The 72,089-nt window shown below is 45.4% G+C and overlaps 1 protein-coding gene and 1 non-coding gene across 2 annotated transcripts; one reads left to right on the forward strand and one right to left on the reverse strand.

The window, feature by feature from the left end:
• The first annotated feature begins 2,875 nt into the window (after nucleotides 1-2,875).
• Nucleotides 2,876-32,643, forward strand: LOC140727220 (uncharacterized). Its single transcript, XM_073044487.1, has 4 exons — nucleotides 2,876-2,925; nucleotides 9,262-9,400; nucleotides 9,485-10,141; nucleotides 20,182-32,643. The coding sequence occupies exons 1-4, from the start codon at nucleotides 2,876-2,878 to the stop codon at nucleotides 20,722-20,724; spliced, it is 1,389 nt and encodes a 462-aa protein (XP_072900588.1). The 3' UTR covers nucleotides 20,725-32,643.
• On the reverse strand, nucleotides 32,045-32,235 carry LOC140728658 (U2 spliceosomal RNA). Its single transcript, XR_012099144.1, has one exon. It is a non-coding gene; the product is annotated as a U2 spliceosomal RNA (small nuclear RNA).
• Nucleotides 32,644-72,089: the final 39,446 nt, after the last annotated feature.

A 72,089-nucleotide genomic window follows, 5' to 3' on the forward strand; every position in this document is an offset into this window, starting at 1 on the left:
ACAACACAAACACCTACGTCAGGATGCTGTTCATCGACTATAGCTCAGCATTTAATACCATCATTCCCACAATCCTGATTGAGAAATTGCAGAACCTGGGCCTCTGTACCTCCCTCTGCAATTGGATCCTCGACTTCCTAACCAGAAGACCACAATCTGTACAGATTGGTGATCACCAGGTACAGAGATACTGAGCTCTGCTCTCTCTATACTCGTGACTGTGTGGCTAGACATAGCTCAAATATCATCTATAAATTTGCTGATGATACAACCATTGTTGGTAGAATCTCAGGTGGTGACAAGAGGGCGTACAGGAGTGAGATATGCCAACTAGTGGAATGGTGCCGCAGCAACAACCTGGCACTCAACGTCAGTAAGACGAAAGAGCTGACTGTCGATTTCAGGAAGGAACACATACCAGTCCTCATGGAGGGATCAGAAGTGGAGAGAGTGAGCAGTTTCAGATTCCTGGGTGTCAAGATCTCTGAGGATCTAACCTGGTCCCATCACATCGATGTGGTTATAAAGAAGGCATGACAGCGGCTATACTTCATTAGGAGTTTGAAGAGATTTGGTATGACAACAAATACACTCAAAAACTTCTATAGATGTACCGTGGAGAGCATTCTGACAGGCTGCATGATGCACCATCAATAACTCTGAGACGTGGGTTAAGGTAGGCTTTTATTGGCTGGAAGAAAGCACAAGCAGCAAGTGACCACCACACGACATCCTGGAGACTGAGGAAGGGTCTCTGCCTCCAATCGCCTTTATACCGGGGTCTGTGGGAGGAGCCACAGGAGCAGTCAGCGGGGGGGGCATGTCCAGACAGGTATATGCAGTTCACCACACTGCATCACTGTTTGGAATGGAAGGGCTACTGCACGTGGCTGAAAGAAGCTGCTGAGGGTTATAAATTTAGTCATTTCCATCTTGGCTACTAGCCTACAAAGTACCCAGGACATCTTTAGGGAGTGGTGTCTCAGAAAGGCAACGTCCATTACTAAGGACCTCCAGCACCCAGGGCATGTCCTTTTCTCACTGTTACCATCAGGTAGGAGGTACAGAAGCCTGAAGGCACACACTCAGCGATTCAGGAACAGCTCAGCTTCTTCCCCTCTGCCATCCGATTCCTAAGTGGACATTGAACCCTTGGATACTACCTCACTTTTTTAGTATATATTATTTCTGTTTTTGCATGATTATTTATCTATTCAATATACATATACTGTAATATATTTATTTATTATCATTATTTTATTTTGTCTTTTTTTCCATATTATGAACTGTTGCTAATTGAATTGCTGCTAAGTTAACAAATTTCATGTCACATGCCGGTGATGATAAACCTGATTCTGATTCTGAAAAAGAATAAGTCCTGTTGCTTATTTATGTGTATTCATTGTTTTACTATTCATAATGGTATAACATACAGATTAGGATAAATGAAGCATTTTAGAAAATTTGTTCAAAATCATTAATATTAATATTTTGAAAGACAATTGAAAAATAACATTAGTTCTAAATAGTATTGTTGTTGTACCTCATATATAATGTAAGAAATGTGAGCTTGGAATTATAAGCTTCGGTATATTTTCATAAAAGTTCAAGGGAAGGAAAATAAATGCACTTCACTCTCAATGAGACATTCGTTGCTGCACTAACAGTGACAAATATTTTATATTTGGCTTGTATTTGGTTGTTTTGAGAGCTAGACACAAAGCATACTTTCATCTGTAAGTCTACTCTTATAATTAAATAGACTTGACCAAGTTCATCACTGAAAACTGACTTGCGTGTGTGTGTCACTGAAAATGCTGTTAATATTCTTATTGCAAGATTTTCTCTTTTTTATTGTGGGAGGGATGTAAAGAATTGAGGAAGGGCACTGCATGCCATGTGGCAACAACATTTTTGTGCGTGCCACTTTAGGCACATGTGCCATAGGTTTGCCACCCCTGAGTCTAGAAGATGCGAGAAGATCGCATTGGAGATTACAAAATTCTTTAAGGCTGGATGGAGGGGAGGATGTTTCCCCTGATGAGCAAACTAGAACCAGGGTTCACCATCTCAGAATAAGAGATAACCATTTCAAACCAAGACAAAAAGAAACATCTTGACTCAAAGGATGGTGAACCTTTGGGAAGTCTCTAGCCCAGAGAGCTGTGGAAGCTCAGTCATCAATTTCATTCAAAACATGCCGGCGGATTACTAGATAATAAAGTTATTGAGGGAGGAATGTGTCACTGACCTGTTGTATGATGGAGCTGGTTTGAATACTCCAGCTCTTGCACCTGCTTCCTAGGGTCAGAGTTATACAGCACAAACTCGTCCATGCCAACTTAGGTGTCTACCCCTGTCTGCCTGTATTTGGTCCTTTCCCCCTCTAAACCTTATGCTTTTGTGTACTTTGTTGATCTCTGTCTCTCTACTGACTGCCCTAACGAAAATTGTTAGCAGAGAAAACAATTCTGTTCTTACAAATGACAAGGAAGTCACTGAACTAAAAGTGAAGCTTCCATTTACTGTAAGCAGAAGGACACGGTGCTCCACGAGTGTTAACTACCTTCATGTCATGGTCCCTTCTGGCAAACCCCCACCTTGCTATTTACCTCAATCCCCTCATTTAGTTTCCAGTCATTCTCAGGTTCCACTAACTACACACACTGGCTTTCCATCAGAAAATGCAGGATAGAGACCCTGTGATCACAACAAGGACCTGCCAGTTCGTTGGTCGACTCCGGTGTGAGTAACCTCGTTTCATGCTTCTTAGGACTGTTAGTTCTAAGTCTAGCATTCTCCTGGATTCTCTCCCAACCCAGGACTCTGGGTAACGACTCTCCTGGATACCAACTCCACGCTTGCTACATCGATAATGCCTCCCGACTCTGCCTCCGCGCCTGTGTTCTCCACCGCCACGCTCGTGTAACACTTTTGTTGCTATTCAGCCAAATGTAGTTGGCTTCTTCTTTCCAAAGCTCCAGCCAGCAAAGCTGAAGTGATTTTGTTTGCTTTATGACATTTACAAACTTTATACAGTGGACGGTATTTCATCTATTCATCTTTTCAGCCATGAAAACAGGAAGGAGTTTTTGTCCTCACTTTTTTCATTCTTCTTTGACCTGTGTGATTAAAGCTGCACTCGTTGACTCTGGGCCACTAAGACGTCAGTCTGTAACATCTGAAAACATAAAGTGATACAAATGTGTGGGTTGAATTGTCAGACAGTATACAGGAGGATAAGTTGTCCATCTTTGCATTTACACCACAGCTAGTTTACAGGTTTGCTTGAGCCAGCTGTTGATTGGCTTTGGTGGTGGATGGCACAGAGAGTCAGGGGAGAAAGAGAACAAACAGTTATCAGGGAGACTGAGATTCACAGAGGGAGAGTATGATATTGTGGGAAATTGGTCCTATCATTGGGGAGGATGTGGAGAGGAAGAGAGAGATGTAATGGAGGGACAGAGGGGTGGCATAATATTTGGAGGAAAGGATTGTGGGTGAATGGTTTACTAGGTGGGGCCAAAGGAATGGAGAGGGGGAGACCTGTGGTGTAAGAGAGAATTCATTGAGAGAGTAACAGAGAAATTAAGGATTATGTTGAGATTGACCAGAGGGCAAAAGATAGAGAGAGGGAATGAAATTGTATAATTAAACAATAATCACTAATTGTTAATAATCATTAATCAATCAGTCATCAAAACTAAGACCTATCAATAAATCCATGCCCTAAGATATCCCAATCATTCATTCTCTCAACTTCATTTAATCTAAACCACATCTACCGTTTCCCAATTTCTGAGAACCGTCATGTCTCCAACCCACACCGTTGAAACGAAAGGCAGTGTATCGTGCTTAAATAAATGCTACCTACGGGATAAATCTCAGACAGAAGGGCACTATGTCAATCAGGCCAAGGCAAGATCTTTGTTTCCAAAGGGAAGAGTTTAAAAAGGGCAAAACAAGCAAAGCATAAATGAAAAATTTGGAGGTATTTAGAGCAAAAGCACACTTGAGAGGGAGAAGTGTGATGCAATCTTAAGTTTTATTCTGTGACTTTTAGATACTATTGGATTTTCCGCTGACTGCAGAGTTGCTTGGTTACGGTGGTGGAGAGAGGTGGAGTTATTTGATGGGCAATCGGTGTTGTGGCTTCTCTGCAGCTTGTTTACTTCTTACAAGGACAGTCACAGACACACACAGAGTCAAGATGGAAGACACCAGGGAGTCGGTCGCTGTTTTAAACTTTCAGTAGCCCAAAGGGGTGAGTTGAGATCGATCCAGATTATTGATAAATGACTTCCACAAGTTTCTGCAACTAGAAGAAGTTTGCAGAGAAGAGAAGAGAGGAGAGGAAGGTTTGAAACAGAAGAAACCTAGTGACAAAGAGATCATTGTTTGGACTCTCTCGCTAAGTAGCCCGTGAGGGTGAGTTTGTTTCCATTTGGCTACAAAAGTGTGACTGTCACTTAGTTAATCCACAGAAGTGGGTTCTCTGGTGAGAGGGGAAACCTTTGTGAGTACCACATGTGTGTTTACTCTTTGTCTGGGTGTGGTAGTTCACTGAAGAAAGGCATCCCTGTGGCAAATCACTGTCGGAGTTATTTTGTATGTCGTGGAACTGGATAAGTGGCTATCACAGTTGTGTGTGATTGGGGTAACCCTGTGGAATCTACCAGTGTGTTTACCCTTGCCTGGGTGGTGGTTCCCTGGAAGATTGTCCCCTTTGTGATAAGCTACTGTTGGTGATAATCCATACGTGGATTCTGTTTGAGTGTCCTGCGGACACCACTTTGAGATGTCCCGTAGCTGAATTCGGGTGTGGTACCACTTGTGTTGAAAGGATATTCGTTGAAGATCACTGTTGGTGATATTTTGTGTGTGGAGTGGAACAACTTTGGAGATAAAACCTACTGCTATCGTTATTTTGTATCGCTGTCATGGAATCTGTGGAATATTGACGTAATTGCCTTCACACAACATTCGCCTTTGGATTACAAACATCTCGCATTAATTAACCTGTGCATCTGAACTGAATTTTCTTACATACCATTGTAAGACTGTATCACCTACCACCTCAGCTTGAAGAAGTTTGGGGATTTATATATTTACACCTATATATGCATAACACCGTTAATTTTTGATTTACCTGATTTAAGTCACTATGTGATGTAGTTACTAACAAAATAGTGTTTTGTTAACAGCAGAACCAGACTCCAGGTGCGTCCTTTTGCTGCTGATACTTTGACAGGGTTGTGGGTATGGTAAAGACTGGATGTATCGGCATTGCAGTGGAGTAAAGAGAACTACAGAGGCGTGAGAGAGGAGCTGGCCAAGGTTGTTTGGAAGGGATGATGGTAGTGAAGCAATGGTTGGAGTCTCTGGGAGTAATTTGGAAGGTGCAGGATCAGTTCACCCCAAAGAAGAAGAAGCATTTCAAAGGAAGGATGAGACAACTATGGCTGACAAGGAAAGTCAGATATCGCATTAAAGCAGAAAAGGCACACAATAAAGCAAAAAGTAGTGTGAAGCCAGAGGATTGGGAAGCTTTTCAGAACAACACCTGGATCAGGTAGACTGTCGCCCAAGGTAGCTGAGGAGGTTGTGCAGTCATTAGTAGCCAGTGGGTAGTAAATCTGTGGAATTCATTGCTACTGACAGCCAAGTCCTTGAGTATATTTAAAGGATTATTGGTTAGTAAGGGTTAATGGAAAAGGTAGAAGAGTGGGATTGAGAGAGAAAATAAATCAGCCATATTCGAATTTTGAAGCAGAGCTGTTGGACCAAATGGCCTAATTCAGCTCGTACAGTATGTCTTGTAGAATTATGGTCTAAAACTGACGACCAGGGAGCCTACACAAAGGGCTGCGGAAGGGATGAGTTAGTGGGAGTGAGTACTAATTACATTGTGTTTTCTTGAATGCTTTCAGCATCTCCAACCCCCACCAGAGTGACTGGAATGTCACCGGTGAGAGTCCAGCCTCACTAACCCTAACTACTTCACAGTAACCCTTTCATTACTCAAGTTCTCAGGACAGGGGATATTGGGAATTCTCGTTAGACCAGGCGGCGTCAGTGGAGAGAGAAACAGGGGTCAATGCATTAGACTGCAGTGTTGATTCTTATTATTTCAGACCTGCAGAGAATCTGTGCTCTTTTATGCTTTGGAGTTACGGGAATGTTTATTAAGCTTCTGCAGCCAGCACGAATTGTCAGCAAGAATTGCAGGTGACAATGAAAAGAAGCCTCCATTTCTGAGTGTCATCAGGTCATTCAACACAGAAACAGGCCCTTCGGCCTATCTAGTCCATGCCAACCAAGATGCCAATGCAAACTAGGCCTATTGGCCTTATAAACCTTCACCCGTCCATGTAATATCCCTGCCCTCAAAATCAGAATCAGGTGTCCTATCACAGACATACATTCAGTGGCCACTTTATTAGGTACACCGGTACACCTGTTCATTAATACAAATATCTAATCAGCCAATCATGTGGCGGCAACTCAATGCGTTAAAGCATGCAGACATGGTCAAGAGGTTCAGTTGTTGTTTGGACCAAACATCAGAATGGGGAAGAAATGACCCTGACCGTGGAATGATTGTTGGTATCAGACGGGTGCTGATCTCCTGTATCACAGCTGATTGGTGCAGAACCCACAGTGATGCAACATAGAAAGCTGAACCAGACCAGTCAGTGAAACAGAGGTTCCATAGGGGTCAGTAAGCATGAATATACACGACATGTGGCTGAGGAAATTATAACTGCAGGGTTTTAAATATGACTCATCACGGATAAAGGGGAACTAATCTACTCCAACCCTGGCAAGATAAAGGTGTGGGGTGCGTTACGACTGGATCAAAAAAATCACCGTTTCTCTGCTCATCAAGTACGGGTGTTATCCAATCAAGTTAATATTCACAATTTTCCAGATCTGTCAGCATCCGGTTAAGTCATTAAGGATTGAAGCACAGGGATTTTTCAAGTTGCTGATATTATTTGAAGTTCAAAGGCTAATTCTAGTAATAAGTATCTTCTTTTAAATGTTTTTATTTCTTTTGTTAAGAGGTCATGGGTTTGAGAGGTGCTGTTGGAGAAGCCTGGACAAGTAACCGCAGTACTGTTTGTGGATTACACAGACTTTAGCCACAGGGGAAGAATGTTTAGACACTTGATGGCTGCCAGTGAAGTGGCCTGTTTTCTTCTGGATGGTGTCGGGATTCCTGAGACCCAACTGAAAGGAAGAAGACGACACACATTGGAAGTATCTTGACTGAAGTTCTAAAATCTGTTGGTTAGAACTGCAGTCATAAATACCCCACATCCTGAAAGAGATCCTGAATCCTGACCAACTTCAAAAATAAAGAGAAGGCAAATCTGGTTAGGATAACTGCAACATTACGGTAACTCCTATGGTCTACAGTCAACACTCAAATTCTCCTCCATTACCTTTTCTCATTGGCCAAAGAGCTGCTTCAGACTTCTCACACACAACAGCCTCTAATTTAAAGAAAATGGTGTGAAAAAACAGAGAAAAGGAACAGATCTGTGGTGAGCGGCTGATCTGTGGGTGAAAATGCCCTGTTAATGAGAGAGATCAGAGGATAATGGTCAGACTGGTTCAAGCTGACAGTAACTCAAATAACCACACGTTACAACAGTGGTGTGCCAAAGAGTGTCACGACACGTTTGACCCACGAAGTGACACACACAAAGCGCTGGAGAAACTCAGCAGGCCAGGCAGCATCTATGGAAAAGGGGAAAGAGTCGATGTTTCAGGCTGAGACCCTTCATCAGGTCTGGAAAAGTGAGATGAGAGGTCAGAGTAAGAAGGTGAGGGGAGGGGAGGAAGAAATACAAGGTGGTAGGTGAAACTAAGAGGGGGGAGGGGTGAAGTAAGGAGATGGGAAGTCGATTGGTGAGATACAGGGCTGGAGAAGGAGCAGTCTGATAGGAGGACGGAAAGCCATGGAAGAAAGGGAAGTGGGAGAAGCACCAGAGGGAGGTAAGGAGAGAAGGTGAGAGAGCAAAATGGGAATGGGGAATGATGAAGGGGAGGGGGTAATTACCGGAAGTTTGAGAAGTTGATTTTCATCCCATCAGGTTGGAGGCTACAGACAGACATACTTTATTGATCCCGAGGAAAATTACCCAGATGAAATACAAGGTGTCGCTCCACCAACCTGAGTGTGGCCTCATTGTAACAGCAGAGGAGGCCGTGGACGGACATGTCGGAATGGGAATGGGAATGGGAATTAAAATGGGTGGCCACTGGGAGATCTCACTTTTTTCTGGTGGATGGAGCGTAGGTGCTCAGCGAAGTGGTTTCCCAATCTATGTCATGTCTCACCAGGAGCACCGTATACCAGTCCCCAGCAGACTCGCAGGTGAAGTGTCACCTCACCTGGAAGGACTGTTTGGGGTCCTGAACGGTAGTAAGGGAGGAGGTGTAGGGGCAGGTGTAGCACTTGTTCACCTACGCTCCATCCGTCAGGAATGTGGAATCTCCCAGTGGCCATTCATTTTAATTCAACTCCCCGGTCCCATTCTGACACGTCAGTTCATGGTCTTGCCAACTGTCTCGATGAGGCCACACTCAGGATGGAGAAGCAACACTTTATATTCCATCTGTGCAGCCTCCAACCTGATGGCATGAACATCGAATTCTCAAACTTCCGGTAATTACCCCCTCCCCTTCCCCATTCCGCTCTCTCCTTCTCCGTTTATCGCCTCCCTCTGGTGCTCCTCCCCCTCCCCTTTCTTCCGTGACCTCCTGTCCTCTCCTGTCAGACTCCCCCTTCTCCAGCCCTGCATCTTTCACCAATCGACTTCCCAGCTCCCTCCTTCACCACTCCCCCTCTCCCGGTTTCACCCATCACCGACCACCTCGTAACTTGTTCCCCTCCTCCCTCCACCTTATCTCATCTTTCTTCACCAGTCCCGATGAAGGGTCTCGGCCCGAAACGTCAGCGGTACTCTTTTCCACAGATGCTGCCTGGCCTGCTGAGTTCCTCCGGCACTGTGTGTGTGTGTGTGTGAGTTACTGGATTTCCAGCATCCTGTCGGTGATTCGACCCCTGAAGTGGATGAGAGGACCGCACCGGGTTCCACTCCTGTGCCTCTGTATGTTGTGAAATCTGTGTTGAGGCATCTGTACAAAGCAAGACAACAAATACCTGTTGCAAAAACAAACGGCGAGAAAGAGGAGTAACGAGGTAGTGTTCACGGGTCTGCAGATGTTTATTTTGCTCGCTTGAATCAGCAACCACGCTAACGTGGTGTGTTCGCTCAGCAAAGATTATGAACTGAAAAGCAAGCCGCCGGTTTCCGTGTCTCTCCGGGAAGATCAGCCGAGCTCTCCGCCTAGGGCCGGGGGACATTCACCGCCGTCTTTCACTCCGGTCCGTGCCGAGGGGGTGTGGGCGGGGCCGGGACCGTGAGGATAACATTGCCGAGCTCCTGATTGGCTGCTGGGTTTCTTCGAGCGCTTCCGACAAGGGGAAACATTGGAAGTTGCGAACTCCGGCGCTGGCCGGGACTCCGCTGTTCCCCGTTCCGCTCCTTCAGTCCGGGCGCTGGCCGGGACTCCGCTGTTCCCCGTTCCGCTCCTTCAGTCCGGGCGCTGGCCGGGACTCCGCTGTTCCCCGTTCCGCTCCTTCAGTCCGGGCGCTGGCCGGGACTCCGCTGTTCCCCGTTCCGCTCCTTCAGTCCGGGCGCTGGCCGGGACTCCGCTGTTCCCCGTTCCGCTCCTTCAGTCCGGGCGCTGGCCGGGACTCCGCTGTTCCCCGTTCCGCTCCTTCAGTCCGGGCGCTGGCCGGGACTCCGCTGTTCCCCGTTCCGCTCCTTCAGTCCGGGCGCTGGCCGGGACTCCGCTGTTCCCCGTTCCGCTCCTTCAGTCCGGGCGCTGGCCGGGACTCCGCTGTTCCCCGTTCCGCTCCTTCAGTCCGGGCGCTGGCCGGGACTCCGCTGTTCCCCGTTCCGCTCCTTCAGTCCGGGCGCTGGCGGCGATGCTCTTCTTCACGCACTGCTTCGGTTTCGTGCTGGACGCCGTGCACTTCAGATATCAGTACTGCAAGGCGAGAGCCGCCTTCTCGGCCGCTGTCCAACTTGTGTGTGTCGTGCGACCGACACCCAGCCTGACGGTAAGTCTGCCTGTCCGCGGGCGGCCAGTCCCGGGCATTTACGATTAATCAGCGTTGCTGAATATTGTCGCGGGCGCCTGTAACTTCCCTTCGGGTGAGTGGGGGCTGCCTGTAGAACCCAATTGACATGGGGAGGGAGGAATCTGCCCTTTACCCTTCTGACCTGAGAGGGTCTACCTTTAACCCGGCCCGGACAGCCTGCCTGTAAAACAACCCACTCCCCGCCCTCACCCGGAGGGTCTTCTCTAACCCTCCTGCCTCAACTGTCTCCACAAACTCGGGCTGCGCTTCTTGTAACCCGTTTTTTTGCCCGTAGTACCCGCTGCCCCGGTGTCTGCTTGTAACCCTGGGAGGGTCTTCATTAATCTCCTTCTCACTCCGGGGTGACCCTGATCCTCAGTCAAGGGGTTCCTCCTTCAGCCGCCCACCCTCTTCAGTCAAGGGGTTCTGCCTTTAACACGTCTCCGAGGAGCTGAGAGCTTCAGGTGGCGCCCTCGCCCTCGCCCCCTCCCCTGAGCCGGCTGGTGACAGGTGGGGTGAACCCGAGGGAACGAGGTCGCTCGCCGCGGCTCCGCGCTTTGCGTTAAGCCGTCGGTCGGCCCGTCCCGCTGCGGCACTTTGGCAAACTCCGATCCACAGCCGCCTCTCGGGGTCCGAGGAAGACGCTCGCCCTGAGTTCGCAGCTGGAAACTGCGCTGCGCTCTCGTCCAGGTCCCCCACCCCCACCCCACCCCACTCGCGTTTTCGCCGGTCCTTTCTGATTTTAGCTCGGCCGCTGCCCCTGGCAACCAGTCGGTGAACATCAGCTGCCCTTTTCTAAAGATGTCGAATTGTGTGGGAGGTGCGGGGAGTAACGAGGTGATGGGGACCGGGTCGTCACTGATACAGGAATTACTTTAGTCGGACTGACTCTCTGCGGTGTTGTGCTCCTGGCCTAAGATTTGTCTGTGCACTGAATGAAGGAGGGACTGTTGTATGAGGAGAGGTGGGACTGTATTCTCAGGATAAGATAAATCTCACCGAAGTGTTAGGGAAGTTAGTGTCCTGCCAGCAAACAGGGCCTTTGGTACCAACGTTCAAGCTCGCACTGCTGTCGTTCTACACTAAGCTCACTCTTCCTTCGGCATTCTCCATACTTCGCCGTACACACTCCGGGCGCAATTTACAGCAACCAGTCAGCCGACTCCGCTGCTCTACGCGTTCTTGAGGGAGGAGACCGGCGCTCCCAGGGAGAGCACGCAAACTCCACATGGACAGCACCTGAGCTCAGGTCGTGCCCCCACCCCCGCCTCAAATCCTGACAGCGTTCAACGGGCTGAACGCAGGAAAGACATTTCCAATTGCGGGCGGTGTCCACCAGAATACACAGTAAAACATCAGGCCGAGAGATTTAAGGGGTAGTGAGCCTGTGGAATTTTCTACCACAGCTGGGTCATGGAATATTTTTAAGGAGTAGGCAGCTTGTTCCGTAAAGATGAGGGGTGGAGGGTTAACACGGTACATTGCATTGAGGGAGTGTGGTGGAGTGATTGCAAAGAGCCCGTTTCCGTTCCCTGTTACAGGATGGGTTGTTGTACACACACCCTCCTGACCTCGGGGTCTCAGGGAGATTGGACCCCTGCATTTAGGACGGCTTTGATCAAAGTCAGTACTGGTTCCAAGCAGACCAACCCGAGCCTGGCAAACGCATCTAGAGATCCATTGGCGTTCAGTGAACAAAGTGTGGCAACGTGACACCGATTTATAACGACCATGATCTGTTGCAGTAATATCACTGAATGCCCCCACCATTACATATGATCACCCCTCCCCACCTGGCCTGATCCCCCTCTACAAAATCGTGTGAACAGATTGTTAGCACAGCCAGTGTCCTAGTTTAATGTTCCATCAAAAAGATAATTTCCTTATCTTCCTTTACCATTGCAATAGGAAAGGAGGCCTTTTGGCCCATTAAGTCCATGCTGACTCCCGGGTGGGTGGGGTTGGGCACCAATCCATCTGTTCCCCTCCCCCCATTTCCATGTCCTCCTATGACATCCTCTGTCTCACATGTGGACATTGATTTGATTTCTATTTAGCAACAATAAGGGGTAATTTACAGAGGCCAGTAACCTACCAGGATAATTTTTGGGATGTGGGAATACTGCACAGTCAGGAAAAGGAGGCACAAAATCCGAACGGGAGGACTGGGGATCAGGTCTGGACCCGGCTCAGGGGGGATCGGGGCAGCAAAATAACAAAAGTCACAGCAGAGAGTGAGCTAGAAAGAGATGGAAGTGCAGATTTTTCATCCGAGCGGCCAGCTGCAAACAGCTCTTCCTTCTCGTTGAAGCATTAGGGTTATACAAAAGCCAGTTTCAAGTGGAAGCTGTGCAAATGCGGGATGGGTTTTCAGATGGCTGCCGGGATGTGCAACCGGTGTTGCAAATTGATAGTCACATAAGCTCTAGTGTTTCATTTCCATTTGGGTCGAGGAGCTGAAGATTGACAGCTGCTCACCCCGGGGGAGAAGACAAGATCCTGAACCCTTGGCTCAAAGTATCTGAGTCTGAGCATCGCGATGATGTAATCAAATGAAGCAAATCTGATCTTGCCCATTAATGTCCACCTTCAACCATCAGGTAAACTGGCTGAGAACCCCAGACTTGTTAGCTAGGCTGGTTTAATTAGCAAATCCGAGTGGGAAAAAGGGTTTTATTTTTCTTCTTCAACCATCTCTCGAAACTATATTGAGAAAGTGCAGTTTTGAGAGTATATTCAGATGCAAATTGAGCCTTGGGAAAGTCGTGCAACCTCTCTGGGGCTTCATCCTACATAATGTAGAAGGTAGATCAATAAATGAAGTGTGACACTGGCAGCTTTGCATATTTTAAAAACCTTTTGTATTGGTGATGGCATTTATTTTCATCAGTGTTCCCTCCCCCTTAAATCTGACTCAGAGCTAGCAAAGAAATCCCTTTAGGGAATAGAGTTTTTTTTTTAAATCTCTTTTATTCAACATTTAAACAGAACTGTCTCTTATAATGAAATTATATTATTGGGAAAATAAATGTACTTTTCAAGAACAGCACTTAGCAAAGCATTTACAGTATAGCAGTTACTTGTAGCCTTGGGTTTATTAGTGTTTAATCAGCCTGTTACAGTTCTGCTCTGGGTGGAAAAATAATTATATTTATTAATTTGCGTATGATCTGCTGATGTTACTAATGGCACACAGACTGAGCGGTTTTTAAGGATATTTATTTCACTAAGTGTCACAGATTGTGCTGTTAGACTTCACTTACAAAGTATTCTTCCTGCAGGTAAATGCGGCTACATTTATACAATTCTATCAGATCCATCTGTTTGACATCCCTACCTCAGGAGTTCTTCCCTCTACACATCTGCGCATTGCATCTCCACTCCTCCATATCTACCTTATCATATTCCTATCCAACATCGGATCCCCTATACTCCAAACCCGTCTCATCTAATTCATCGTTCCTCTTTATATTCCCCATCCTTCAATGCCATCTCCTCATAGCCCTCTATAATGTAGGCGTCACGGTAGCGTAGCGGTTCGAGCGACAACTATTACGGCGCGGAGCAGGGTGTCGGAGTTCAGAGTTCAAATCCAATGTCATCCGTAAGGAGTCTGTATGTTCTCCCCATGGAATACTTGGGTTTTCTCCCACAGTCCAAGGACGTACCGGTTGGTAGGTTAATTGGTCTTTGTAAGTTGTCCTGCAGTTAGGCTAGAGTTAAACGGGGGGATGCTGGGTGGAGCGGATAGGGCTACTCCACACTGTCTCTCAATAAATCCCTCCATACACACTTCATCAGATCCTCTTTCCTTTTTATCAACATACTAGTTTGCCACCTCTCCTCAGACCACCTGATAATCGTTATGTCAACATCATAATTTCTCTCCACATTCACTTTGTCATTCCCTTCTCATTCCATATTTGTCCTCCCTCCACCCCACGTCCACACATTCAACCCAATCCCCTGTGTCTTCTCTGGGGTGTCATTACGGTGGCAGCATGTACGTAGATGATGTTTGTTGCCGGTCGGAAGGAATGAGTTGTTGACGCCCCAGGTCACTCCAGAAGAAGAGGTTTTTGTTCCATTACTGATAGTGGAGCTCTGGAGATGGGACCTGGCACAGTTGCAGGGTGAGGGATGAGCATCGTTGAGTAATTCTGTCCTCAGCATGTTGCTTAGCATCATGCAGATGTTTCTGTAAGAACTACCACTTCATCCACCTGACACACAGTATTTGTGTGAAGCTTTTTTTTTTGCACCTTTACAATGCTGCGATACTTTTGTTAACCGTCCTGTTGAAGCACCTTACGTAGCTTGTTGATGTAGAGTAACTGGCCAGTGGTGTATTGGCATCTGCATCAGACTTCAAGGGAATTGGTCTCACGTTCTAATCTGACCAGCTCCTTGCGTGCTAGCAACTCAGCCTCATTAAAAAATTTAAAAAAACAAATTCTAAAGAAATGGCAGGGTGCGGAGAGGAATGGACTAACTAACTAATGTTGAGTGGGAGGCTCCACTTTGCACTGGGCAACACAAACTCTTCCAGTAGAAGTGGTAGAGGCAGGTTCGGTATTATCATTTAAAGTAAAATTGGATAGGTATATGGACAGGAAAGGAATGGAGGGTTATGGGCTGAGTGCTGGTCAGTGGGACTAGGTGAGAGTAAGCGTTCGGCACAGACTAGAAGGGCCGAGATGGCCTGTTTCCGTACTGTAATTGTTATATGGTTATAGGATACTCATGGAACTATTGCAGTAGTCCGGAAGCAAAGATAAGTTTATCATTTCCCTGTATCTCACTCTCGTGTAGTGGTCTTGGGGATTGTTTAGCTGGGATTGCCAAGCATGGTGCTGCCCGAGTGGTGTTTGTACATTCTCTCTATGACAGGGTTTCCTTCTATGCTCCAGGAAATTGTGGTTGCTCCTTGTCAGTGTGCTGGTAGTCAATAAGGGTATTCCTATGCCACGCACACATACTGTACAAGCAGGTTAATCATAAGTTCAGTCCAGTATCCTGCATGCTGGCGTCTTGGTGTGCTCTGCACTCTCCCTCAATGATGAACACAACAGTCTGTAGCTGGGCAGTAAAATCCTGTGGGGAGTTTACGAGAATGTGGAGAGAATAAAACTAGACCTCGATCCTATTTATGAGCCATTGTGGACAAAGTTTGTCACACAACCAATCTGCGATGAGACTTCCTCCCTACATCACAACTGAATTTCCATAATGACAACCAATCAGCTGATAGGTAAGTATATGAAGGCCAAGCCTTCGGAGAACACACCACAGTTAACAGTTAATGTCTCCTCGTACGGTGATGAAAAGTTTGCAAGTAAATTGCCAAGATCAGAGAACAACTCAACCCAACAATAAGACTAGATTAAGTGTAGGATCAGTGTAAATAGGCACCTGAGAGTTGGCACAGGGTGAAGGGGCTATTTCTGTGCAGTAGTGTAGGCCTCCGTTAGTCTCGACAGACCATGGATTTGCGCCTTGGAAAGTTTCCAGGGCACAAGCCTGGTAAGGTTTTTTTTATGGAAGACCAGCAGTTGCCCAAGCTGCAAGTCTCCCCTCTCCACGCCACCAATGTTGTCCAAGGGAAGGGCATTAGGACCCATACTGCTTGGCACCAGTGTCGTCGCAGAGCAATGTGTGGTTAAGTGCCTTGCTCAAGGACACACACACAGCCTCAGCCAAGGCTCGAACTAGCGACCTTCAGATCACTAGACGAACGCCTTAACCACTTGGCCACGCAGTATAACTATGTTAAATAAAATACCGATGCCCATCAGATACTGCATACGGAAGTTATTAATGGGCTGGACTGTAAACACCCGGTCAGTGATGGAGTGAATTACATCCATTCCACCATGACCCAAGTGCACACTCCCAGAATACTGGGTCACCATAAGAGTTCAGAGTGTCTCTCTGTTTGACATTATCACTAGAATTTCAATTTAAGCTTTTGAGTTGCTGGCTTAAATTTTTAAACTACTATTAATTGAACAGATGAGTGGAGAGGGATGTCCTTGTGAGTGTGGAAAAGAACGTGGTCCATCTAACGTGCAAATTGTCCTACTTTGGCTCCAGTTTATTCATGAGCCTCTCTTCAAATTAGCTCAGTGGCCTTTGCTTTGAAAATTGCATTTCCTTTACTGTTTTGTTGCTTTTTGAAAATATATTTTAATTTGCCTAATAAGAAAAATACGAAAACAAAAGCCTAGGGTACAAAGGGTGGTAACAAGCTCTAAGTTGCAATAAAGTTCCGCCTACACACCTTTTACCAAAACAGCTTGAGGGAATAAATATCAGCTTATCGAATTAAATGTATCAGAGTAATCCAGAATGTGTGTACGGTAAAGGCAGAGGTTGTCTGGTTCATTGGGTTTGTGTCTGTAGGAACTGTTCAGTTAACCCGGGTTTGCAAATTGTGCACTAGGACATATAGAGATTCCTCCATCTCAGACTCTATAATCTCTCACCTTTCAGATCATGTGATTTTGTTTAATATTTTCCCTACCAAGATGTACATTTTCATGCGTTCCCACATCATACTCCATTTGCTAAACCTTTGAGCACTCAACTCATATAAAACCCTCTGCAGCCTCCTGTGTCCTACTTACAGCTTACTTTCCTGTCTATCATTGTGTCTTCAACAGAGATATCATTCCCAAAGGGATTGTCCATCCACTGGCTCCCAGACTATGCTCACGACTCGTAACGATGTGCTAGTTCAGGTCTCCATTGATTCCTTTTAACAAGTCCTCACAATCTTCCTGTTTGTTATATAGCTTCTCTTTTCCATGTATGTATCAAACATCATCTGTACTCTCTTCCTCAATATCAGGTCCCACCCCCTTCCTATTGCTATGACCCTCTGAGTTCTCTGCGCTTTTTGAATTTTGACCTCTGGTGACCCCTGACCTTTACTCCAGAAGTTCACATTTGAGTTGCTGAGACCCTAAACTCTAGAATTTCCTCCTGAATTTTCCATATCCCTTTCTTCCTTAAAAAGTAAATATTAGAGAAAGCAATATTTGATCACCTACACTGGTATGAGAAAATTTAAAATTTTAATGCCAAATTCTGTCATAAACAAGCCCCTGGGATTTTAGAGGCACAAGTACATTTAACTCTGTTTCTCGTCACTCCCCTCGGGCTACACACCACCCATTTTCCAAGCTGCCAAATCGTTTCCATTTCCCTCTCGTTTATCACAGTGTCAGAGGCCCCTTGGACAGTGAAACCTCGCTGTCTATCCTGCATCCATACCAGGTTACTTTCTGCTCGTTCCCAGATTCACCACTCCTCTACACACCGGAAGCAATTAATCTGCTAAGACAGGTATGTTGGCGGGAGGAGTCCGGTGCGCTCAGTGTGAATTCAAACAGTATCCAAGATCTGGGTCTAGTGTGAGACAGGAGTTCTCCCAGCTGCCAGTCCAGGCCACCACTGTGTGTGGCACAGAACGATGGGAGCGCCTCGCTGTAGAGACAGGACTTTGTATCTATGAGGACCACGTGGCAGTTTTCCTACCAATCCACTCTTGGACAAGTGCATTCACCACAGGTAGGTTGGTGAGGCCTGGTTTGAGTAGATTTATCGCTCATTTGTTCACTAGCTGCCCCAGACCCAGTCTGTCAGCTGTCCGGGCCCAGGGCTCAGTCTCTGGTAATGGCAGCAAGTCACCCTTGACGATGGGCACCCGCACGACTCTCTGTGCCCTCCACAGAATACGGCTCAGCGTGGAGGAGCCCTGATTCATTAGCTGAGGGAGGGTGAGTGAGTATAGTCATTTCCTAAGTTTGACCTGACACAATGACTTATGTGAAGGGCTTGTAAGGTCCTGGACACTTGCTGCTCCTGAGGCAGAACGTCCCTGGGGATTGTAAAGGTGGAGTCTGGATAGTGCATGTAAGGTTCCATAGGGTAACTATGTCGAGTCTTGGCTCGTCCAGACTGCGGGACAGCTCTCTTAATCAGAGACCTGAAACATAAACTGTTCGAAGTGTGCACACTTTATACAACTTCGAGGTGACTCTCCTTACCGGCAGTCGCAAAGCAAAGAAACCTAACGGAACCTATTTAAAAGAAAAATGTCAAAACACCCAGTGTGCAGAGACAAAAGAACAAATCGAGCAAACAATCGAAGTAAACTGAAGTTCCCTAAAGTGAATCCACAGCCAATTAGTTGCAGGCCGCAGCCTCAGTTCAGCGCAGAGACGGGTAATCGTCACAGGGCCAGCGAGCTGAAGAGGCCCGTCCTTCACCTCGTCCCCAACACCCTGACCTCGTCAGTCTGGCCCAAGATGCCGCCTGACCTGTTGAGATTTTCCAGCTTCATCCCTTTGTGATTTCCTAAATGGGTCTTTACAGCTTGTTTGATTTGTTCGTGGTCTGGCAAGATAACAGCAGTGGCCATTCAGTCCCTTGGGTTATTGGTCTGGGCTTGCCCGCCGACCAGGTCAATTTTCCTCTTCCTGTTCTATCAAGGCCCTAAATCAGTTGCTGTACTGGAATGGCACTGTGCTTTGGACAGTGTGTCTTATAGAGCTGCTGCCTCAGAGTGCCAAAGACCTCGGTCCAACCCGGACCTCCAGCGTGGTCTGCGTGTAGTTTGCACGTTCTCTCTGTGTCTGTGTGGGTTTCCTAACCCGTCCCAAAGGAGTTGGGTTAATCCTATTGAGTAGGTGAGTGAATGAATCTGGGAGGCCGTGGGGAGAAGACAGTGTTATTAGAGTCGGCTTAGTGTAGGTGAGAGGTTGCTCTTCAACATGGTGGTGTGAAAGGCCTCTGAGATACATGTCTCTGTTTTAATCTTCCTTAAAGGAAATCGGTACTTTGATATTCCGCGCATCTCATTTTTAGCTCTGACCGTTGTTTTTATTCAGCAGGCTCTTCAGTCTCTTGTTACCAAAAGCAGCTGTGCCTTCAGCTACAGGTTTGGTTTTGATCTGTCCAACAAAAGAACTCGTTTCACCTCCTTTAATCAGCTAACTTGCCACATTCTCCTCCTCCCGTTTTCTTCCTGCTCTGCCACGTGCCCTCTCGCCATTCCCGCTTGCTTCCCAAAATTAAATGCAAATCTGAAGAGTGAAGTGGCTGAATTTGAAACGAAGTCTGCATCTTAAAGTGTCTTTATAGCAATGTATGCAACTGTGAGTGAGTGATAAATCCCTGCTACTGGTTATCCATCTGCTGCATTTCAGACATGACAGGTTACATTGTGATTCTGTAGTGGAAGACATAATGAGAACACGAATAAAATCACTTCCCAACTGTGGAAATTGATATTCATTGTAAATTGCAGCCTTTGATAGCAATGAACCTGAAATTTTCAAACATATGCTCGGGTTTTCAAAGGCATATTCTAGACAGATGTGAATCTTTTTATTATATATAATTTAATGGCATCCCTGCATGCTGCATAATTGCACAACCTGAGCTAACCCTCAATGTTAATCCCATGGATTTGTACCTTTGCTCTTCCCCTTTGTCGTTGTTTGAAGGATGTTAGAGGAGGTTCAGGGAACTAATACTTGGAATGAACGATTGCCTTATGAGGCAAGGTTGGTGTTTAGAAGTGGGGGGGGGGGGCTTGGGAAGCAGGATTGGTACGGACGGGTACCTTGAAGACGTGAGAGACTGCAGATGCTGGAGTCTGGAGCGACAAGCAATCGCAGGAGGAACTCAGCGGGTCGAGCAGCTTGTGTGGGAGGAAAGGGTTCGTCGTTGCTTTGGGTGTGGGGTCTCGTTCCCGAAATGTCGACAGCTCCTTTCCTCCTACGGATGCTGCTCGACCTGCTGAGTTCCTCCACCACGTGGACAGGACCTGATGCCTTACAAGGATACGCTGGACCAACGAGCCCGCTTCCACGCTTTGTGAACCCAGTTCCAGCATCTGCTCTGGGGTGACGCAGTCTTGCTGTTTATTGCCGTCTATGACAATGACCGTCTGAACGTTAACTGGGGCTCTCCTGTATTTTCTTTCCCCTTTATTTTGCCGTCCTGCCCAGCACCTGCCAACTCGAAACCCGCTTTCCCTGCATCGTGAGGTGGTGCCCAGCACTGAGGACTTCTCCGAGAAACGCCTGCTGGCCTGCCCGTGCACCAGAGCGCGCTGTGAATGGGAGGGCCCCCTGAGTGCGATCCTGCTGCACCTGACCAGCAGCCACCACAGCGTGGCCAGGCTGCAGGGAGAGAGTGTGGTCTTCCTGGCCTCCGGCGTCCACCTTCCAGGCTCAGCCAGCTGGGTGACTGTGCAGTCCTGCCTCGGACACCACTTCGTGCTGGTGCTGGAGAAGGAGGAGGGGCGCCAGCGGTTCCTGGCCTTTGTGCTGCTGCTCGGCACATCCAGGCAAGCGGAGGGCTTCTCCTATCGGCTCCTGCTGAACGGCCACCGCCGGAGACTCACGTGGGAGGCCACTCCGCGAGGGGTGGCTGAGGGACCCGCCTCAGTCAGCACCAGCACTGACAGTCTGGTCTTCGACACAGTGATGGCCCAAACATTCACAACTAATGGAAGTCTTGCCATCAACGTGACCATATCCTCCTGCTGACAGCAGGAGCCTCCTCCGCTCCCATTTCAGATGTTTTTGAAAGCAAATGTTTTGTACCAAGCCCGTGAGCTTACTGAAGTTTTTTATGGACCGATTTTTATCCCACCATCCCTGGAACAAATGTGCTTCAGGCTTCTGGGTCCAGCACAGGCACTGTGAACGTTTCTTTAGCTTCTCCTGCAAGATGGTGGTCTGAAGCACCGATGTCCACAGAACGAGCTCAAGCTGAGAACTGTGTCCTGGTAGAAAGATGTGGTTCGCTTACAAAAGTTATTGCAAGTACCAGCACTTCATAACTGGTCATCTGGACGTGGGTAAAACTGACTCGGGGAGCCATCTGCTGTTGATCCCAATCCGCGAAGCTTGCTGGGTATGGGGTTGTACAGCACAGAAATAGGTCCTTCAGCCAACCATGACTGTTGAACCCTTCTAACTCCATCTCGATGCATTAGTGCCGTAACCCACAATCCCTTGCTGACTGAAGTGTTCCTCTGCATGTTTCCTCAATGTGTGATAGTAGCTGCCTCCACCTCCAACATGTTCCACAGTCCTACCACTCCGTGTGGAGGGAGGAAATCCTCCAGTATCTCCTCTAGCCCTCCCAATTCTTACCTTAAACCTACGCCCCCTTGTCTTAGACAACCACACCATGGGGAAAGTATCTGACTATCTACCACCCTCGTAATTTTGTACACCCCTCTTAGGCTATCTCTCTCGACTGAATAAGACCAACCTGTCCAATCTCTCCTTATTACCAAAGTACTGCAATCCAGGCAACGTCTTGGTGAATCTTCTCTGCATCCTCTCCAGCACATCCTCCCTGTGGTTAAGGACAAAGCTTCTCAATGGGACAATAGGATGAGGAGGGCAGACCTTCTCCTCTGAAGGATCCTGATGAACTAGGTGGGTTTTTGTGACAGTACAGAACTTTACAGTCTTTTGTTTTATTTAATTAGCTGCATTTAAGTTCCTCAACAGTTTGGGTGGAGTTCGAACTCCCATCTCCCTGGCTCAGTGGTCCAAGCCACTTCAACACCAGAGCCCGAACAGATTCTTAGATACCACCTAACCCGAGGGAGAGTAGCAGGCACATCACTCCAGCAAATTTGTTAAAGAGAAATGGAATTCTAGGCTGTAGTTGAATCTGGGATAGGACAGAGGAATGAGCCTTGACTGACCAACGGTGCATTATTTCACTTCTATCTGTCTCACAGCCCTCCCGACCCACAATTCCACCGAGAGGCAGGAGGTATGAAAACTGACAACTAAAAATGTAGATGCTGGAAACCCAAGCGACACACACAATGCTGGAGGAAGTCAGCAGGCCAGGCAGCATCCATGGAAAAAAGTAAACAGTTGACATTCCAAGCTGAGATCCTCCTTCAGGGCTGAGAAGGAAGATATCAGAATAAGAAGCTGCTGGGAGGGGAGGGAGGTTGGCTGGACAGTGATAGGTGAAGCCAGCTGGGTGGGAAAGGTCAAGGGCTGGAGAATGAGGAATCTGATAGGACAGGAGAGTGGACTGAAGGAGAAAGAGGAAGAGGAGGGGACACAGGGAAAGTAATAGGCAGATGAGAAGAGGTAAAAGGTCAGAGTGGGGAACAGAGGAAGGTGAGGGAAAGGAAGTTGTTTACTGGAAAGAGAAATCGATGTTCACGCCATCAGGTTGAAGGCCACCCAGATGGAAGATGAGGTGTTACCTCTCCACCCTGAGGGATGGCTTCACCTTGGCACATCGAAATGGGAACTAAACATTCGGCCACAGGGAAGTCCTGCGTGTGGCGGATGGAGCAGAGGGGCTCAACGAAGTGCCCCCCCCCCCCCCCGTTTACGATGGTTCTCACCGATGTAGGAGGCTGCCTTGGTAGCACTGGACACAATAGACAACCCCAGAAGATTCACAGGTGAAGTGTGAACTGTTTGCGGCCCTTAATGGAGGTGAGGCAGGAGGTGTATGGGCAGGTGTAGCACTCTTGGGGATAAGTACCTGGAAGGAGATTAGTGGGGAGGGACGAATTATCAAGGGAATGGTGGAGGGAGCGATCCCTGCGGAAAGCAGAGGGGGGAGAATGGTAGTAAAGATGTGTTTCGTTACAGGATCCGTTTGGAGGTGGCAGAAGTTGCGGAGGGACTAAAAATGCAGATGCTGTGAATCTGAAATTAAAACAGAAAGTGCTCAGCAGATCAGGCAGTGTATTTGGAGCAAGAAACAGTTAATATTGAGGTTCAAGGCCTGTCGGAAGAGTTATAAAGAAAGCTGCTGTTCACTATCACCTGCATTATAAACCAAGTGAGAATGCTGAGTCCCTGAGTAATCGTTGTGACTAAAGGCTGGTTGTATGTTCAGGGCAACAGTTTCACTGCTCCTCCTTAGAGATGCATTCATGAGAAATCTTCCTCACGACTAATTGTAGCACTTGTCAGCTTTCTTTCATGTGGGGCACTTGGTAAATGGAGATAAAGAGGGAAGTTGGTCAATGAGCCCAGGAGGGACAGCTTGATGCTTGCTGGAACTGGTACTCAGTTTTGGGGAGATTCGCAAAGACAGAAACTTTCAACACAAAGAAAAGGAGGGTTTTTTTTTGCACTGAAACTTTGAATAAGAGGAACTTAAACTGATTGTATCGGCTTAAAAAAAGAATGGATTATAAAAGGATGTTGTTCATGGTGAGTACCTGTGGTTTGGAAGAAGGTTAGTGTTGGACCTGTGCAACTGCATATCAATTAAAATAAAAGCACACACTTGGAGAGGGAGGTTTTAACTAGTGTATTCACTGGTGTTATCAGTCCATGTGTAGTGCGAATGGGAATCATTACCCTAAAAGATATAGATCCATACATTACACTTCCTCCCCTTTAACATAAAACTGTGTATGGAACAAAACCTCCAATTTCCTTTCAAACCATATAACCATATAACAATCACAGCACGGAAACAGGCCATTCCGGCCCTCCTAGTCCGTGCCGAACTCTTAATCTCACCTAGTCCCACCTACCCGCACTCAGCCCATAACCCTCCACTCCTTTCCTGTCCATAAACCTATCCAATTTTACCTTAAATGACACAACTGAACTGGCCTCTACTACTTCTACAGGAAGCTCATTCCACCATATTCAAATAGAAATGCTTTCATGATAACAGTCCGTAACTAACTTCGCTATACTAAAGATTCAGTCTTGTGGCTGGTACTCGGTTTCTTTCAGGATAGTGCCTTTGGATCTGTGGAGTGACACCAGGTTTGGCCGGTATCTTGTCAAAGACAACTCTCTCTGCTGCAGGTGTCATTAGTGACATGTTCATCACTGAGCAGTAAGTCAGGTGGATGCGATCGACTCGGGTGTGATCTTCGGCTGAGCATCCAGTATCTGGTCCACATGACGTCTCCATGTCTGATCTCCAACATCCACTGTGTACGTCAGTGGACCAGTTCTTGTAGCTATCCTACCGGGTGTCCACTTGTCTTCTCAGTAATCACTGGCTTAGGACTACTTGTCCAACCTTGAAACTGATCCATCTTTCATAGTGTGTGACAAAATGGCTCCAGTGCCGCATCACATGACAGTCTGTTGGGTCATAACGGGTGAGCAGTTCATCAGATGTTATCAGTCTCTTTGTTTCCACGAATGCTCTTTCACATCTTTCTGACCACTTCCACTTTGCTCCTGTCTGTAACAGTGTATTCAATGGGTGTAGCTCTGTAACAATGTTTGGGAGAAACATTGTAGAAAATGGTGGTAGTAGTTTACAAGGCCCAAGTATGACCTGAGTTGTGACACATTTTCTGGTTTGGGTGCCTGTAGCACTGCTTCAATCTTCCCTTGTGACTTATGTAAGCCATGCTTGTCAATGACGTGTCCACAATCATTTCCCTCTCTTTGCACGCAGACCATCCTCACTCAGCCTGGTAAGCTCTTTGCCAAGGTTCTGGAGGTGCTCCTCATCATTCTTGCCAGTCACGATGATGTCATGATGTCTTCCTGGGGTATCTAGGAGCACTTGGTCCATTGCTCTTTGCCAAGTTGCTGGAGCCGATGCAACACCAAAGACGAGACAGTTATACTGGAACGGTTCCCTGTGAGTGTTATTGTCAGGAACTTCATGCTTGACTGCTCCATCTCCGTTTGCTGACAGGCTTGTCACGACCTTTGAAAACCTCTCCCTGCCTGCCAAAGGTGCAAAAATGTCTTCTATTCATGGCAGGGATACTGCACAGGGTTGATACTCACTTTGACGTCCCCGCTGATGTCAACAGTTCTGGCCTTACCTTTCTTGATCACCAGGACAATGGCCACAGTTCAATCGCTCCACTCAACCTTGAGGAGAGAATGCCAGATGCCTCCAAACTTTGAAGATCAGCATCCACTTTAGGATGCAGAGTGTAAGGCACTGGAAGCACTTTGTGGAGTCTTGGTGTTGTTGCTTCATCCAGATCAGTTCTGGTCTTCATGCCTTTGAGTTTACCAGTCTCCTTCTCAAACACCTCATTAGCGTTAAGCAACTGTGCCAGTCTCTGGTTAGTGCTAATATTGGGGCGGCTGTTGCCTGTTGATGACACATTGAGAGCTTTGACTGAGTGCCAGTCTAGTTGGACTTTTCTCAACCATTCACGTCCAAAAGGTGCTGGCCTCTGCTTTTCAATACAAGCAGTTCTAACTGCTGTGTTTGGCTTCCATACATCACGTTCACCTTCACTTTGCCTGTGGGAGACACCTTTTTCACTGCTGTAGTTCTTCAGCACCGATGACATCTTTTCTAATGGTAGCTTGGAATACAGTATTTTGCAGTCAGTCTCTGAAATTATAGACAAAGCTCTATTTTCAGTTTTACACCAGACACTTCTATTGTGACCCATATCACTTTGTGAACTGCTTCAGTAACACTGTGCGGTTCTAGGCATGACAGCTCACCTTTGTCAGACTCTGTGTTGTCTGGTTCTGTTTCACATTCAGTCCCTTCATGCATTTGAAACTTTTCACTCTGTATCATTATTCTCTTTGGTTGAGATTTTTGTCTGACTTGCACACTCTGTCTTGTCCATAACACCTTCTGCAAATGTTTTCTTTGAACCAGCAGTCATTTGCAACATGGGAGGATTTGCCACATCGATAGCATTGTTGGCTTTTTGCATCATTCAGGGACATTTTGTGCTTTTCACACTCTAAACTCCTTTTCTGTAGTTCTTCACTGCAGTCTCTAACAATATTGCAATGGCCAATGCCCATTCTAAGGTTTGGTCTCTTTCTGACAGCAGCCTCTTTTCAATGTTTTGTCTATGCATGCCACGTACAACCCTGCCCCTAATGCATCAGAGAGTCACAGTATTGTGAAAGTTTGTGCAGTTCTGCAATGTACTTAGAAATCCTTTCATCCTTTGACTGGTTCCTTCTGTTAAATCAAAATCGTCTCAGTTATTACCAGCAGTTCAGGGCTCAAGTGGGTTTGTAAAATTGTAACAATTTAATCGAACTTCTCAATTGCTGGCTTTTCAGAGTTACCAAGTTGTGTAAAAGCCATTAAGCTAAGAAGTGTGTTGACTTTCGTTTCCTCATCCACTTGGTTAATCTTCAAACACACTTTAACCCTCTCGATGTACGATTCCTAGTCCTCATCCACACTACCAAGTTCATCAATTTTCCCGACTAAGGCATGTTATTTTCACTTAACTTTGTAGTTGTGCGTCCTTCACTGTGTACTATACAGTTACTCACACGTCCCATTTGATAACTTCCATGACTGTCTAACTCTTTCCTCTTGCTGTCTCTCTCCAAAGTCTGCCGTCCCATAACTATTGGTACCATTGCTGATACTCGCTGATATTTGGGTTCGTACTCGTTGCCAATTTGTTGTGTCTGTGCAACTACGCACCAATTAACATAAAAGTATGCACATGGGGTGAGAGAGAGAGTGCTGCACTTGTGTAGACAAATGATCAATGCGCATGGGTAAGTTATCAGTCCCATGAGTAGTGCTGAGGGAATTTAGCACTAAGTTAGTACTTAAGTTCTACTGTTAGAACTTAGCACTAAGCACTAAATGAGAATGTAGCTAAGTTTTCATTGCTCTAAAGAAACAGATCCACATGTTACAGTAGAGTTAACGGCTCTACTGCCACTGGTGAATGGGGATAGAGAAGTGCAGATGTGGGAGGGGGAGGGTGAGGAGAGGTCCCGAGGATGGGGAGGAACAGGAAGCCGTTCTGTAGCGGTGAGGAATGGACAGGGCAGGTACAGAAATCGAGTAGAGTAACAGGTGCTAACTGGAAATCGGATGGTGATGTTTATGGAGGGACTGAGAGAGGACGGAGGCAGCTGCAGTAACATGGTCTTTGTGATGTGGAAGTTAGGACTGGGCTCAGGATGTCAGAGTACCCGGTGAGAGTTGGGTTGAGGAGAGCGTGGTCAGTGGCGAGAGGGCCTGAACAGAAACCATTGTCTCTACTCTCCTGCCAACAGGAGGGAGCAAAGGTTCATCAAGAACATGACAGGAGCAGGCAAAGGCCACTCAGTCCTTTGTACTTGCTTCACCATTTAATACAACACAGCAGACCTGACTCTAACCTCAGCCTTAAAAATATTCAATGACCGTCTACTTCCATTGACATTTACGGGAGAGAGTCAAGGAGACGTACAGCCTTCCAGGGTATATACACTCAGTGCTCACCTGTGCACCCGCTCGTTAATGCAAGTATCTAATCAGCCAATCATGTGGCAGCAACTAACTCAATGCATAAAAGCATGCAGACATAGTTAAGAGGTTCAATTGTTGGTTCAGACCAAAGATTAACATGTAGAAGAAATGGTGATCTAAGTGACTTTGACCGTGGAATGATTATTGGTGGTGTCGGACAGGGTGGTTTGAGTATCTCAGAAACTGCTGATCTTCTGGGATTTTCACACAGTCTCTAGGAGTTTACACAGAATGGTGCAAAAACCAAAACAGCATCCAGTGAGTTGCATTTCTGAGGGTTGAAATACCTTGTTAATGAGAGAGATCGGAGGAGAACGGCCAGACTGGTTCAAGTTGGCAAAAAGGCAACAGTAACTCAAATAACCACACGTTACAACAGTGGTGTGCAGAAGAGCATCTCTGAACACACAACATGTCAAACCTTGAAGTGGACGGGCTGCAGCAGCAGAGGATCATGGACATACACTCAGTGGCCACTTTATTAGGTACAGGAGGCACCTTATAAAGTGACCACTGAATGTGTCACTCAGTTTAAATGGGCAATGTTTTAATTTGAGCAGTGATCCCACAGGAAGAAACATCTTTTCTATCTCGACCTTAGCAAAATCCCTTAGCATCAAATCCTCTCTCACTATTTTAAACTCCAGCCTGTATAAACCTACCCTGTCCAGCCTTGCTTCATTAGGCAATCACTCATTCCAAGCATTCGTCTAGTAAAAAATCCCTGAACATCCCCTAACGTTCTTCCCAGTTCTGCAGACTGGTACCCTATATAACTGAAGCACGACCTGACTATTTTTGCCTTGAGTTTTCCTAACAATACACAATAACACTCTGTTGATTTTCTGATTTACTGCAGTACCTGCGTACTAGACTTTGACAACTGACGGACAGCAACTTGACAAGGAAGTGATGCTAGAGAGGAAAGACACCCCATGTATGGACTACGGTCCTAATTAGCCGCTGTATGTCTGTGCAGACAGTGCCTCAGCAGTGTGTTCTAAATGCTGGCTCAGCACTGTAACTTCAAACCTATGTCCTATTCTTAAAATCGGCTGTGTTGGTTATTTACACAAATGACACATTTCACTACCTGTTTCAAAGTACACATGACAAATAAACTTAAATCCTGTCTCCCATTCCCACACCTCCCGCTACATTACCTATTCCCCTGTTCCTGCCAAACAGAAAATGAACATAAGCATAGTTTTACTTTTGAACTTTGACGAAATTTACTAAGTTCCTCAGCCTCCTGATCCTTGTCATTGAACAGTACCGCTTCTTGCTGGCAGTGAAACCGTGGGCTACCTCATACTGACTCTGGATATCCTGTCACAGCGGTCAACAGCCTGCACCAGATGTATCTGTGTGACTCGGTGATAGTGTTGGCACTGATTTCCTGCCGGCGGTGATCGCCGGTTAGAACATTCGGTCCACAGCCTGCACCAGATGTACCTGTGTGACTCGGTGATAGTGTTGGCACTGATTTCCTGCCGGCGGTGATCCCCGGTTAGAACATTCGGTCCACAGCCTGCAGATGTATCTGTGTGACTCGGTGATAGTGTTGGCACTGATTTCCTGCCGGCGGTGATCCCCGGTTAGAACATTCGGTCCACAGCCTGCAGATGTTTGCTTCTCTACCCCACAGGAGGCAGTGTTCCCACCAGTCACTGGCTCGTTCGTCGAAGTGTCAGATAAAAGTAACTTCACCTCAACGTGTGCGTGTCAAACACTGCCCTGACTGTCAGTCATAAAGTCATACAGCACAGAAATGGGCCTCAGATTCCCATCTAAACTCATGTAATTTGCCCACATTCTGTGCATCTCCTTCAAAACATTTCCTATCCATGTGCCTGCCCAAATGCCTTTTAAGTGTTGTTAGTGTACTTGTACACGTTGGCGACCTGTGGCCTATGTGTCAAGAGCTTTAACAAGTGTGCAAGGGAACAGATTGAGAAAGAGTTTCTCGCCAGCACATATGCATGCAAGAGGTTCGATTAGTATATCTTTTGAAGTAGACCCTAACCCTAACCCTAAATCAGTGTGTATAATAAACCACTGGTCTCAAATCACTGGATGACTCTCCCATGAGGATAGGCTGTGAAGATTACCTACCTACACACCCACCAGGAAAATATGTTTTCCTGAAGTGTTGTCTCGAGCAAGAAAGGAAAGGAGTGAGCACAAGAGATTAACGTTGACATGAAGTTGTGATAGTAGGGGATTTTAATTTTCCACATATTGATTGAGACTCCCACATTGTTAAAGGTCTAGACGGGTTAGATTTTGTAAAATGTGTTCAGGAAAGTTTTCTAAATCAATATGTAGAGGTACCAACTAGAGAGGATGCAATATTAGATCTCCTATTAGGAAATGAGTTAGGGCAGGTGACGGAAGTGTGTGTTGGGGAACATTTTGGTTCCAGTGATCATAACACCATTAGTTTCAACTTGATCATGGATAAAGATAGATCTGGTCCTCGGGTTAAGGTTCTAAACTGGAAAAAGGCCAAATTTGAAGATACAAGAAAGGATCTAAAAAGCGTAGATTGGGACAGGTTGTTCTCTGGCAAGGATGTGATTGGTAAGTGGGAGGCCTTCAAAGGAGAAATTTTGAGAGTGCAGAATTTGTAAGTTCCTGTCAGGATTAAAGGCAAAGTGAATAAGGAACCTTGGTTCTCTAGGGATATTGGAACTCTGGTAAAGAAGAGAGAGATGTATGACATGTATAGGCAACAGGGAGCAAATAAGGTGCTTGAGGAGTATAAAAAGTGCAAAAAAAACTTAAGAAAGAAATCAGGAGGGCTAAAAGAAGACATGAGGTTGCTTTGGCAGTCAAGGTGAAGGATAATCCAAAGAGCTTCTACAGGTATATTAAGAGCAAAAGGATAGTAAGCGATAAAATTGGTCCTCTTGAAGATTAGAGTGGTCAGCTATGTATGGAACCAAAAGAAATGGGGGAGATCTTAAATGGGTTTTTTGCATTTGTATTTACTAAGGAAACTGGCATGGAGTCAATAGAAATAAGGCAAACAAGTAGTGAGGTCATGGAACCTATACATATTGAAGAGGAGGAGGTGCTTGCTATCTTGAGGCAAATCAGAGTAGATAAATCCCCAGGACCTGATAGGATATTCCCTCAGACCTTGAAAGAGACTAGTGTTGAAATTGCAGGGGCCCTGGCAGATATATTTAAAATGTCGGTATCTACGGGTGAGCTGCCAGAGGATTGGAGGATAGCTCATGTTGTTCCGTTGTTTAAAAAAGGCTCTAAAAGTAATCTGGGAATTTATAGGCCAGTAAGTTTGACATCTGTAGTAGTAGGTAAATTATTGGAAGGAGTACTAAGAGATAGGATCTACAAGTATTGGGATAGACAGGGACTTATTAGGGAGAGTCAACATGGCTTTGTGCATGGTAGTCATGTTTAACAAATCTATTAGAGTTTTTCTGAGGAGGTTGCAAGGAAAGTGGATGAAGGGGAGGCAGTGGATGTTGTATACATGGACTTCAGTAAGGCCTTTGACAAGGTCCCACATGGGAGGTTAGTTAGGAAGATTCAGTCACTAGGTATACATGGTGAGGTAGTAAATTGAATTAGACATTGGCTCAATGGGAGAAGTCAGAGAGTGGTAGTGGAGGATTGTTTCTCTAAGTGGAGGCCTGTGACTAGTGGTGTGCCACAGGGATCAGTGCTGGGTCCATTGTTAATTGTCATCTATATCAATGATCTGGATGATAATGTGGCAAATTGGATCAGCAAATTTGCTGATGAGACAAAGATTAGAAGTGTAGTGGACAGTGAGGAAGGTTTTCAAAGCTTGCAGAGGGATTTGGACCAGCTGGAAAAATGGGCTGAAAAATGGCAGATGGAGTTTAATATAGAAAAGTGTGAGGTATTGCACTTTGGAAGGACAAACCAAGGTAGAATATACAAGGTAAATGGTAATGGTAGGGCACTGAGGAGTGCAGTAGAACAGAGGGATCTGGGAATACAGATACAAAATACCCTAAAAGTGGCGTCACAGTTAGATAGGGTAGTAAAGAGAGATTTTGGTACATTGGCCTTTATAAATCAAAGTATTGAGTATAAGAGTTGGAATGTTATGGTGAGGTTGTATAAGGCATTGGGTGAGGCTGAATTTGGAGTATTGTGTGGTGTTTTAGTCACCTAATTACAGGAAAGATATTAATAAGGTTGAAAGAGTGCAGAGAAGGTTTACAAGGCTGTTGCCTTGAGAAACTGAGTTACAGAGAAAGGTTGAATAGGTTAGGACTTTATTCCTTGGAGCGTAGGAGAATGAGGGGAGACTTGATAGAGGCATATAAAATTATGATGGGTATAGATAGAGTGAATGCAAGTGAATCCACTGAGGCTAGGGGAGAAAAAAACCAGAGGACATGGGGGGGGGGGGGAGTTTAAAGGGAACATCAGGGTTGTTCACACAGAGGGCGGTGGGAGTGTGGAATGAGCTGCTAGGTGAAGTGGCAATAGTACAGGCTCACGTTTAACATACGTAGCAAGGGGAAAAGCTTATACGACGCACGCGCACTTACGTCTTTCTGTTGACGAGACGCTTGAACGTTTGCACAACGTTAATGATTCTATTTTTTGTTGTGTTATTTCCCCGAGGGGAGGTGCACCGTTCCCGGAGGCACTGCAATACCGGGTCGATGCGCGGAGTGGACGGAGCAAGCCCCTATTCCATCTCCCTGTTCCAAAAATCAATTTAATATATGGTCCCCAGATAGGGGACGTATCAGATATTAAACTGATAAGAACAGATACTACACTTGATCTTAGCCAAAAGGCCGAGAAGCGATACTCACAACTCGTCGGAACCTTTCGGATCCTGCTAGTCTTCCCTCTATAAAGTGAGAGTGACTGACTACAGGACACCTATTTCTCCTACTTCGCTTCAACTTTTGAAGTAGGTTTGGTGTAATTTCTCTCAATCTTTGGTATATGTTGTCTTTTTCTCCCTTGTAGCGAAACCTCTTTTGGAATATAGCTAATAATGTAAAATAGCTGATATTCCACCAACCAAATGAGAGAGGCGGACCTTGTTTGCATGAACGCTCCTCCCCTCAGCTGAGAATTGGTCGAGCCGTTCTGCCTGCCGTCTCTAGCGTCATTGCAAGCGTGATGACGTTACGGTAGGCGTTGCAGGGGGACGTAAGGCGCCAAACGCGACCGGGATCGTCCGGGCGGGCCTGGCGGGGCGGGTGATTGTGGAGGAACCTCGGGTGGTGGAAGCGAAGGCGCGGGGGAGTGAGGAGAAGGGGAGGGTTGTAAATGGGGGAGTGAGGCCGTTTGATGATGGGTGGGGGGAGGGGAATCTCAACTCTCTCGACGTCAGCCGTTTATGAATAGTAACAAGATTTTGAACTTTGACACGGTACAAAAGAGTTTTAGAGAAATAATGATCAGGAACATAAGTTTGGCTTAAATATAAGAGGTCATTATAAAAGGGGTGTGTTCACGGCCTGCTGATTCTAGTGTACAATTCCCCCCTCAAGGTGCAATGATCAGTCTGGTCTGTATTACCTTCCAGTTTTGGGGCAGGTCAGTCCCTTTGTCAGTGTCAGTTGCATTAGTTAACAATGACTCCCTTTTCTGGTGGTACACCACCATTTCCCTCCATGGATGCTGCCTGACCCACTGAGTTCCTCCGGCCCTTTGTGTGTTGCTCCAGATTCCGGCGTCTGTAGTCCCTTGTGTCCTCTATTTTGTGTTGATTTCATTTACAGAACCTTCATAGACGGAACCATCAGGCCGAGCATTCTATTCTGGCAAACAGTGGCCTTGCATCCTGATAAGAGAACCAGTTGTATGCAATTACTGGCTCCATTGTTATGGTCGTATAACCTGAGCATTATGATTGAACTTCACGTTAGCCCCACTCTAATCTTCCGTTAGCATAGAAAAGTGCCATAGATGCTTGGCAATGGAGACAGAGAAGAACTGATTAAACCACCAGAGGTTTTGTTGGGGATGTGAATTCAGGTGAGGTTCTATAAGAGCAAGTGAGAAATGCAGAGGTTTGAGGGGGTAAGAGGTGACTGTGAAGTGATTAAACAGAGGGCCAGACTCCAACATCAAATAGGGGAGGTGAGTGTGGTGTCAAGATAGAAAAGGATTGGGCATGAAGAGAGAGGATTGAATGACGGACCAGGAGACTAAAAGAGTAATTCATTCTCTAGATGAAAGTGTCTTCTGACTATGTCCAATTTCCAGGTTCGTTCACCACACTTGTCACATTCCCCTCTATTAACCAGGCTCCCATGGGCTGAATAGTTCTGTGCCCCATATTTGCCATGTCTTGCTTTTAGTGGCAAGATTAGTTCATCCTGAAGTTCATTGCAAAATCAGGCCCCGCCGATCAGTTTGTGGCCCAGCGGTTTCCCTTTGAGTCAGGAATTTCCAGAAATGAGCACGTGACCCTGGTGGTGCAGCACTGTTGGAGAGGATGTCGTTCAGATGAGACCTTAACTCGAGGACCTGCCGACCCTCGGGGGGGGGGGGGGGGGGGCGCTATTTCAAAGAATGTGGAAACTCTTCCTGGTTAAAGCACATCACCCAGCCAAGACCTAAAAAGATCACCTGTTTGTTTCTCATTGTGTGAACGTGCATGGGATCCTGCTGTGCACAATTTGGCTGCTACACTGACCATTCTTCGGAGGTGCTTCACTGGCAGCAGAGTGCACTGGGTTTTACTCACAATACAACTGCTGTAGCAATGCCAACCCAGCTTTCTTTAGGTTTATTAACTTCACTTTTGAAATTTGAAATATTTTTAAAATTTCATGTACTCATGAAGTGTACTGTTGGAGAAATTGTTCTTTCAGCACTCCCAATTAATCTTTGCTGATAATTATTTTTATACTCCCACAACTTGGAAAATATATTAAAATCTTGTGCTCTCCTTTTTAATCTTGTGACACATTGATGGAATTGTAATTTGATAATGGAATTGTTGCTCAAATCTGTGGATCTTTTTATACCAAGAAAACAATGTGTGTGTTTGTATTTACTGTGGTCTTTGATTTGTAGAAGTCTGAATGTTTTTACTTAGTGTGTTAGCTGAATGGCTGCAGTAAAGTAATAGTTGTATTGGGGATTTCTGTGCAACTTGACAGGTAAATAAATGAGTTTATCTTCTCCATTTTGTGCCTTATCTTTGTGTCTTGTTTTTACAGGGTCAGCTGTTTACTGCTGTTTAATTTTCTAACTCCTGTCTTCCTAAAGTTGCTCACTGCAATAAGGTATCGCAGCCTCTTTCGTGTAAGAGTTGAGCATTGTCAAGAATTAGTTTGTGTGAATAAATTCCCTTTCAGCAAACCTACCTGGCAGAGGTAACTCAAATGCTGCAATGAAAGTTGCCAAGAGTTTTGTACCATTACAAAATCAGACTCTTTGTCTAAAAAGAGAAATGGTGCTTGGAAAGAGGATTAACATTTCAATGTAGGGTTTACCTCCCAGCGGGAACCGATTGTGGGTTGAAGTCCTCTCTCTGGTGAGAGTGTTTGAATATTGCAGTACTTTGTGCTGAGACACAGACGTCTTCAGCAATTTAGATACTTCGTGTGAGGACTCCCAAGAATGACACTCACTGAATTCCTTAGAACGGAGGGAAATGTTCTCTTACATGACAAATTTAACAAACTTACTGTCCAGATTGATTAAAATAGTGGAAAGAGGAATGAATCACTAAAAAATAGACTCATTGGTAAGGTGAGAAGCCACTTGTGTTTATTTATATATATATATATATATATATATAGTGAAGTAGTGTCCAAGAGTTCAATGTCCATTTAGGAATCGGACGGCAGAGGGCAAGAAGCTGTTCCCGAATTGCTGAGTGTGTGTCTTCAGGCTTCTGTACCTCCTACCTGATGGTAACAGTGAGAGGAGGACGTATCCTGGGTGCTGGGGTGCTTGATGATGGAAGCTGCTTTTGACCCTTACAGGTTGCTGTCAAGCTTCGCTGTGTTACACATGGAGTGTGATGTGAGAGGGCATTCTGGGTAGCTCTCCATCTCTCATGTGTGTTTTACTCACGGCCACTCTGCCTCCCAGGACCACAAACATAACAACTGTATGCTTGCTATCGTATATGTGCCTTGCGCTGTGTGTGACTGCTGGTTTTGTGTTTTGCACCTTGGCTCCGGAGAAACGCTGCATTCATGGGTATTCATTAAACTTGAATTTGAAAGGTCTTGATAGTGCAGAGACACAGAAGGACCCCCACCATCCAGGCCGTACTACCTTCAGGAAGGAGGCACAGGAGCCTTAGTCATCAAGGTTCCCCCTCTCAGCCTCGCCAGTGTAGTCCAAAGGAAAGCTTATGAAGCAATGTGTTTGCCACTAGCTTGGCTGCAGGAGCTGCCAGAAGGATGTTCAATGATGTCCAGCCGCCTTAGGGGCTCCACTCTGGATTTGCTGTCTGGGTTTACTCCCATAGCCTTCGTCTCTCCCGAGGCCACCCACAAAGCAGTAGAGCTATTTACCCATAGCTGGGGATCTGGTTCACGAGCACCAGGGCGCGTCCACACACCAATGGGCCTACGCGCCATGTGTGCAGGGGCCAGACCTCCTCCCCGTCCTCTGTAGTTCAGCCTGAGTCCGAAAGGAGTTCAGTTTCCGTGTGTGGCCAGCCAGGAGCCACTACATGAGGGTTGCTGTTGGAGAGGCTGTGTACTGGCAGGGAGAGACTTATACATTCAGCTCCCCTTTCCACAAGCCTGCTACCCAGTGGTGGAAGCTGAAAGTGAGAACGACAAACACCACCCACTACACTACCACACCAGACACATCACAACAACCATTTTGAGCATTACTAATTGTGGGGAAAACCATAAGTCAAGGTTGTCAATATAAAAGAGCAAGAAAACCAGTAGGGAATTTAGCGAAGATTGAGCAGCATGTGGAATTCTTTCCCGAGTGCTTAAAGTGACTAATACTCAATTTAATAGGATGCTGTACAAGAAAATGTGAAGAGGAAAGCAGAGGGTCACAGTGATAGGTTTAGATGGGGCAGCAGGAACTCTGAGTGAAGCATAGAGTGTGTAGGGCCGAAAAGCCTGTCTCCATGCTGTGTAGAAAGTAGACACAATCCTCTCTAAAAACTGACAGTACTTTCACCCAAAGAGCAAAGGACAATCGGAACTCTCTTTCCCAAAAAAACAGTTACACCCACAATTGCACTTTGAAAGTGAGTTTGTTTTTATTTAACAAAGAGTTGAGCTGCAGATCGGCCCAAGTCAAACTTAATAGCGTAACCACTTCAAAGAGGAACTGGAGAAAGCCTGAAGAGAGAAAGTATTTGCAGGAATATAGAGAAGACAATGATGGGACTTTGTGGATTGATCTATGAAGAAAGCATTGCACCTTCAGTTGACTTTCTGTACCATTCTGTGAGGGGCTGAATGGCTTTCTCTCCTCTCATTCCTATGATTCCAAATTTTATTGACTCTGCTTGAAAAAAAATGTTATAACTTGCCTTCAGAAATGCTCAGGAAGTATATTGGAGCAGTGGACAGTGGAAGGTGTAGATTTCTGAGTTGGTCCTGCTGAGTGGAACCCAGAGCGTTTCTCTCAAAGTCACCGGGCACTCAGAACAAAACATGCCAGCTTTGAAATGCGATTCCACATTCAGCTCAGGAATCAGTTCTCACTTACACACTGTATAAACACTTGCTGTTAAGTGGCCCACATAGAGGATTGTTTGGAGCATCCTTGGGGATATTAGGAAGCTTTGGCTATTCAGTAAAGCCCATTGCTTCAAGCAAGGAATCACATAATTTTTTTTGGTGCAGATTTTATTAAAAGTGAAGGGACATCTTTATAACTGCATTTTTAATTACACAAAACAATTTGTAGATTTTTTGATTTTGCCCTTTTTTAAAAACTAAGGAACAATTTAAATAGCTCCCAGCTGTTTCCATGTTACTGTGCAAAGATACGATGAGTTAAAGTTACTGGAGGGCACAGAATGTCCTTCATCTGTGGAACAGACATCAGAGGAGACCGTCATCCGATATCCTGTGGTAAGTGTGGAAGGAATAATTTACCCTTGAATGCATTCAGGGAAGATGCCAGGGATACCACAGGCAGCGCCTTGTTAAGGTATACATTCAGATTTAAAAGACAATAGGATGCAATTTATGAAACAAAGACTCATGTCTGGATAAATGGTCTTCCTGTGCCTCTTACACATTAAAGGTGACCCTCGCTGATAAACTCAATCTTGTTAACAGCATTTGCTGTAAAGTCTGTTGTTGTCAAGTGCCACATTTGCATTCAGAATAAAAAGTTCAAACAGTTTTATCCAGGATCTGGCTTTTCTGTATTTAGCAGCAATCATCTTTCCATCATTCCTGACCAGATTTACAGTCCCTGCTGCTGAAAAGCTTCCCCATAGCATGATGCTTCCTCCACCATATTTTACGGTAAGGATAGCGTTAGCTGGCTGATTCGCAGCATTACATTTACGCCACACATACTGCTTAGTATCGAGTTCAAATCAGTCTCATCTGACAAGACCTTCTCCCATATCTCTACAGCACCTCCTAAGTGACGCTCTGCAAAGTCTTTACAGGCAAGGATATGCTTTTTTTTAAGACAAGGTTAAGGCCTAGAGATTGTGGAGCCATGAACTTCATCTTCATTGCAGCCACTATCTTCTGCTGCTCACTCAGAGTGACTGTTGACACCACAGTAGTCTCTCTTACAAACACCATTCTTCGCCGGTGAGTAAGTTTAGAATGGTGGCCTGAGCTAAACAGCACGGCAGTGGTTTCATATTTTTTCCACAATGGACTGCAGAGAGCTCTGAGGTATGTTCAGTGCCTTTGAGATGATCTTGTACCCTTCCTCAGATTTGTGCTTCTCTATCATTTCCCTGACTCACCTTGAATGCTCTTTTGTCTTCATTTTGGTTTGGTCTGTTAAAAATCTACCATACTGTTGGACCTTAGAGAGAAAGAATATTTATACAGGTGACCCTCCAATTTTCTATATCAACAAATTGGGTGAGTTGGTAAGGTAATATACAGTATTGAACCTAAGGAAAGTTAGTGTCAGAAACGAGCCACGCTCCCAAATAATGGCTTCAAGACAAATTCAAGGAAACAAAGTTTATTAACAGTTCTGCAGAGCTGGGCCCCCTCAGAGAAGGGAACCCTGAACCTTACAGGGCAGCAGGTTTTATCCTTCTTCCTTACCACCCCTCCTCCCTGACTCGGGAGGTACACAGTGTTTTCCCATTCCATATTTGGAGTTGTTTTTTTACACGTTTCTGTAAAACAATAGTCCATATCTCAGGACTTCAATGATTCCACAAACAGTTAATTTTGTCAAGGCTTCTGCATTCATAATTAGATCACACTTGTTTACAGACTTTAACCCAGACATAATTAAATCACATTTGTCCTTTGACTTTAACCCGGACCTGTCAGAAACGCACATCTTAATTTTGAATCTTACAGTTAGTGTAGTAATTACAAAGGGATTGAATATTTTGTCAGCCTCACTATTTTGGTCCTTAATTTCTAGTATATTGTTAACAGGTTTTGAATTTTTCTTTTGAGTCTCAAAAAATCCTACTTTAGTATACAGTATTTTAAATTTAGAAGATCAGACAGTAAAATGTGAACATAGTTCTGGGGGCTGAATACTTTTTCAAGGCACTGTTCGTCTACTCTATACAGTCAATCAATGCCAAATGTTACCTCCTACACTATGACCTTTTAGTTTTTGCCAATGATCTTTGATGTGGCAATTTATTAAACCTCTTCTGGAAATCTATGTACAGTAACTCTCTCTTTTATCTACAGCACTTGCAACTTCCTCAAAGGACTACAATACATTGGTTTTTGTCAAAACACATCAAATACCTTGAATATTCTGATTTGCCGACTATAGTATCTTTAACAACAGTTTCAAACATTTTTCAAATGTTCAGTATTAAATGGAGTCACATTTAATACCCTTGAATGTGTAGCAGCTCTTCTAGAATCTCCAGAATTTTAAAAGAAAAATGGTTACCTTGTAGCTTAATTGGTCAGATGGGTGTAATTGGGGGATGTGAGCCTGTTGGACCAGAAGGGTCTGTTACCGTGCTATATTTCTAAATAAATAAAAATAAATTTAACTCTGTAATGATGAAGAGAAAAAATTCCCTTAAGAGAAATATAATCTTGTTATTCCATCTCTCAAAAGTTTAAAATAATTTTTTAATGGATTTATTATTTTGGGCAGATGGGGTTCATCAGCCGTGGTTGGCAGCTCATCTAGGAAAAGGGATTAAAAAAAGTTCAAACAGTACTATTCAGAGAAGTGAAAATCCGAAAAGCAGAAGATATTCAAAACCTGAACTGAAAATGGCAAATGCTGGCAACACTCAGCTGGTCAGGCAGCTTCTGAGGAAAGAGGAACAGAGTTAACTGATGAAGTGTATTCAACCTGAAATGCTAGCTCTGTTCCTCTTCCCCAGCTGCTCTTTGACCTTCTGAGTATTTCTATTGCTATGGAGGGGATGGTTGAGCCATTAGAAGGATTTTGGGGTTGAAGTTGGCACGATACAGAAAGCAATACTCAAACAGACAAGGACATTACAAGAAGTTGAAAGTAAATGTATTATCAAGATACATACATGTCACCGTGTACGATGCCAAGATTCATTTTCTTGTGGGAATTCACCGCAAGCACGAAGAAACACAATAGAATCAATGAAAGCTGCATACGAGACAAATAACCAGTGTGCAAAAGACAACAAACTGTGCAAATGCAAAAGCAAAATGATAGATAGATAGATAGATAAATAAATAAGCAATAAATATCGAGAACATTAGATGAGGAATCCTTGAAAGTGAGTCTGTAGGTTGTGTTCAGTGTTCTGCTGTGTGAGATTGAGTGATGTTGTTCCCACTGGTTCAAGAGCCTGATCAGCTCCTGTCTGAATGGTGACTTGGATCCACTCCAATTCACCTACCGTAGCAACAGGTTTACAGCAGCTGCTATCTTGTTGGCTCTTCACACAACCCTGGAACATCTGGGCAGCAAAGATGCATACATCAGGATGCTCTTTATCGATTACAGCCCAGCATCTAACACCATTATTCCCTCAAAACGAATCAGTAAACTCCAAGATTTGGGCATCAATATCCCCTTGTGCAATTGGATCCTGGATTGCCTCAGTTGTGGTGATCGGCAGAAACATCTCCTCCACAATCTCCATTAGCAAAGGAGCACCACAGGCGTGGTGTGGGAACACCAATGCCTTTGAGCGGAAAATCCTAATGGATTCACGTCAGTACATCATGGTAAAACCCTCCCGACTATTGAGCACATCTACATGAAGCATTGCTGCAGAAAAGCATCATCCATCATCAAAGATCCTCACCACCCAGGCCAGGCTCTTTTCTCACTGCTGCCATCAGATAGAAGGTACAGGAGCCTCAGGACTCACACCACCAGGTTCAAGAACAGTTACTACCCCTCAGCCATCAGGCTCTTGAACAAAAGGGGATAACTATGCTCATTTAAGGACTCCGTTACATTGTTATTTCATGCTGATTATTTATTGCTATTATATCTGCATTTGCACAGTTTGTTTACAGTTACTGTTCTATATATTTTGCTGAGTATGCCTGCAGAAGAAGAATCTCAGGGTTGTATGTGATGATGTATATGTACTCTGATAATGGTTTACTTTGAACTTCTGAGGGATAATAACTGATCCTGAACCTGGCAGTTTGGTCCTGAGGCTCCTGGACTTTTCTCTGATGGCTGCAGTGAGAAGGGAGCATGGCCTGGAGTCCTTGACGATGGACACTGCTTCCCTCTGTCAACAGCGCTTGTAGATGTGTACAGTGGTGAGAAGGGCTTTACCTGTGATGGACTGGGCTACATCCACTACTTTTTGTAGGATCTTCTGTTCAAGGGCATTGGCGTTCCCATACTGGGCCGAGATGCAACCACTCCACTGAACATCTATAGAAGTTTGTCAAAGTTTTAGATGACATACCAAATCTGCACAAACTTCTAAGGACGTTGAGGTGTTGCTGTGCTTTCTTACGTGCTGGGCCTAGCACAGATCCTCTGAAACAATAACACCAAAGAGTTAAAAGTTTTCACTCTCCTTCTCTGTCCCCTGATGAGGACTGGCTCATGGACTTACCATTTCCTTCTCCTGTAGTCAATAATCAGCTCTCTTATTGCTAATGGGGTTTTGGGTTTTATTCAGGTAGGTAGGTTCTCCACACTTTGATGGCTATGATACAATAAAGGTCTCGAATGCTTGTTTAAAGTACAAGGGATGCAGGCACACGATGGTGCCTTCGACTCCACATTACCTCTCATGTCACACACCATCCTAACCGGAAATGTAGCCCATCCTTTCATTCCCACTGGGCCAATATCCAGGAACTTGTCGTCAGTTCCAAGCTGTGTCACTACAAAAATGCCAGTGGCTGGAGAAAATGGGCAAGTTCTGAAATGCAGCCAGAAACAGGCTGTAGGAATGTACACTCAGTGGCCACTTTATTAGGTACATTGAAACACCTGCTTGTTAATGCAAATATCTACTCAGCCAATTGTGTGGCAGCAATTCAACACGTAAAAACATACCGACATGGTCAAGAGATTTAAATGTTTTTCAGACCAAGCATCATAGTGGGGAAGAAATGTGATCTATGTGACTCTGACCATGGGATGATTGTTTAAATGATATCAGAGAATGTATACAGTATACCACCTGAAATCATTACTCTTCACAGACATCCACGAAACAGGGAGAAAAACCCCCAAAGAACGAATGACAGAAAAACATTGAACCCCAAAGTCCCCCACCCCCTTCCATGCACAAGCAGCAGCCCTCCCCTCCCCCTCTTGCTTCATCAAAAGCATCAGCTCCCCCACCCACCACGCAAACAATAGCAAGCCCCCAGAGACCACGATCTGGAGTTCATAAAAAGCTACTCTCCATCCCAATATTTAAGTTCATAAAAAGAGTCCATCCCAACACTTCGACATCTCTCTCTAACTAACGAGGGAAAGAGAGATATCATTCCTGCCACAGCAAGCGGGGAGGCCAACAGCTTGCTGTTCCAGTGTTACAGTCTGCAGTGCTACTTATTCAAAGTCCCCTGACTTGGAGCCAACGAGACAGAGAGCCATTGTCGGTGCCAGATGGGGTAGTTTGAGTATCTCAGAAACTTCTAATCTGGAATTTTCATGCACAACAGTCTCAAAGGTTTACAGAGAATGGAGCAATAAATGGGGGGAGAAACATCCAGTGAGTGGCAGTTCTGTGGACGAAAATGACCTTGCTAATGAGGGAGGCCAGAGGAGAATGCCCAGAAGGTTCAAGCTGACAGGAAGACACAGTAACCCCAATAACCATGTGTTACAACAGTGGTGTGCAGAAGAGCATCTCTGAATGCACAACTCATTGAACCTTGCAGTGGACGGGCTACAGCAGCAGAAAACCACAAACATACACTCAGTGGCCACTTTATTAGGTACAGGTGGCGCTTAATAAAGTGGCCACTGAGTACATTTAAGAAGAGAATTAGTGTAAAATTAATGAGCAAGGTATCAATGTTTGAGCAATTGCAGCAATTGAGACTGTAGGAATTTGAGGGGCAAAGTCCTTGACACAAAGGATGGTATGGATGTGGAATGAGTTAACAGAGGAAATAGTTGAGGCAGGTACAATCCGGACATTTTAAAGAAGGTTGGACAGGTGTGTTGGCAGAAAAGATTTAGAGTAGGGGTTCCCAACCTGGGGTCCACAGACCCCTCAGTTAGTGGTATTAGTCCATGGCATAAAAAAGGTTGGGAACCCCCTGGTTTAGAGGATTATGGGCCAAACACTGGCAAATGGGATCAGCTTGGATGAGGTGTCTTGGTCAGTGTACACATGTTGGGCCAAAGGGCCTATTCCTGTGCTGTATGACTCTATGAACGGAACTGCTATAGGACCAGTTCACTAAGGTTCAACTTGCTATGAGGTAATATACAGAGAAAAGAAAATTTACCATCATGGTAACATTCTTGCCTGGGTCAGAATTACACACACTCCCTCCAGGCCAAAGTCTACCCTGACCATCTGGTGTAGCGCATTCTCACAGTCTTTCAAGTAAGCTGGGGCCTCTTGGGTGAAAGGTGGAAGATGTTTTGAAGATGAGGAGGGAACTCTCCCAGGTCTCCTGGCAAATAGATATTCTGCAATTAACAACCCAGAAACAGGCGATCAGACTCATTTGGGGTCCTTGCCAAGCTGTCGTGTTTCCGACAAAACAGCTGCCAGTCGCCGCAGGAATACTTCCATTGGCTGTGAATCGGTGGGCCCAAAGACGAGAGAACTAGAGGCAAAGTTACTCAAAAGCAGGAGGCTTGTGGGACAAGTTACTGTAAAAGTTGAACTCAGTGACAGGAGGCAGCGGTATGAAAGGGTGCATTATTTTGGTCGTGAGCTCAGCGCGAAAGAAAAAGGAGCTGTCAATTCAACATTGTCCAATAAGCACTGACTCCCACATGAGCACCATCTTCTTTTCATATGATAGCAGCATGCAACAGAATGCCAAATGATAGACCGGCCAGTGACATGTGTATGTTGGGAGGACCTGTAGTCCCAGAGAAAAGAGAGGACCAGGCTTATCTGTTAATCAATTCTACCAAGTGTTTCTGTTTAATTCTTATTTTACGATTCACAGGGTTTGTTGCCAAAGTGAGCTTCCAGCAGCCAGAGTGACAGCTTGACGTTGCATGAAGGTCAATGAAAGCCTGTCACTTGATATATTGCCTGGATGTTTCAGTCTTCAATATTTCTTTGGAGAACCTGTCCTTTGTCACAGAGTTGTATAGCACAAAAACAGGCCTTTCAACACTCCAGATCTATGCTGGCCCTCAAGTATTGATTTACACAAATCCTCTTTTATTCTTATCAACAGTCCCCACCTCAGACCCTACCTACCACTCGCTTTCACGCTGGAGCCAGTTAACCTAACGACCTGCACCTCTTTGGGATGCGGGAACTGGAGCACTTTTGATCGTAAGGAGAATGTGCTGGCTTCATACAGCTAGCATTGAACTGGGGTCGCTGGGCTGTGAGGGAGCGGGTCAATTGGTCACACTGTAACCTTAAAATCTCACATTCTCTCACCCAAAGCTAAGGGCAATCCTCTTTCCCTCTTCTCTATCGGAGCTCCCCTGACGTTTGTAGGTCAGTTACACCCCTAGGGCCCCCTGATCCCAGCCAGCTGCTCCGACCCTCTTCCTACCCCAGCACTTCAAGCTCTCACATTAGCAACAAACCCTGTGGAATCGAACTCAGACTTTCCGTAATGACCCAGCTGCAGAGATAATCATGGGGGGGGTTGGACTGTATCCTGTTTCAGTGCAGTCTTGGCACAGTGACACCCGAGCCTCTCAGATCGCTTTGTCCCCACTGGCTCTCGTAACGATGAGTTTTAAAACATCATGTCCTTTTGCTCCAGCTTGATAGTCAGTACATGATAACTAGTCACAGAAGTGAGACCCACTTGGGAAAACCGCCTTAAAGCAAGAGGGGGTTCAGGCACGGTACAGAAAAGAGGGACTGCCATCCCTTGATCGTTCATGTGCGCAATCTGGGGCTTGTGAAGTTCTGTTAACTTACTGTGACAATTACTGCAGTTCATCGACCCGGCGAGTCACTGGAGGCGGCAGTGCAGTTAATGTGTATGAATGTAACAGGAGCGCTTGGAAAGCAGTGACTATGAATGTAAAGAGTGAAAAGTTTATTCTTGTAAATAATTTTTATTATGGATAAAATATATTTTGTTTATTTAAAAAAACTTACTGTAACAAGCCACGAAAGCTTAGAACACTGAAGCTGGGAATGGAGCAGATAAGGTTCCTGTGGGGATACGTCAGGGTGGAATAATATTTGTAGATTAGAAAAATTAGCCTAATCTGCAAATAACAGTGCAATAATTGGAGTATGAGCCAAAGGCTAATCTGAAATAAAGCACCATCCTTTAGGGTTTAAAGACGATGAGGATTGGGAGGCAGGGAATAATGACAATGATTATGACAAAGTCATTTTAGTCTGTCCAGACGCTGGTTTTATGACTCCTCTCCCTCATTATGTTTAGGTGGCTTCTTTTTCAGCAAACCCTGGAGATCCATTTTAGATTAGCACTTCATTAGCATCCAAAAAGCAATTTTACTAAATCTGTGACAAAATTTAAAGTGCTGGAATTAACTAACAAGATAGCACCCCTGAGGCTGCTTTAAACCAACAGTTTTGTATGTCTAATTAAATTTTAATTGTTCATTTTCAAATGCTGGTTCAGCTTTTCAATTTGCAACACAGGAACATTTTTATTTCTCAAGTAAACCACAATTGGCAACAGTACGGAAGTAACTGCCCGTGTATCATTGGTAGTTTGAGACAAAGTATTTTCTCGTTTTCCAGATTCAAATGAGCACGTAGTGTAAACAAGACATATTTAGCACTTGGAGGACAGTAAAGGCTGTGTTTAAATACCCTGACTATAATAATCGATATATCATGGTCCTGGAATGGTTCAGTATCCTATTTCTGGGGCAAGTTAAGTAATTGTGGCAACAACAACAAAAATCTCCTAGAGGAACTCAGTGGGTCAAGCAGGAAAGAACTATCAACATTTTCGGTTGAAACCCTGCATCAGTCCTGAATTAGACATCAGACCCGAAAAGTTTACAGTTCCTTTCCTCCAGCAGATTGTTTGTTGCTCCAACTTCCAGCACCCGCAGTCTCCTGTGTCTCTTCACTCATCTAGTTCCCAAACTCTGTATTCTACCGCTTTCTCTGTTTATTTTAAAGTCTATGTATCAACCTGTATTGGCTTAACATCTGTTCCAATGACATATTAAATCAAAGTTCGGTCTTTCGTGTGGATGGAGAAAATCCTGTGGGTGAAAGAAATAATCGGCAGGTATTGGAAATCTGAAATGAAAAGAGACACTGCTGGAAACACTCAGCAGGTCAGACAGCATCTGGGGAGAGGGAAGCAGACAATATTCTGGGTCTGAGACCCCTTGTCTGATCTGGGAAAGAGAGAAGAACATTAGAAATTGCAGAGTGTGTAGAAAGAGGAAAGGATAAAACGAAAGAAACATCCATGATAGGGAGAGGCCAAAGTTGCTGTGTTAATGGGGAAATTAAAAAGTGATGAAAAAGTTGGATCTGTGTCATATAGCAGATCAGGAGGGGGGTAATGTCTGTACCAATATCACGGATGGTTGATTTACAACAGAAATGACCAATGGCAATACAGGCAACGAGAGCAAGTTACATAGAGAGAAAGATTAGCTGTATGTGTACATCAAAACATACAGTAAAATGCTTCCTTCTGTGTCAAATCAAATCAGCGAGGATTGTACTGGGCAGCCCACAAGAGTCACCAAGCTTCCTAGTAACAGCGTGCCCGCAAATTACTAACCCTAACCTCGTGACTTCTTCAGACCCAAGCCAAAGCTATCACATCCTTCCTATATAGTGTGGTGACCAGAACAGCACACAATCCTCCGGGTGTGGCCTAAACAAAAGTTTAATACAGCTGGCACATACAATAACTAGCCAACTTTTACCCTCAATGCTGGACGCCCTCTTTACCACTCGATCCACTTGTGTTGCACTTTCATCTCAAGATCGCTCTATACATCAGTGCTCCTAAGGGTTCTGCCAGTTACTCTGTATTTAGAGTCTTAGAGTCATGCTACAACATATAAACAGGCTTTTTGTCCCAACCAGTCCATGCTGAACTATTAATCTGTCTAGGCCCATTGACCATAGCCCTCGATATGTCTCCCATCCATGTACCTATCAAATTCTCCTTAAATGTGGAAATTGGACCTGCATCCAGCACTTCCACTGGTTGCTTATTCTACTCTCTTACTACCCTCTGAGTGAAGAAGTTACCCCTTTTAGAAACATAGAAAACCTACAGCACAATATAGGCCCTTTGGCCCACAAAGCTATGCCGAACATGTCCCTACCTTAGAACTAACTACCTTAGAACTTACCCATAGCCCTCTATTTTTCTAAGCTCTATGTATCCATCCAGGAGTCTCTTAAAAGACCCTATCATTTCCACCTCCACCACCGCTGCCGGCAGCCCATTCCACGCACTCACAACTCTCTGCGTAAAAAACTTACCCCAACATCTCCTCTGTACCTACTTCCAAACACCTTAAAATTATGCCCTCTCGTGCTAGCCATTTCAGCCCTGGGAAAAAGCCTCTGACTATCCACACGATCAATGCCTCTCAGCATCTTATACACCTCTATCAGGTCACCTCTCATCCTCCGTCGCTCCAAGGAGAAAAGGCCGAGTTCACTCAACCTATTCTCATAAGACATGCTCCCCAATCCAGGCAACATCCTTGTAAATCTCCCCTGCACCCTTTTTATAGTTTCTACATCCCTCCTGTAGTGAGGTGACCAGAACTGAGCACAGTACTCCAAGTGGGGTCTGACCAGGGTCCTATAGAGCTGCAACATTACCTCTCAGCTCTTAAACTCAATCCCACGACTGATAAAGGCCAATGCACCTATGCCTTCTTAACCTGTTACGTACCCCTTAACTGGGTCACTTACCAGCAAAGATAGAGAGGTCCGTTGAAGTCTGATGGTACTATTTTTAAAAGTATTTATTGATAAAGGGACACAAAAATAAGATTAATGCAAAACAGACAGATAATATACTTCATCAATACTACATCTAAAAGCGCGGGTATAGTAATAATAATAAATAGCTCTATCGTTGTCTAGGGGGTAATGTATTGTCCGATAGAAATATAAAAGTCACTGTTATTCAAGCTGCAGCTCTTTGGGTGGGTTGGAGAGAAAGGCGGGTTAAAACTTGTCCGTTCCTTTTATGATGTCAATCCTTCGAAGTTCGTTGGGGGTCGAGTTCCCCGTTGTCAGCTAAAAGCCGTTTTCCGTGTTACTAGCCACCAGTCCTAGGCAACAGAACTGAATGCACGTGGCCTCCTTCGAATGTCTTCCTGCTATCACGGGAGCGATAGTGTTTCTTCTGGTGCGTCTGAGGGGCTGTTCCTGCAGTCCCTCTTTTATCCTGACTCGCAGGGTCGTAGACGTCAATCAGGTTGGGGGATGATGCAATCTCTCCCCTTCACCCAGCCCACTTTGCCCGAGGGCTCTCACGTAGCATAGGATCTCAATCCACAAATGTGTCTCCAAGAGACAATGGCCATTTCCCCTAGCTTTACATCGCCGGGGAACGAGACAGTCCGCACGTCTCCTTCTCATTTCCTGGGCCCCCTGACCCAACCCAATAGTGATCTTGCGATTCTCACAAAGGAGGGGGCTGCAGGCATAACAAACCACAGAGTCAACCTGCACAGCAGCTTTGAGTGTCCTATGGATTCACACCCCAAGATCCCTCTGATTCTCCACACTGCCAAGAGTCTTATCATTAATACTATATTCTGCCGTCATATTTGACCTACCAAAATGAACCACCTCACATTTATCTGGGTTGAACTCCATCTGCCACTTCTCAGCCCAGTTTTGCATCCTATCAATGTCCCGCTGTAACCTCTGACAGCCCTCCACACTATCCACAACACCTCCAACCTTTGTGTCATCAGCAAATTTACTAACCCATCCCTCCACTTCTTCATCCAGGTCATTTACAAAAATCACAAAGAGTAGGGGTCCCAGAACAGATCCCTGAGGCACCCCACTGGTGACCGACCTCCATGCAGAATATGACCCATCTAACATTGAGTCCTGACGAAGGGTTTCGACCCGAAATGTTGACTGCTTCTTTCAACGGATGCTGCCCCACCTGCTGAGTTCATCCAGCTTTTTTGTATGTCTTGATTTGACCACAGCATCTGCAGTGCACTTTGTGTTTACAACCACTCTTTGCCTTCTGAAATCCATATACACTATATTTGCTGCTTTACCTTCATCCATGTGTTTAGTCAAATCCTTTAAAAATTCAATCAGGCTCGTAAGGCACGACCTGCCTTTGGCAAAGCCATGCTGACCATTCCTAATCATATTATGCCTCTCCAAATTCATAAATCCTGCCTCTCAGGATCTTCTCCGTCAACTTACCAACCACTGAGGTAAGACTCACTGGTCTATAATTTCCTGGGCTATCCCTACTCCCTTTCTTGAATAAAGGAACAACATCTGCAACCCTCTAATCCTCTGGAACCTCTCCTGTTCCCAAAGATGATGCAAAGATCATGCCAGAGGCTCAGCAATCTCCTCCCTCACCTCCCATAGTAGCCTGAGGTACATCTCATCCCGTCCTGGTGACTTATCCAACTTGATGTTTTCCAAAAGCTCCAGCACATCCTCTTCCTTAATATCTACATGCTCAAGCTTTTCAGTCCACTGTAAGTCATCCCTACAATTGCCAAGATCCCTTTCCATAGTGAATACTGAAGCAAAGTATTCATTAAGTACCTCTGCTATCTCCTCCGGTTCCAGACACACTTTTCCACTGTCACACTTGATTGGTCCTATTTACTCACATCTTATCCTCTTGTTTTTCACATACTTATAGAATGCCTTGGGGTTCTCTTTAATCCTGTCCCCCAAAGCCTTCTCATGGCCCCTTCAGGTTCTGCTAATTGCATTCTTAAGCTCCTTCCTGCTAGCCTTATAATCTTCTAGATCTCTATCATTACCTAGCTTTTTGAACCTTTCATAAACTCTTCTTTTCTTCTTGACTAGATTTACAACAGCCTTTGTACACCACGGGCCTGTACCCTACTATCCTTTCCCTGTCTCATTGGAACATACCTATGTAGAACCCCACGCAAATATCCCCTGAACATTTGCCACATTTCTTCCGTACGTTTGCCTGAGAACAATTGTTTCCAAATTATGCTTCCAAGTTCCTGCCTGATATTTCCCCTTAAATGTTCCAATTCAACATTTTCCTAACTTGTCTGTTCCTATCCCTCTGCAATACTATGGTAAAGGAGATAGAATTGTAATTACTATCTCCAAAATGCTCTCCCACTGAGAGTTCTGACACCTGACCAGGTTCATTTCCCAATACCAGATCAAGTACAGCCTCTCCTCTTGTAGGCTTATCTACATATTGTGTCAAGGAACCTTTCTGAACACACCTAACAAAATTTACCCCATCTAAACCCCTCGCTCTAGGGAGATGCCAATCGTTGTTTGGGAAATTAAAATCTCCCACCACAACAACCCTGTTATTATTACACCTTTCCAGAATCTGTCTCCCTATTTGCTCCTTGATATCTCTGTTACTATCGGGTGGTCTATAAATAACACCCAGTAGAGTTATTGATCCCTTCTTGTTCCTAACTTCCACCTACAGAGTCTCCGTAGACAATCCCTCCATATCTTCCTCCTTTTCTGCAGCCGTGACACTATCTCTGATCAACAGTGCCACGCCCCATCTCTTTTGCCTCCCTCCCTGTCCTTTCTGAAACATCTGAAGCCTGGCACTTCAAGTAACCTTTCCTGCCCCTGAGCCATCCAAGTTTCTGTAATGGCCGCACCATCATAGCTCCAAGTACTGAGAGCCAACCGTCTCTTCCTCCGTCAGTTCCCATCCCCTAGCAATTCTAGTTCCCCCTTAACCATTTTGCCTTTCACCTTTAACCTCCAGTTCAAATCACATTCAACCTCAATATGCCTCTATCAAATCCCCTCTTATTCTTCTACACTCTAGGGAATAAAGTCCTAACCTGTTTAACTTCTCCCAATATCTCAGGTCAAGTCCTGCCAGAATCGTTGTAAATTTCCTCCATGCTCTTTCAGTCTTATTGACATCTTTCTTATAGGTAAGTGACCAGATCCCCTCTCCCAAAATGCATCACCTCATCCTAGCTTGGATTAAATTCCAGCTTCCATTTTTCCATATCAATTTCCAACTGGTCTACATCTTGCTGTATCATAAGATATAGGAGCATATTTAGGCCATTTGGCCCATCGAGTCTGCTCCACCATTCAATCATGGCTAATCTTTTATTTTTTCTCTCCACAGCTTGACTCCCCAACCTTATCCCCAAAACCTTTGATGCTATGTCCAATCAAGAACCTATCAATCTCTGCCTTAAATACTCCCAATGACCTGGCCTCCACAGCTGCCTGTGTTAATAAATTCCACAAGTTCTGCACCCTCTGGCTAAAGGCATTTCTCTGCATCTCTGTTTTAAAAGGACGCCCCTCTATCCCGAAGCTGTGCCCTCTTGTCCTAGACTCCCCCACCATGGGAAACATCCTTTCCACACCTACTAGGCCTTTCAACATTCGAAAGGTTTCAAAGATATTCACCTCCTCCTTCTAAACTCTAATGAGTACAGACCTAGAGCTGTCAAACTTTCCTTGTATGATAACCCTTTCATTCCTGGAATTGTCCTTGTGAACCTCCTCTGAACCCTCTCCAATGCTAGCACATCTTTTCTTGGATTAAGAGCCCAAAACTATTCACAATACTCAAGTTGAGGCCTCACCAGTGCCTTATAAAGCCTCTGCATCACATCTCTGCTCTTATATTCAAGACCTCTTGAAATAAATTCTAACATTGTATTTGCCTTCCTCACCACTGACTCAACCTACAAGTTAACCTTTAGGGTGTTCTGCACAAGACTTCCCATCTCAGATTTTTGGATTTCCTCCCCATTTAGAAAATAGTCTGCACATTTATTTCTACTACCAAAGTGCATGACTGTGCATTTTCCAAGGTTGTATTTCATTTGCCACTTTCTTGCCCATTCTCCTAATCTGTCTAAGTCCTTCTGTTTCCTACCTGTTTCCTCAACACTACCTGCCCCTCCACCAATCTTCGTATCATCTGCAAATTTGGCAACAAAGCCATCTATTCCATCATCTAAATCATTGATACACAGCATAAAAAGAAGTGGTCCCAACACCGATTCCTGAGGAAAACCACTATGCACTGTCACTGGCAGCCAACCAGAAAAGAATCCTTTTATTCCCACTTCTGCCTCCCACCAATCAGCCAATGCTCTAACCATGCCTGTAACTTTCCTGTAATACTATGGGCTCTTAACTTGGTAAGCAGCCTCATGTGTGGCACCTTGTCAAAGGCCATCTGTAAGTCCAAATATACAACATCCCCTTTATCTATCCTGTGTGTAATCTTCTCAAAGAATTCCAACAGTTGTTAGGCAAGATTTTCCCTTAAGGAAACCACGCTGACTTTGTCCTATCTTGTCCTATGTCACCAAGTAATCTGTAACCTCATCCTTAACAATTGACTCCAACATCTTCCCAACCACTGAGGTCAGGCTAACTGGTCTATAATTTCCTTTCTGCTGCCTTCCTCCTTTCTTAAAGAGTGGAGTGACATTTACAATTTTCCAGTCCTCTGGCACCATGCCAGAGTCTAATGATTTTTGAAAGATCATTGCTAATGCCTCCACAATTTCTAACGATATCTCTTTCACAACCCTAGGGTGCAGTTCATCTGGTCCGGGTGATTTTTGCATCTTTAGGTCTTTCAGTTTTTTGAGCACCTTCTCTCTTGTAATAGTAACTACACCCACTTCTCTTCCTTCACACCCTCCAACATCTGACACACTGTTTGTGTCTTCCACAGTGAAGACTGATGCAAAATACTCATTTAGTTCATCTGCCATCTTCTTGTCCCCATCGTTGTTTCTCCAGCCTCATTTTCTAGCAGTCCTATATCCACTCTCATCTCTTTTATTTTTTTATATACTTGAAAAAGGTTTTACTATCCACTTTGATATTGTTTGTTAGCTAGCTTTCATATTTCATCTTTTCTCTCCTAATGCCTATTTTAATTGCCCTCTGAAGGTTTTTAAAAGCTTCCCAATCCTCTGTCTTCATACTAATTTTTGCTTTGTTGTTTACCCTCTTCTTTTGTTTTTACATTAGCTTTGACTTCCCTTGTCAGCCACAGTTGTACTATTTTGCCATTTGAGTATTTATTTGTTTTTGGATTACGCATGTCCTGCACCTTTCTCATTTTTCCCAGAAACTCACACCATTGCTGCTCTGCTGACATCCCTGCCAACAGCTCCTTCCAATTTACTTTGGCCAACTCCTCTCTCATACCGCTGTAATTTCCCTTCCTCCAATGAAATACTGCCACATCAGACTTCACGTTCTCCCTATCAAATTTCAGAATGAACTCAGTCATATTGTGATCACTGCCTCCAATGGTTCTTTTACCTTAAGCTCCCTAATCACCTCTGGTTCATTACATAACACCCAATCCAGAATAGCTGATCCCCAGGTAGGGTTCAACAACAAACTGCTCTAAAAAGCCATCTCATAGGCATTCAACAAACTCACTCTCTTGAGATCCATTACCAACTTGATTTTCCCAATCGACAGGCATGTTGAAATTGCCCAGTGTTGCCCTGTTGTGATCTGTGGTCCTCCTCCCAGCTGCTGCTGAGAGGCCTATCAGTGTCCTTTTACCCTTGCAGTTTCTTAACTCAACCCACAAGGGTTCAACATCTTCAATCCTATTTCACATCTGTCTACTGATTTGATGCCATTCTTCAGCAGCAGAGCCACACCACCCCTTTGCCTACCTTCCTATCCCTCCAATGCAATATGTAACTTTGGACGTTCAGCTCCCAACTACAATCATCCTTCAGCCATGATTCAGTGATGGCTACAACATCATACCTGGTAATCTGTAATAGTGCAACAAGATCATCCACCTTATTTCTTATACTCCACGCATTGAGATATAACACATTGAGTACTGTATTTGCTACCCTTTTTGATTCTGCATCCCTAATGCACTGATACTCATCCTGCTGGATGCAGTTTTGTTCTGTTGCCTACCTGTCCTTCTTGACAGTCTGACTGCACACTATTTTTGATTTTTTACCATCCATCCTGTCCTGAGTCCCTTCACTCCTGTTCCCACCCCCATGCCAGATTAGCTTAAACCCTCCCCAACAGCTCTAACAAACCTGCCTGCGAGAATATTGGACCCCTCGGGTTCAGGTGCTTTTGTACAGGTCATACCTTCCCTAGAAGAGATCCCAGTGATCCAAGAACCTGAAGTCCTGCCCCCTGCACCAGCTTCTCAGCCATACATTTATCTACCAAATCGCACTGTTTCTACCCTCACTGGCGCGTGGCACAAGTAGCAATCCAGAAATTACTATTCTGGAGATCCCTGCTTCTCAGATTTCCACCTAGCTCTCTAAATTCAATTTTCAGGAACTCGTTGCTTTTCCTTCCTATGTCATTGGTACCAATATGTACTGAGATATCCGGCTGCTCTCTCTCTCCCTCTCCAAAATGGTGCGGACAGGATCCGAGACGTCCCAGACCCTGGCACTAGGAAGGCAACATACCATTAGGGTGTCCTGTTCATGTCCACAGAATCTCCTGTCTGTTCCCCTCACTATTGTGTCCCCTATCACTATCGCTCCCCTCTTTTCCCTCTTTCCCTTCTGCACCTTTGAAGCCTTTGACAACCTTCCTTGCTATTGACAACTCCACCAATTTGCAATCTGCAAACTTAATTAGCAAACCACCTACATTTTCATCTAGATCTTGACAGTGTATTACAGACAACACAGTCCCAGCACCGATTCCTGCAGAACAGGAATACTCATAGAAATCCAGTCAGAAACACACCCCTCTACCAGTCTTCCATGACCAAGATAATTTTGGATCCAATTTACTAATTCACTGTGGATCTTGTGTGTCTTCTGGAGCTATCTATTGTAAGTCCTTGTCAAATGTTTCACTAGAGTAGGGATTCCCACCCTGGGGTCCACGGACCCCTCAGGGATCCACGGCATTAAAAAAAAGATTGGGAACCCCTGCACCAAAGTGTGTGTGGAAAACATCAATTGCCCTACCCTCATCAATCATTTCATCATAAAACTCATTCAAATTTGCATCTAGAGGTGAAAAATTCATTACTGATGCCAGTAGCACAATTCCATAGATAAGCAGCAAGGTTATCCCCAGGTCTTGGCCAAAGGTTTCAAAGTTCAACGTAAATGTATTATCAAAGTACATATATGCCACCATATATAACCCTGAGATTTGTTTTGTTGTGGGAAAACACAGTAAATCCAAGAAATATAATAGGATCATTGGAAGACGGCACCCAACAGGATGGACAACCAACCAATGCACGAAAGACAAAAGAAAATACAAAAGAAAAAATAATAGTTATGAATAAATAAGCAATCAATATTGAGAACATGATATGAAGAATCCTTGAAAGTGAGTCCATAGGTTTTGGGAACAGTTCCGTGATGGACACGTCAGGTCAAGTGAAGTTATCCCCACTAGTTCAAGAGTCTGATGTTTGAGCTGTTCCTGAACCAGGTGGTGTGAGTCCAGAGGCTCCTCTACCTTCTACCTGATGGCAGCAGTGAGAAGAAAGCATGACCTGGGTGGGGAGGGTCCCTGCCGATGGATGCTGTTTTCCCGTGACAGTGCTCTGTGGTGATGTGCTCAATGGTGGGGAGGGCTTTACCCGTGATGGACTGCTTTTTGTAGGATTTTCCATTTAAGGGCATTGGTGTTTCCATACCAGGCCATAATGCAGCCAGTCTATATACTCTCCACCACACATCTACAGAAGTTTGTCAAAGTTTTAGATGTCATGCCAAATCTAAGCAAAGTTCTGAGGAAGTAGAGGTGCTGTTGTGGTTTCCTCATAATTGCACTTACTGTACGTGCTGGGCCCAGGACAGCTCCTCTGAAATGATAACACCAAGGAATTAAAAGTTGTTGACCCTCTCCACCTCTGATCCCTCGATGAGGACTGACCCATAGACCTTCAGCTTCCTCCTCATGTAATCAATAATAAGTTTCTTGGCCTTGCTAACAATGAGTGAGAGGTTGTTGTCATGACACCACTCTGCCTGGTTTTCAGTCTCCCTCCTATATGCAGATTCATCACCACCTTTGATTTGGCCAAAGACAGCAGTGTAATCAGTGAACTTTGTACGGCATTGGAGCTGGGCTTAGTCTCCCAGTCATAAGTGTAAAGTGAGTAGAGCAGGGGACTGAGCACACAGCCCTGTGCTGTGGGGGAGATGTTGCTGCCAATCCAAGCTGACTGGGGTCTGCAAGTGAGGAAATCAAGGACATAATTGCACAAGGAGGTATTGAGGCCAAGGTCTTGAAGCCTATTGATTAGTTTTGAGGGGATGATAGCATTGAATGCCGAGCTGTGGTTAATAAAGAGCATCCTGATGCTTTACTAAGCATCTTTACTAAGATTTATCCCTTACTGGTAAGTTTTATCACTGGAACAGGTAATGTAGCTGTTATCAGAAGGATCCACTATGTGCGAGTTAATTATGTCTCTACACAGAAATATTTCAAAGACACTTCATTGGTTCATGGTGCTGTATACTGCAATTGCAATTTTTTCTCCTCCCTTTCTTGCTTTGCATTCACTTTAAAGTTGTTTTTCACAGTAATGTTGGCTGAGGGATAATCTTACCCTTCTTTGAAGTAGTCCCTGATGATCTTTGTCAATTCTTCAATGCCTCTGCATAATATCTCATCCAAAAGACAGTGAATATTTCAACACGGGAGTGTCAGTCTGGGCTGTGTGCTGTCTCCTGCAGAGACTGAAAGCTATGACCTTCAGACTTAGACTGAGAGAGACTCTGCCACAGATTGTGCCTTTGAACAGTGCTTCCGAAGCAGCACTTCCATTATTCCAAGACAGGTACAGCAGGCAAAGGGAGCAATCTCAGCACTCAAGCCCCCCTACACATGCACAAGTACAGGCAATCTATGTTTTATTAGTAGACCTGATACATTTGCTTTCTGGCCCATCAAAGAGCATATACAAAGCACACTGATGATGAAAGGTAACTGCTTGTATGTTGTGAACTAATGAGTTCCTTTGCGAGGTACCTATAAAGAGGGGGCATGAATCCTTGGTAAAGGTTAAGAGATTTAGAGGGGATATGAAGAAGAATTTTTTCACACAGAGGATGGTCGGTATCTAGAGTACCCTGCCTGAAAGTGTGGTGCAGGTGAAGCTCACTCTATTTCAGAAGCATCTGGAGGAACACTTGAATCTCCAAGGAAGAGAAAACTATGGACCCAGTGAGGTTAACGGGATTAGTGTAAACTAGCACGATGGTTAGCACGGACAGCGTGGGATGAAAGTTCTGCTTTGGTGCTGGATGTCTCCAGCTGCTGGGCTTCTGGTGCCCTCCTCCAGCTGATCAGAGTTACTGCTTAACAGAATAGGTGTCATGGGATGGAGGGAGAAGGTCAGGGTGGCATTCTGGGACCTGGGACCTCAGCTGTGAAGATGACATATCCTTCCTGTGGCACCATGGATTCCGCCTGAGGTCTCCAGTTCCTCAAAGATGGTCTTTGGTTAATTGGTGACTGTATATGATCCTTTATACTGTAGGTGGGTGATAGGAGAATCGGTGGGGAGGTGAGAGAGAATGGGTCACAGGCAGATAAGTGGTACTGGGAGTAGCTACTTGTGGGTAGGTCCACAACTGACAAGAAGGAGGTATCCAAGTGTAAAATAGTGAGCGTTCCTCTGGTAAATACTAGTGGAAATGACAGCAAACCCTACAAACTCCAGATGTCAAGAGAAAATGAGAACTGGTTAAAACAAAAAAAAAACAAGAATGTGACCGGTAGAGAGAACTGAAAACAGGGGAAGATCTTCAGGAGTATGTGAAATGTACAAGTACTTGAAAAAGAAATCAGGAGGTGAAGAGGGATATGAAACATTACTGTATTAGGCGTGATTAAGGAAGATTCCTAAGCGGTTTATGTATATCAGGGCTATGTTGGTAAGGTGATAAAGGAGTGGTAATCTAAAATGACAGTCCTGGTCGGGAGCCAGAGTGTGTAACTGAACACTTCTCATCAGCAGTTACCAAGGAGATCAACATTATAGCTGAAGACTTCGAATGGTGAAAGTCAAGAGATATTAACGTCATAAATGAAGAGGTACTGTGTGTCTTAGAGGGCTGTGTTAATCCATGGGATATAATGTTCAGTATCACAAGTTGTGAAAGGGGGCAAGATTTCTCTGGCTCCAACTACGTGGCTGGTGCTGTAGAGTGTTACACTACTGTAGGTAATGAGGGATCGTTCTCTTCTGCTGCTTGTCCTCTGTAGCTCTGAATGCTCCCCCAGGGGACAGTGGGGAGGTTGCAATTCTCCTCGTCTTTATGACAACCCATGGACTAAACCTTTGTCCTGCCTATATACCTATATGGGTATTATATAGTTTTACCTATATACTGAGGGCAAAAGGATCAAGTGCTTTCCCAGCATATATGACGTATAAACTCGTATCTGGCTTCTAGGCGGGTACAGGTATTGATTTTAACCAACGTTTTGATGACACACTCCGCTATCTTTATCAGCGATGATGCCTAGGCGTGTCTAGTCCGGTGGTACTTATATCTTTGTCATCCGTCCCTCCTGATTGGTTAGTCCTCATCCAATCAGGTTTCTGCTGTTCCACTTTGTTTCCAATCAAATTCCAGTTCTTACTTAGAGTGAGACCTCTGACTTTGTTACCATTCTTTTCCTCTGGTTTTATTTCAATGGCCTCCTTCAGCAGGCGGTCCCAAAAGCCACTGGCACGGCACAGTAGTTCTGTGTCGAAGTCAATCCTATGGCCATCGTGAATACGATGTTCTGCCATCATCAATTTCTCCGGGTAACCCAAACGGATACACCTCCTGTGCTCCTTGATGCGGGATTCCACTGTGCATTCCGTTTGGCCGATACACGCTGCTCCACATTCTCAGGGAATCCAGTAAACGCCATCTGTCCTGAGTCCCAGGTCACCTCTGACTCACATAAGCTGTGATTTGAGCTTCCTTCCACCTGCCTTCCCTATATTTCCATGGTTTCTGGAAGGATTGTCAGGACCCTGAAGTACCGGGTGAATACCATCCACAAACCCACTGCCTGGTTTGCCTCAAGATTAAAAAGCAGATATTGTTGAACTGGAAAGTGTGCAGAAAAGATTTACAACAATGTTGCCAGAATGAGGCTGAGTTATCCTTGGAACAGAGACTAACAGATGATCGTACAGGATCTTTCTCCCCCAGGGTTGAGGAATCAAGAACAAGAGGGCGAAGGTTTAAGGTGAGAAGAGAGAGATTTAATGGGAACTCAAGGGACAACTTCATCACACCAAGGGCAGTAGGTGTATAGAACGAGCAGCCAGAGGAATTGGTTGAGACAGGATCAATAACAACATTTAAAATGCATTTGGATAGGATAGGTTTGGAAGGATGTGGGGTAAATGTAGTCAAATGGGACTGACTTAGATGGGCAACTGGTTGGAATGACCCAGTTGAGTTGAAGTCTTTCTCCATGCTGGGTGACCCAATGGATCTATAACACCCCTATAACATAGGGATTACTCAATATCTTCCCTGCCACCTCACTCACACATCACTGCTGGTTGCGGTCAACACCTAGTACAGGAACTTCATTAAAGCTGTTGTCGGTCAAAGAACACGCCTGACTGCCAGTAAAAGCACTCTCTTTCTTTAATATTTCAGTAGAACTTGTGGAGCAGGTCGGCCTCAGAGCAATTTGCTCAGCAGTTCAATACTTTGTGGCCGTTCTAGATTAATTCCTTCACTGACCAAACTTGAGTGGGTCTTGATTACATCAGTGGTCTGACACTTTGCCATCCAGTCCCTTTCCACCTTTGATTTTTGAATTTCTTCCCCATTTGGAAAATAATCTACGCTTTTATTATTTCTGCTAAAGTGCATGACCATACACTTCCCTACATTATACTTCATCTGCCACTTTCTTGCCCATTCCCCCAATCTGTCCAAGTCCTGCAAAAACCCTGCTTCCTCGACACCTCTTGCCTCTCTACCCATCCATAATCATCCGCAAACTTGGCCACAAAGTCATCAATTCCTTCATCAACACCAACACCACTAGTCACCAGCAGCCAACCAGAAAATGCCTCCTTTATTCTCACTCTTTGCCTTCTTCCAGTCAGCTGAATTTCTATCCGTGCTAGTATCTTTCCTGTAATGCCATGGGCTCTTTTCTTGTTAAGCAGATCTTGTGAGGAATCTTGTCTAAGACCTTCTGAAAATCCAAATAAACAACATCCACTGACTCTCCTGCCTGTTATTTCTTCAAAGAATTCCAAGAGATTTGGAAACATAGAAACCCTACAACACAATACAGGCCCTTTGGCCCACAAAGCTGTGCCGAATGTGTCCTTACCTTAGAAATTACCTTGGGTTACCCATAGCCCCCTATTTTTCTAAGCTCCATGTACCTATCCTGGAGTCTCTTAAAAGACCCTATTGTATCCGCCTCCACCACTACTCTGTGTAATAAAACTTACCCCTGACATCTCCTCTGTACCTACTTCCAAGCACCTTAGAACTGTGCCCTCTCCTGCTAGCCATTTCAGCCCTGGGAAAAAGTTTTTGACAATCCACACGATCAATGCCTTTCATCATCTTGTACACTTCTACCAGGTCACCCCTCATCCTCCATCAGTCCAAGGAGAAAAGGTCAAGTTTACTCAGCCTATTCTCATAAGGCATGCTCCCGAATCTAGGCAACATCCTTGTAAATCTCCTCTGCACCCTTTCTATGGTTTCCACATCCTTCCTGTAGTGAGGTGACCAGAATTAAGCACAGTACTCCAAGTGGGGTCTGACCAGGGTCCTAGAGAGCTGCGACATTACCTAAACTCAATCCAATGATTGATGAAGGCCAATGCACAGTATGCCTTCTTAACCACAGAGACAACCTGCGCAGCTGCTTTGAGTGTCCCATGGACTCAGACCCCAAGATCCCTCTGATCCTCCACACTGCCAAGAGTCTTACCATTAATACTATATTCTGCCATCGTATTTGACCTACCAAAATGAACCACCTCACACTTATCTGGGTTGAACTCCATCTGCCACTTCTCAGCCCAGTTTTGCATCCTATCGATGACCCGCCTTAACCTCTGACGGCCCTCCACACTATCCACAACATCCCCAAACTTTGTCAAAGAATTCCAAGAGATTTGACAGGCAAGGTTTTCATGCTGAATTTTGCCTATTTTATCATGTGCTTCCAAGTATCCTGAAAACTCATCCTTAATAATAGATTCCAACATCTTTCAAACCACAGAAGTCAGGCTAACTGTCTTATAATTTCCTTTCTTCTGCCTCTTAAAAGAGTGGAGTGACATTTGCAATTTTCCAGTCCTCCAGAACCATTCCAGAATCCAGTGATTCTTGAAAGATCATTACTAATGCCTCTGCAATCTCTTCAGCCACCTCTTTCAGAACACTGGGGTGTAGTCCATCTGGTCCAGGTGATTTATCTACCTTCACACCTTTCAGCTTCCCAAGCTCCTTGTCCTTAGTAATAGCAATAACACTGACTTCTGCCCCGACACTCTCAGAATTCAGGCATTCTGCTAGTGTCTTCCACAGTGAAGATTAATGCAGAGTATTTGAAGTTCCTCTCCATCATTTTCCAGCAGTCTGATATCCACTCTCGTCTCCCTTTTACTCTTTATTTATCTGAAAAAACTTTGTATCCTCTTTGATAGTGTTAGCTAGCTTACCTTCATATTTCATCTTTACCCTTATGGACACTGTTAGTTTAAAAAAGCTTCCTGGTCCTCTACCATCCCACTAATTTTTGCTATATTATATGCCCTTTCTTGCTTTTATGCTGTCTTTGACTTTCTTTGTCAGCCATGGTTGCCTCATTCTCTAATTAGAATGCTTCTTCATTTTGGGATGCATCTTTCCTGTGCCTTCCCAGTTTCCCTCAAACACCAGCCATTGCGGTTCTGCCGTTATCCCTGCTAAAGTCCCCTTCCAATCAATTTTGACCAGCTCTTTTCTCGTGCTTCTTACTCCACTTACTCCCTTCACACCTCTGTAATACCGATGCGTTCAATTTTATCTTCTCCTTCTCAAACTACAGGTGAATTCCATCATATTATGATCACTGCCTCTTAAGAGTTTCTTTACTTAAGCTCTAATCAAATCTGTGGGTATTATGTAATGACAATCCAGATTTGCCATTCTCCTAGTGGGCTTTACCAGGAGCTGCTCTAAAAAGCCATCCGAGGGGTATTCTACAAATCCCCTTTCTTGGGATCCGGCCCCGACAGAATTTCCCCCAATCTACATGCATATTGAAATTCCCTATGAATATCACAACACTGCCTTTTCTATCTCCCGTTGTAATTTGTGGTCCACATCCTGGCTACTGTTCAGAGATCTGTATGTAACTCTCATCAGGGTCTTTTTACCCTTGTAGTTTATTAACTCTACCCACAAAGATTCTGTATCTTCTTATCCTATGTCATCCCTTTCCAGGATTTGATTTTGTTTTTTTTAAAAAACTAACAGTGCCACCCCACCCCCACTGCCTCTCTGCCCATCCTTTCAGTACTATGTGTATCCATGGATTATAAGCTGCCAACTATGATCTTCCTTTAGCCATGACTGAGAAATGCCCACAACATCATACCTGCCTATCTCTAACTGTGTCAATGGATCATCTATTGTACCTTATTCCATATACTCCAGGTGTTCAAATACAACACCTTCAGTCCCATATTCATCGCCTTTTTGACTTTGGCCCTGTTACACTTTAACATCCCACTGACTGCAATTTTGCTCTGTCATTGGTCTGTCCTTCCTCACAGTTTCACTACACACTGCATTTATTTAATACCAATTACCCCATCCAAAGCCCAATCACTCCGGTTCCCCTACCCCTGCCAAATTAGTTTAACCCCCCTCTCCCCCAACAGCTCTAGCAAAATTGCTCACAAGGATATTGGTCCCCCTGGGTTCAGGTGTTACCTGTCCCTTTTGTCACACCTTCCCCAGAAGAAATCCCAATGATCCAGAAATCTGAAACCCTGCCCCCTGCACCAATTCATCTGCCAAATCATCCTATTCTTGCCCTCAGCTGACACACGGCACGGAAAGCAATCCAGAGATTACTACACAGAAGGTCCTACATTTCAACTTTTGGCCTAACCTTTTATTCTCTCTTCAGAACCTCCTCCTTTTTCCTACTTATGTCGTTGGTACCAATTTGTACCATGACTTCCGTCTGTTCGCCCTCCCCATTTAGAATGCCGTGGATCCAATCCGAGACCTCCCTGACACTGGCACATGGGAGGCAACAGACCGTTCGGACGTCTCTTTCACACCCACAGAACCTGCTTTCTGCACCTTTAAAAATGGAATCCCATATAACCACGGCACTCCTCTTCTCCCCCCTTCCTATCTGAGCCAGACACCCAGTAGGTCATACAGTATCCAAAGTGGTATGCTTATTATGTGGGGCATGACCACAGGGTTCTCTGCACTAGCCTATTCCCTTTTCCTCTCCTGACAGTCACCCAGGTACCTGCCTCCTGCAGCTTAGAAGTAACTACCTCCTCGGAGCACCTGTCTATCACCTTCTCCCTCTCCCGTATGAGCTGAAGGTCATCCAGCTGCAGCTCCAGTTCCTGAACTTGTTCTCCAAGGTGCACTTCAGGCTCATGTAGTTATCAGGGAGACTAGAGGTCACCCAACATACCACTACCTCTGAATCCATTCTCAGCACACTAGCCATGTAGTATCTGAATGTAAAAAAAACTTATTTAGAATCTTCACCTGTGCTCGTCCAAGCCCGTTCAGCCAAAGCTGAACCACTCTAACACCGGCCCACTCCAATAATGGCCGCTCTGCTTACACCTCAATTCTTTTTAATAGGCCCGTGCTGATTTCAGCCCACGAAAGGTTAATGATAATAAACTTGATCGACTGTCCTTATTACAGTGACAGATGATAGTTGAAAACTATGATCCAGTTGTAATGGGGTTGGTTGGTAGTTGAAGCTGCCATGGCGAGCAGTCTTTCCAGTCAAAGCTAATGTGTCGTCGAGACTCTTCAGTGTGTTCTCTATACCACAAAAAGATTCTGACTTCTACCTGTTCAAATGGTCTTATGGATCTTTCTCTAGAAACACTGCTTATTTCTGGTATTGGTAGTATAAAAGTATAATTTCCTTATCTTACATCATTTACATAAGAGCTCAAGATAACAGGAGCATTAGACCATACACCCGTCCAAGCAAGGCATTTATACAAGGGATGCTGCAAATGCTGGAGATCTTGAACAACGTACGCAAACTGCAGGAGGATCTCAGCAGGCCAGGCAGCAGTTATGGAGAGAAATAAACAGTCCACAGTTTGGGCTGAGGCTCTTCATCAGGACTGGGAAAGAAAAGGGGGAAAGGTAGAATAAGAAAATAGGGGAAAGGGAAGGAGTACAAGGGAGAGGAGGAACGTAGGTGGTTGTGAGAGGGGAGATGTAGATCGCCTGGAAGATGCAAGGGTTGAAGAAGAATGAATCTGATAGGAGAAAACAATGTATCCTTCTCTTCTCACATCCTCTGATGCCTCTCCTCCTTCACTTTCCCCCGGTCCACTGACTTCTCCAATCAGCTCTTTACCTCTTCCACCGATCACGTCAACCCCCTCCCCCACCCACCCACTCACCTTCCCCTTCAACTGTTTTCACCTGCTAGTTTGTCCACATCCCCCCCCCACCCCTCCCCCCCCAAACATTCTTAATCTGGCTTCCCTTTCCAGTCCTGATGAAGGGTCTTGCCCTGAAATAAATATTAACTGTTTATTCCCCTCCATAGATGTTCCTCCAGCATTCTATGTGTGTTGCTCCACACCATTCATCAAGATCATGGCTGATCTACCTCAGCCAGAGTTCCCTGCGTTCTCCCCATCGCTCTCAATTCCCTCAATCTTCAGAAATCTCGAAAAGACAGTGGTTCAGATAGCACAGCTGCTCTCTGCGAGTTCAGTGCTTTAACTCAGCTGTGTTGGACAGACATGCTCCCCATAAAAAGGAACCCATGGGCCCCCTCCACATACGAGAGGGATTATCAGTTGCTTGCAGGGTTTCACAGGCTCTCAATGCACATTAGATTTTGATGCTTATCTTTTGCATTCTTTAAACTTTCTAGAGTGCGCAGATACTGTAATAAATTTGCACTGGCTTCAAGACTTCTACACAAACTAGCTGTTGCCAGATGTCTGGGTCTGCTAGTGGTAGTAAATACCACCCTTGCATTGCAGCATTGAGGGCAAACGGATTGCAAGCAGAGCAGGACATGTGAACGGCCTATAAGATGCAGACGGCTCTCAGCATGAGCCAGATCTGTCCAGAGAGCAACTTCCCTATCCCGTGAGGAGCAGTGAGTGCAGACGGGAAGTGAGGTAGAGCTGAAATCTGCTCCGAGCTTCGAGCAGGCACAGACTGCAGCGCCAACGACTGACAAAATAATTGGGGTCACGGTCTTTCATGTGAAGTGCCCGTTCCAGCAGCAGGTACAACCTGCAAGACATTGCCTCCTTCATGGGAATCTGCGCGAGTAAGCACTCCAACACAGGACATCAATGAGAAATGATCTGAAACACAAAGTGCTGGATAACCTCAACAGCTCAGCCAGGTCTGTAGATCTTCCCACCAGCTCCAGCTCAGTCCAGTCCCTGTGGCTGACACACACAGACCGGCATAAAGGACTCCGCTGGCTTGGCCTGCCATCCATTGCCACCAGCACAGCAAGCTGCTCAAGAACAGAAGCTCAAGCCAAGGCAGCTGGGGCTTCACTGAGCATGGCAGGTCCCAGAACACCAATATCCAGAGAGGAAGATCAAGTTCTTTTTCCTGTCAAGTTCAAAGTAAATTTATTATCAAAATATATATGTGCCACCATATTGTGACGGGAGACCTTGACGGGGATGGTTTGGACTCGAGTGCTGGAGTGTCCGAGGCTGGAATCAAGACGCTGTAAACTGGAATGAGAACTGAAAAAACACTGGATGATACTTCTAGTTAGACTTACGAATGAGCACCAAACCCCAGTACAGGTGCTCTTTAAATACTTAAAGTTTGGTGCACAAAACATGATTGCCAATTAGTGGGACAGTCCTAAACCCTTAAGAGGGCTACCCGCATTCGTAATCCGAAGCGTTAGAGCGTCTAAACACCGGAAGCTGGCACAGTTGGCTGTGTGTTGTAACAGGACCCCCTCCCCTACACCCGGCTCCTGACAGCCCTGGATGCTCGGAGAGATGACGATGGTAGTCATGAACAAGACCCAGATCTAAGATGTCCATTTCACTGTTCCCCAGGTCCGAATCCCTCCCAGGCCATGGGGAACTGCCGAACACCCTGAACAGTTTGTGAATCCGGAATTCTTTTTGCAGTGAAAACCTGGATGACTGTGGGACTGATGGGGGTGCAGCTGAAGGACTGGTACTCAGTTTGGAAATGTGGAAAGTGGGATTAACCTTGAGGCTGTTGGGGAGCTGCAAGGTGGAAGCCATCATGTTGACTTTCCTGGGAACCCTGGAGGGTCCAATGAACTTGGGTGCCAATTTCCTAGACACCACCTGGAGAGGCAAATCCTGAGTCAACAGCAGACCAATTGCCCAGGCTGCAAAACTGGTCTGTCTTCTCTTGCAACACACACAAAATGCTGGTGGAACACAGCAGGCCAGGCAGCATCTATAGGGAGAAGCACTGTTGACGTTTTGGGCCAAGACCCTTCGTCAGGGCTAACTGACAGGAGAGACACTAAGAGATTTGAAAGTAGTGGGGGGAGGGGGAGATCCGAAATGAAGACCAGAGGGGGTGGGATGAAGCTAAGAGCTGGACAGGTGATTGGCAAAAGTGATACAGAGCTGGAGAAGGGGAAGGATCATGGGACGGGAGGCCTAGGGAGAAAGAAAGGGGGAGGGGAGCACCAGCGGGAGATGGAGAACAGGCAGAGTGATGGGCAGAGAGAAAAAAAACAAACAACTAAATATGTCAGGGATGGGGTAAGAAAGGGAGGAGGGGCATTAACAGAAGTTAGAGAAGTCAATGTTCATGCCATCAGGTTGGAGGCTACCCAGCCGGTATATAAGGTGTTGTTCCTCCAACCTGAGTGTGGATTTATCTTGACAGTAGAGGAGGCCGTGGATAGACATATCAGAATGGGAATGGGATGTGTATTAAAATTTGTGGCCACTGGGAGATCCTGCTTTTTCTGGTGGACTGAGCGTAGGTGTTCAGCAAAACAGTCTCCCAGACTGCGTCGGGTCTCACCAATATATAAAAGGCCGCACCGGGAGCACCGGACGCAGTATACCACACCAGCCGACTCACAGGTGAAGTGTCGCCTCACCTGGAAGGACTGTCTGGGGCCCTGAATGGTGGTGAGGGAGGAAGTGTAAGGGCAGGTGTAGCACTTGTTCCGTTTACAAGGATAAGTGCCAGGAGGGAGATCGGTAGAAAGGGATGGGGGGGACGAGTGGACAAGGGAGTCACGTAGGGAGTGATCCCTGCAGAAAGCAGAAGGAGGGGAGGAGGGGAGAAGGGAAAGATGTGCTTGGTAGTGGGATCCTGTTGGAGGTGGCGGAAGTTATGGAGAATTATACGCTGGACCTGGAGGCTGGTGGGGTGGTAGGTGAGGACAAGGGGAACCCTATCCCGAGTGGAGTGGCGGGCGGATGGGGTGAGGGCAGATGTGCGGGAAATAGGAGAGATGCGTTTGAGAGCAGAGTTGATGGTGGAAGAAGGGAAGCCCCTTTGTTTAAAGAAGGAAGACATCTCCTTCATCCTGAGAGCAGATGTGGTGGAGACGGAGGAATTGTGAGAAGGGGATAGCCTTTTTGCAAGAGACAGGGTGGGAAGAGGAATAGTCCAGGTAGCTGTGAGAGTCTGTAGGCTTATAGTAGATATCAGTAGATAAGTGGTCTCCAGAGATGGAGACAGAAAGATCAAGAAAGGGGAGGGAGGTGTCAGAAATGGACCAGGTAAATTTGAAGGCAGGGTGAAAGTTGGAGGCAAAGTTAATGAAGTCGACGAGCTCAGCATGCGTGCAGGAGGCAGCGCCAATGCAGTCGTCGATGTAGCGAAGGAAAAGAGGGGGACGGATACCCGAATAGAGTTGGAACATGGACTGTTCCACAAAGCCAACAAAAAGGCAGGCATAACTGGGACGCATACGGGTCTTCTCTTGCACTTAGCTTTTATTTCAGCCTTCCAGGTAGGGGTCAACACAATCTCCTGTGCCCTAATCCGTTTTTCCTTGCAGCTTCTGATAAGATCCTCAGCCTCCCGCTCAGGAAAGAGTGTGGAGAATACCCGAATTGGTATTCAAAAGGGTACATCCCGTGCACCAAATGCTGTGAAGTGTTATGGGCAACCTCTGCCCATATCAGATGGTCACTCCACACATCCAGTCTTTTAGACGCCAGGCATCTCAGGGTACCTTTCATATCTTGGTTCACCCCCCTCCATGTGAGCTGCCTTAATGCCTATCACTCACATCTACAGTGATGTAAATGCTTTGAGAGGCTGGTTGACTAGACTGAACTCCTGCCTCACAAGGACCTGGACCCATTGCTATTTGCCTATCGCCACAATGCGTCTGCCGTTGACCTAATCTCAATGGCTCTCCACACGGCTTAAGACCACCTGGACAACACAAACACCTGTGTCAGGATGCTGTTCATTGACTATAGCTCAGCATTTAATACCATCATTCTCAAGTTGCAGAACCTGGGCCTCTGTACTTCCCTCTGCAATTGGATCCTCGACTTCCCAACTGGAAGACCACAGTCTGTGTGGATTGATGATAACATATCCTCCTCACTGATGATCAACACTGGTGCACCTCAGGGGTGTGTGCTTAGCCCACTGCTCTACTCTCCATATACATATGACTGTGTGGCTAGGCATAGCTCAAATAACATCTATAAATTTACTGATGATACAACCATTGTTGGTGGAATCTCAGATGGAGATGAGAGGGCGTACAGGAGTGAGATATGCCAACTAGTGGAGTGGTGTCGCAGCAACAACCTGGTACTTAATGTCAGTAAGACGAAAGAGCTGATTGTGGACTTCAGGAAGGGTAAGACAAAGGAACACATACCAATAAGTGGAGATGTGGAGAAAGCGAACCAGCTGAACAACTTCTTCAACAGGTTCGACAGCACAATCTCATCCTCACCGCAGAAATCCACACCAGGCTTACTTCCCTCACAGGAAAATAGCCACTCACAGGAGACCTTGCCCACGCCCAGGATTACGGCTGCACAGGTGGAAGGTCAACTGAGGAAGATCTGTACCAGCAAGGCGGCTGGACCGGATGGAGTTTCCCCACGATTACTGAGGGCCTGTGCGACTGAGCTGGGAGAACCATTACAGCGCATCTTCAACATGAGCCTGGAGCAGAGAAGAGTACCCAGACAGTGGAAAACATCCTGTATTGTCCCGGTACCAAAGAAACCACAACCAAAGGAGTTGAATGACTTCAGACCTGTTGCCTTGACGTCGCACGTGATGAAGACCATGGAGTGGCTGATAATACAGAATCTGAGGCCACAAACCAGGCACGCCCAGGATCCTCTTCAGTTTGCGTATAAGGAGAAGGTGGGAGTGGAGGATGCTATCACGTATTTGCTGCACAAATCACTCTCTCACCTAGATGGGGTCAGTTGTGCTGTGAGGATTACATTCCTTGACTTCTCTAGTGCCTTTAACACCATCCAGCCCAAGATCTTAAGGCACAAACTAACGGAGATGGGAGTAGACTCTCACATGGTGGATTGGATAGTGGACTACTTGACAGATAGACCTCAGTATGTGCGGTTGGGAGACTGTAGGTCTGACACGGTGGTCAGCAGCACAGGAGCGCCGCAGGGAACCGTACTCTCTCCGGTCCTGTTCACCCTGTACACATCAGACTTTCCAATATAACTCGGAGTCCTGCCATGTGCAGAAGTTCGCTGATGACACGGCCATAGTGGGGTGTGTCAGGAATGGACAGGAGGAGGAGTATAGGAAACTGATACAGGACTTTGTGATATGGTGCAACTCAAACTACCTGCGTCTCAATATCACCAAGACCAAGGAGATGGTGGTGGACTTTAGGAGATCTAGGCCTCATATGGAGCCAGTGATCATTAATGGAGAATGTGTGGAGCAGGTTAAGACCTACAAGTATCTGGGAGTACAGTTAGTCGAGAAGCTAGACTGGACTGCCAACACAGATGCCTTGTGCAGGAAGGCACAGAGTCGACTGTACTTCCTAAGAAGGTTGGCGTCATTCAATGTCTGTAGAGAGATGCTGAAGATGTTCTATAGGTCAGTTGTGGAGAGCGCCCTCTTCTTTGTGGTGGCGTGTTGGGGAGGAAGCATTAAGAAGATGGACGCCTCACGTCTTAATAAGCTGGTAAGGAAGGCGGGCTCTGTCGTGGGCAAAGTACTGGAGAGTTTAACATCGGTAGCTGAGCGAAGGGCGCTGAGTAGGCTACGGTCAATTATGGAAAACTCTGAACATCCTCTACATAGCACCATCCAGAGACAGAGAAGCAGTTTCAGCGACAGGTTACTATCGATGCAATGCTCCTCAGACAGGATGAAGAGGTCAATACTCCCCAATGCCATTAGGCTTTACAATTCAACCGCCAGGACTTAAGAACTTTTTAAAAGCTATTATTAATGCTTTTTGAGATAGTGATTTAGATGCATATCATATTTTTTACTGAGTTAAGTATTGTATGTAATTAGTTTTGCTACAACAAGTGTATGGGACATTGGAAAAAAAGTTGAATTTCCCCATGGGGATGAATAAAGTATCTATCTATCTATCAATCCTCACAGAGGGATCACAAGTGGAGAGAGTGAGCAGTTTCAAGTCCTGGGTGGCAAGATCTCCGAGGATCTAACCTGGTCCCAACATATCGATGAAGTTATGAAGAAGGCAAGACAGCGGCTATACTTTATTAGGAGTTTGAAGAGATCTGGTATGTCAAAAAAATTACACACAAAAGCTTCTATAGATGTATCCTGGAGAGTATCTGACAGGCTACATCACTGTCTGGTATGGGGAGGGGAGGGAGGTAGGCTACTGCACAGGACCGAAAGAAGCTGCAGAAGGCTGTAAATCTAGTCAGCTCCATCTTGGCTACTAGGCTACAAAGTACCCAGGACATCTTCAAGGAGCGGTGTCTCAGAAAGGCAGTGTCCATTATTAAAGACCTCCAGCACCCAGGGCATGCCCTTTTCTCACTGTTACCATCAGGTAGGAGGTACAGAAGCCTGAAGGCACACACTCAGCGATTCAGGAACTGGTTCTTCCCCTCTGCCATCCGATTCCTAAATGGACATCGAACCCTTGGACACTACCTCACTTATTAATATACAGTATTTGTTTTTTGCACAATTTTTAATCTATTCAATATATGTATACTGTAATTTACTTTTTAATTCATTAATTTATTTTTCTCTTCTAGATTATGTATCGCATTGAACTGCTGCTACTGCTAAGTTAACAAATTTCACGTCACATGCCGGTGATAATAAACCCGATTCTGATCTGGCCATTGGACTGTGGGTGAAACCCAAAAGTCTCACTGTTGCTCCTGGAGAAATGTGAAGTGAATTGTGGAGTACGTCCACCGGAAAACCATGGAATCCGAAGACTTGGCCCAGGGCAATTTCAGCCATCTTCACTGCAGGCAGTAACTTGTCCAAGGCCGTTGAAAATCGACACTTAGCATGAAGGTGAAAGACACGTGACAATGTCCAGAGAGACGTGCGTCCATGGTCTGTC

The sequence above is a fragment of the Hemitrygon akajei genome, chromosome 5, assembly GCF_048418815.1.
Source record: "Hemitrygon akajei chromosome 5, sHemAka1.3, whole genome shotgun sequence".
Lineage (NCBI taxonomy): Eukaryota > Metazoa > Chordata > Chondrichthyes > Myliobatiformes > Dasyatidae > Hemitrygon > Hemitrygon akajei.

Bases quoted from the DNA above. Each gene is read 5' to 3' on its own strand.
- LOC140727220 (XM_073044487.1), top strand. From the start codon at position 2,876: ATGCCTCCCGACTCTGCCTCCGCGCCTGTGTTCTCCACCGCCACGCTC. The intron at 2,926-9,261 runs GTAACACTTTTG...CGCTTGAATCAG, and splicing joins TTCTCCACCGCCACGCTCGT to CAACCACGCTAACGTGGTGT. The intron at 10,142-20,181 runs GTAAGTCTGCCT...CGTCCTGCCCAG, and splicing joins GACCGACACCCAGCCTGACG to CACCTGCCAACTCGAAACCC.